General features: G+C 35.5%; 6 protein-coding genes, 2 long non-coding RNA genes and 1 other non-coding gene across 51 annotated transcripts in view; 6 read left to right on the plus strand and 3 right to left on the minus strand.

The window, feature by feature from the left end:
* Positions 1-1,751, plus strand: part of LOC125497064 (uncharacterized) — a 2,722-nt gene extending 971 nt beyond the window's left edge. Inside the window, exons 1-2 of the long non-coding RNA XR_007273681.2 lie at positions 1-1,140; positions 1,315-1,751. The exon at positions 1-1,140 is cut by the window's left edge and continues 971 nt beyond it. This is a non-coding gene — a long non-coding RNA (uncharacterized LOC125497064). The remainder of the gene's footprint in view (positions 1,141-1,314) is intronic.
* Positions 1,752-14,216: 12,465 nt separating this feature from the next.
* On the minus strand, positions 14,217-21,691 carry LOC104890304 (uncharacterized). 37 transcript variants are annotated; one of them, XR_007273694.2, is made up of 13 exons: positions 21,395-21,691; positions 20,881-20,954; positions 20,367-20,467; positions 19,960-20,066; positions 19,511-19,554; positions 19,343-19,415; positions 18,230-18,364; positions 16,993-17,112; positions 16,845-16,891; positions 16,624-16,761; positions 16,358-16,494; positions 16,138-16,275; positions 14,844-15,173 (listed from the first exon to the last, which is right to left on the minus strand). It is a non-coding gene; the product is annotated as an uncharacterized LOC104890304 (long non-coding RNA). The 37 variants fall into 37 exon arrangements; XR_008969163.1 differs by lacking the exons at positions 14,844-15,173; positions 16,358-16,494 and adding an exon at positions 14,217-14,543 and having other exon boundaries at positions 21,395-21,688; XR_008969166.1 differs by lacking the exon at positions 16,358-16,494 and having other exon boundaries at positions 19,960-20,081; positions 20,367-20,547; positions 21,285-21,690.
* A 2,990-nt stretch (positions 21,692-24,681) lies between these two features.
* Positions 24,682-29,473, minus strand: LOC125497066 (mitotic-spindle organizing protein 1A-like). The gene is made up of 2 exons (XM_048643562.2): positions 28,992-29,473; positions 24,682-25,103 (listed from the first exon to the last, which is right to left on the minus strand). Exon 1 carries the CDS (start codon positions 29,223-29,225, stop codon positions 28,992-28,994), a length of 234 nt encoding a protein of 77 aa, XP_048499519.1. The 5' UTR covers positions 29,226-29,473; the 3' UTR covers positions 24,682-25,103.
* Positions 24,687-28,086, plus strand: LOC104890302 (formin-like protein 11). Its single transcript, XM_010675735.4, has 4 exons — positions 24,687-26,257; positions 26,344-26,534; positions 26,878-27,113; positions 27,188-28,086. The coding sequence occupies exons 1-4, from the start codon at positions 24,687-24,689 to the stop codon at positions 27,914-27,916; spliced, it is 2,727 nt and encodes a 908-aa protein (XP_010674037.1). The 3' UTR covers positions 27,917-28,086.
* Positions 29,474-30,593: 1,120 nt separating the features above from the next.
* On the plus strand, positions 30,594-35,032 carry LOC104890301 (luminal-binding protein 5). The gene is made up of 6 exons (XM_010675734.4): positions 30,594-30,798; positions 32,008-32,278; positions 32,358-32,572; positions 33,086-33,808; positions 33,977-34,214; positions 34,330-35,032. The coding sequence occupies exons 1-6, from the start codon at positions 30,744-30,746 to the stop codon at positions 34,820-34,822; spliced, it is 1,995 nt and encodes a 664-aa protein (XP_010674036.1). The 5' UTR covers positions 30,594-30,743; the 3' UTR covers positions 34,823-35,032.
* A 112-nt stretch (positions 35,033-35,144) lies between these two features.
* On the minus strand, positions 35,145-41,470 carry LOC104890300 (ATP-dependent DNA helicase Q-like SIM). Of its 3 annotated transcripts, none has more exons than XM_010675733.3 (8): positions 41,255-41,470; positions 40,047-40,509; positions 39,729-39,948; positions 39,523-39,633; positions 37,910-38,099; positions 37,450-37,762; positions 37,132-37,352; positions 35,145-36,510 (listed from the first exon to the last, which is right to left on the minus strand). In XM_010675733.3, the coding sequence occupies exons 2-8, from the start codon at positions 40,486-40,488 to the stop codon at positions 35,512-35,514; spliced, it is 2,496 nt and encodes an 831-aa protein (XP_010674035.1). In that variant the 5' UTR covers positions 40,489-40,509; positions 41,255-41,470; the 3' UTR covers positions 35,145-35,511. The 3 variants fall into 3 exon arrangements, with proteins under 3 accessions (XP_010674035.1, XP_010674033.1, XP_010674034.1); XM_010675731.3 differs by having other exon boundaries at positions 41,250-41,470; XM_010675732.3 differs by having other exon boundaries at positions 40,047-40,754; positions 41,250-41,470.
* Positions 41,471-44,430: 2,960 nt separating this feature from the next.
* TRNAG-CCC (transfer RNA glycine (anticodon CCC)) lies at positions 44,431-44,501 on the plus strand. Its single transcript has one exon. It is a non-coding gene; the product is annotated as a tRNA-Gly (tRNA).
* A 4,894-nt stretch (positions 44,502-49,395) lies between these two features.
* On the plus strand, positions 49,396-50,357 carry LOC104890299 (probable histone H2A.1). The gene is made up of 2 exons (XM_010675730.3): positions 49,396-49,687; positions 49,924-50,357. Exons 1-2 carry the CDS (start codon positions 49,481-49,483, stop codon positions 50,167-50,169), a joined length of 453 nt encoding a protein of 150 aa, XP_010674032.1. The 5' UTR covers positions 49,396-49,480; the 3' UTR covers positions 50,170-50,357.
* A 118-nt stretch (positions 50,358-50,475) lies between these two features.
* LOC104890298 (putative protease Do-like 14) lies at positions 50,476-59,649 on the plus strand. Of its 5 annotated transcripts, XM_048643571.2 has the most exons (12): positions 50,476-50,806; positions 50,889-50,976; positions 52,065-52,157; positions 52,249-52,431; positions 52,506-52,639; positions 54,624-54,835; positions 55,097-55,178; positions 55,600-55,742; positions 55,930-56,050; positions 58,100-58,166; positions 59,072-59,164; positions 59,293-59,649. In XM_048643571.2, the coding sequence occupies exons 1-11, from the start codon at positions 50,792-50,794 to the stop codon at positions 59,128-59,130; spliced, it is 1,197 nt and encodes a 398-aa protein (XP_048499528.1). In that variant the 5' UTR covers positions 50,476-50,791; the 3' UTR covers positions 59,131-59,164; positions 59,293-59,649. The 5 variants fall into 5 exon arrangements, with proteins under 5 accessions (XP_048499528.1, XP_048499527.1, XP_010674030.1 ...); XM_048643570.2 differs by lacking the exon at positions 58,100-58,166 and having other exon boundaries at positions 50,487-50,806; positions 50,892-50,976; XM_010675728.4 differs by lacking the exon at positions 58,100-58,166 and having other exon boundaries at positions 50,489-50,806.
* The last annotated feature ends 1,299 nt before the right edge of the window (positions 59,650-60,948 follow it).

Raw genomic sequence — 60,948 nt, forward strand, 5'->3', positions numbered from 1 at the left:
ATTATTTATCAACATATATTTGAAGTTTTTCAATATAGAAATAGTATCTTGTTTTTAGATGATTTTTCTCTCACAAAGACCAACATGAGTATTGTAACATAGTTAGTGCATTAGCATATCACTTCCCTTGCAACAGCTCAGCAGAGCCCTTTTTCTCCTTCTGCGATTCGGTCTCTAACTTCACTTTCCCTTAGCCTATCAGCGAGCCACATTGCTGCTGATCCAAGCCATGTCTCGTTCCCTCCTCTTCCTTGTCTCTTATCCATCCCACCCAACCAATCACTCTATGCGCAATCGTTCCCAATCCGACATTTTCAAGCCCAATTCTAAGTAGGTTAGCCTTGCTCTTGTCACTTCCTCCACTCCTCACATTTCTCCTCTTCCTCGTTCTCTTTTACGTGCCTTTAATGAGCATAGCTGGTATAACGCCATGTGTAATGAATATAATGCCAAGATTGACACTCATACTTGGGATTTGGTTCTGAGTCCTACGGATGCTACTAATGTTCGTTGCTAATGGGTTTTTACTCATAAGGAGAAACCGGATGTACTTTTGAACGATATAAGGCTCATTTAGTGGTTAATGGTAAAAGTGAGGAGGTTGGGTGGATTGTGGTGAGACATTTAGTCCGGTGGTGTGCCCTACTATGATTTGTATTGTGTTGAGTTTGATAGTCTCTAGACACTGGTTTATTGATTAGTTGGATGTGAAGAATGCATTTCTTCACGGTGATCTTGAGGAGATGATTTACATGCATCAACCTCTTGGGTTTGTTCATCATGACAAGCCTAAGCATGTGTGTCTTCTTCTAAAGTCTTTTTATGGTCTGAAACAGGCCCATGTCTGGTACCATTGATTTACGACTTATATTCTCTCTTTGGGTTTTTAGAACAACAAGTATGATACATTTCTGTTTATTTTCATACGGGGTTCGCAACTGCTTATCATCTTCTCTATGTTGATGACATCATCCTTACTTGTTCGTCTGATGCTCTCTGGATATCATTGCTATACTTAGTTTGGAGTTTGCGATGAAGGATCTTGGTCCTTTATCTTATTTCCTTTGTATTTCTGTCTCTCGTATCAAGGACAACGGAAATATGCTATGGAAATTCTTGCTCGTACTGATATGTTCTCTTGTAAGTCTACTACTACTCTTGTTGATACTAAGTCTAAGCTTAGTGCTTCTAGTGGAAGCCTTTTGATGATCCTACTCTTTATCGTCGGATGATCGACACTCTTCAGTATCTACTTTCACTTGTCCGGATATTATATATGTTGTTCAGCATGTGTGTTTGTTTATGCATTCGCAGAGATATTCTCCACTTTCATGCTCTTAAGCGTACAATTCGATATCTTAAGGGTACTGTTGACTATGGCATGCACTTATCCTCGGCTCCTACTAAGGGTCTTGTCTCCTATACTGATGCTGACTGATCAGGCGGGTGTCCTGATACTCGTCGATCTACCTCGAGTTACTGTGTGATTTGGGTGATAATCTTATTTCCAGGTCTTCAAAAAGACAGGCTACTTTGTCTTGGTCTAATGTCGATGCAGAGTGTCGAGGTGTGGCTAATGTTGTTGTCGAGACGGCTTCGATCCGTAATCTCTTACTTGAACTTCATTGTCCACTGAAGCGAGCTACAATGGTGTATTTTGATAATATTAGTGTTGTTTATATGTCTCGTAACCCAGTGTAACATTAACACACTAAGCATATGGAGATGGACATTCATCTTGTTCATGAGAAGGTTACTCTTGGTCATATTCGTGTTATTCATATAGCTTCTTCTTCGCAGTTTGCAAATATCTCCACCAAGGGTCTTCCTCAACCCTTGTTTATGGATTTTTTCGCTCCAATTTGAGCATTCGTCCTCCTCCCGCTCCAATTATGGGGGTGTACGTGTATTAGTGTAAATATATGTTACTATATTTCGTCTTCCTATCTAGGATCATATACTTATGTAAAGTAGTTGATTATTATGGTATATATTGTGAATATCAACACTAAGCCTATATTTATTCAAGCAAAAAGACAACCGACGATAAGTTACAGCTTACATACTCCCTCCGTTTCATATTAATCTACACACTTTGACATTTTACACTATTCACAAATTACACTTTGACTCTCGTTTGTGATTTATACGTGAATAAAAACATAGTCATGTGGGATCTTGTTAGATTCGTCTTAGTATGTATTTTATTAATATGTATTTTTTATAATTTTTACAAATACAAAACTAAAGATATATGTCTTCAAAGTTTTACATTGGCATGCGTGAAAAATGTAAGTGTGTAGATTAAAATGAAACGGAGGAAGTATATAGTAAGAAAGAACGAGAGGAGCCTTGTACTTAAAATAGGGAAAAGTTTTAGTTTTGCCTGGGTTTTTTTTATGCACAAACTTATATACGTGCGTCACTCTTTACACAAATTCAACATGACATGACACCCTTTGTCCTCCTTCTCCCCTTTCATTATCTTTCTTATCTTTTAGTTACTTATTCTAGTTTCTTACTTGAAGTTTGGTTGTGATATTGATGTACACATTTACATTTATGTGCTGGTATTTGTTTTTACATCTTCGTATTAAAAAAGAGTTGTAGTTGACCAGTTTGATAGAATATATGGAATCTCCTATTGCATGCATCATCTTCAATCGATGTGGTAGAATTAGAGTGGAATATCCTTGGGAAATTCCATTTTATATGTGTTGGAATATTATTTTCTTCTATTTTAGTGTATTATTGTTGAACGTTCACCTTAATCAATCTTCTATTTCTAAGACTTGGACATACAGTTGTAATTCTATGGTGCCAAGTTCTGGAAGATGAGGGATTGTTTCCAGATTGCACCATGTCATATGAATTTTTTTAGTGGTTGATTACACTTAAATCACAATATCTCAAATACACACATGTGATAATTACTATTATAACAAATTAGTAAGAGTAGTTTTAGCCTGAACTTTAACGATGCATGTAGTATATGTAAGAATTTTATTTCATTTTAAGAATATATATATATATATATATAGGAATGAGATCTCGTGAAAACCATCTTTAGGCTGAAAACTGAAAACAATAAATCTCAGCCGTCGATCTTTCATCGTGCAGACCTAAATCAATTAACCTTCTTCTTGTCACCATCACTTGCAGAGCTTCAATGGAGGAAACTCCAATTAAAACCCAGAAAATCCCCGATCTTAAAAAACCACAGCTTCACCTTCTTCTCTTCTCTCTCCTCAAACCCCCAACACTAAAACCCCATCTCGAAGTTATAATCGTATTATCTCATCAGAAATTGAATCAACTCCACTTCGTCGATCTTCTCGTTGATTATCGCTTAACACTAACGATATCAATTAACCTTCTTCTCACCATCACTTGCAGAGCTTCAATGGAGGAAACTCCAATTAAAACCCAGAAAATCTCAGATCTTAAAAAACCACACTTCACCTTCTTCTCTTCTCTCTCCTCAAACCTTGAACACTAAAACCCCATCTCGAAGTTATAATCGTATTATCTCATCAGAAATTATCTGTTCTGTGTCGAGATTAGCACAATCCGTTTCCTTTGTTATTAGCATATATATGTGTCGACTCAGTTCTTTTTATTTCCTATTACTTGTGGGCATATGGCATGATTTAACTCAATCTTATTCTAATTATCACTTTTCCTATTGCGTTGATATATCCTCAATAAGAGCTTAGAAATCTTTGTTTCCTTTTTTTCCTATAGAATTATATCCTTGGCAGGTAATTTTCTGCTTTATACAAGTAATCATAGAGCTGCTTGAGCACATCTCTTGCCGTCTTGCATAAGCTCCTTAGAGAGAAGTTGTTGTTTGTAGTACCCAGATTGAGATATACTACTATATAGTTACCTTAGATATGAAAGAAGTTACTCTTATAGCATATAAAATTATCCTAAAAGTGCTTAAAGTTACCCTTGAAATATATATAAAATTATTCTAAAATTGCTAAAAGTTATCCTAAAAACAGTAAAAGTTACCCTAATAGTGGTAATAGTTACTCTTATAATAAATAAAGTTATCTTCAAATATATACAACTACCCTTAATATAATAAAGTTACCCTAAACGTGTTAAAAGTTACCCTAAAGAGATTAAAAGTTACCCTTGTTTTAAGTTTTCAGATTAAAAGCTGTTTTCAGCGGATCCCACCCCTATATATATATATATTATATAATATATATATATATATATATATATAATATATATATATATACATATATATATATATATATATATACATATATATATATATATAGGGTTGGGTTCCAGTGAGAACCCTCTTATGGTGAGAACCGTGAGAACCACTAAAAATAGGCAAAAACTTCCTAAAATGAGAAAAAAAAGTAACAAATGAGCAAAAATATAAAATGAGTAGAAAACATTAAATTATCAAAAACGTAAAATGTACAAAAATGTAAAAGAAGAAAAATGTAAAATGAGCATAAAAAAGTTCAATGAGAAAAAAAAGTAAAATGAACAAAACGTAAAATGAGCAAAAACGTTGATAAATGAGCACAAAATTGTTAAATGAGCAAACCCATAAAACAAGCAAAACAAAAAATGAGCATAAATGTTATGAAATGATCAAAATCTTCGTAAAATGATGAAAAATGAGTGGTTCTCACGGTTCTCACCATAAGGGTGGTTCTCATATGAACCCAATTCTATATATATATATACATATATACATATATATATATATATATCTTCATAATTGTTTCAAAATCATAACAAAATTAGTTTGTCAATACTACTTTACGAAGATTATCTAAAAAAATCGATAGATATAGATTTGAGAAAACTAGTTTATAGGTCTTGTAACAAGCTACTCCTTAGAACAAAACCTTACTAGCACTAGTGGAAAAATGAAGAAGGGCTGCGCTAAAAAAGGCATGTAGGGCTGCACTTTTTGACAGCAGCCCTTTCAGTAGCAGCCCTTGACTTTTTAAGTAGGGCTGCGCTAGAAAAGCGCAGCCCTTAAGCTAGAAGGGTTGCGCTAGTTAGGAAAAAGCGCAGCCCTTCTGGGCTAGAAGGGCTGCGCTTTTTCCTAACTAGCGCAGCCCTTCCTACCAAAAAAAAAATAAAAAAAAAAAAATTTTTTGTCATTTTTTTACTCATAATCTCACATTTTCTGAAATTAAACAGAAGAGAAGAGAAACGAAACGAAAATACTAAACCCAAACAAAAAAAAGAATGAAACGAAAATGAAAAAAGGAACAAAAACTAATATACAAAGAGAAGTATACAATAAGTATACAAGAAGTATACAAGAACATTAATCAAAAAAAACAAAGAGAAGTATACAAGAATAACATTAATCAAAATAAACAAAGAGAAGTATACAAGAATAACATTCAAAACAAAGAGAAGTATACAAGAACATTAATCAAAACAAAGAGAAGTATACAAGCAAGAACATTAATCAAAACAAAGAGAAGTATACAAGAACATTAATCAAAATATATAAACAAAGAGAAGTATACAAGAACATTATAGATCTGAAAAAATACAAGAACTACAACCTAATAATGTTTAAATACATAAAACAAAACCCAAATACATAATTTAAAGGAAAAAAAAAATTTCGGAAAAACTTAAAATGGGTATTTGGAGGCTTAAACGAACTCGGATGGCTTAAAAAGCCTAAACGTCACGGCTAGCGGTGAGTTTGACTCGTTGGCTCGTTCCGCTTCCGAAAAGGTATCACAATAGGCAATCGGACTCCGTCGCCATGTTTAGTGCAAATCATTTCAAGGTTTTTGTCGCAAATGTTTATGGGAGTTTTTGAGAGAGAAAGGAGGATGAGAGAGAAGGAGGAAAGGAATAATGAAGGACGTGAGAGAGGAAGAGAATGAGGGATAATATATTTGAAGCCCCGCTCAATATTTCAAAGCCCGCGATTCCGAAATTTCAAATTTTTTCAGGAAGGGCTGCGCTTTTTTAAAAAAGCGCAGCCCTACTAATCAGAAGGACTGCGCTTTTTAAAAAAGCGCAGCCCTTCACTAAGTAGGGCTGCGCTTTTTAAAAGCGCAGCCCTTCTTACCTACAGAAGGGCTGCGCTTATTTAAAAAAGCGCAGCCCTACTAAGCAGAAGGGCTGTGCTTTTTAAAAAAAGCGCAGCCCTTCTGCTTAGTAGGGCTGCGCTTTTTTAAATAAGCGCAGCCCTTCACTAGTAGGGCTGCGCTTTTACGAAAAGCGCAGCCCTTCCTGCGCAGTCCTTTATGTTTTTTCCCCTAGTGTAGACTTACGGCCAATCTACGATCTATCTCAATTGCATTTAAGGATAACTATATATATATATATAGAGAGAGAAATTAATACTATGATATAAAATTGATGGGGACAGACACGGTACAATTAATGTGCCAACAATTATGCCCTTTTCTTTTCACAAAATCAACTATGCCTTGTTTGTTTATTTGTTGAATTTGCAACTTTTACAAAGTTGTTATCAACAATTGAACGCCATTGAATGAAAAATGATATCTTCGCAATAAGATTAAAGTCACGTCGAAGGGGCAATCAGTAACGTGGCGGGGCTCTCAGCTTTGAGCAGCGACGCCATATGATAAACGAGTTTGTTTCGACCAATAATGGGATACATGTTGAGACTTTAATGGAATAAGGAGTTAGAGATAAGACAAGAGAAATAGAGAATGGAGATAAATAAATTTTTGTATTTGTTTAAGGGGGGATACTTAGATAGAAACTATGGAAGGGATAGAGACAGGTAATCAATCTTTTTAATGAGTTAAACTAGGTTATAAGTTGCGGGTTGTTAATGAGCTGGTCAATAAAATACTAATAAGGAAGAAAGACATGAACATAAGAACATATACAATAGTTGAACTCTTGGGAATTCATGAGGAGAGAGAAGGAAAAAATAATAATAAAAAATACTTCCTCCGCTTCTTAATATAAGTGCAACATAGAGAAATTGAGGGAATACCAAGGAATGTAGAGAGAGAAAGTTGGGTCCACAATAAAGTAGAGTAATTCAAATGATGAAACACAAAAGTTATGGTTCCCTCTTGCTTTTTAGTAGCATATTTGTAATAATGTTGAGTTTTTTTTACCATTTTGAGCTTGGTTGCACTTATTGTGACTATTCCAAATAAGGAAAGTGTTACACTAGCACTTATTAAGAAACGGAAATAGTAGGAGAGAGAGTATAAAGAGGAGAGAGAAGAAGATAAACTGGGTATTGGGATGGACCGTCCATCCCAAAAACTTGTTAGCCAAAGTTATGTAAAGGTGGATATGTAGCAAGAGTACATTTGGTTAGATAATTTAGTTTTGATTTTTTGGGGTATGATAAATAGTAAGAGAGAGAGTTTAATAATCTTTTAAATCAGTCTAACCATTAAGAGTAAAACAATAAGGATTTTTGAATAAGTTGGACATAAATGAAGTAGAGGAAAGAGAAAATAATAAAATAATTTGTGACCCGTAAAATTGGTCTAACCATTGGATTTGCTCTAACCGAAAACTAAACCATACATGCATGATATGATTTTTATCCCGACTTTTTTCTTGTCCTTTTTTGCACATTAGCCTCAATTTTGGCCCTAGATCGATCATATCTAATAAAGAACAAGGACGTTAAAGAAATATTTCAATAACTCTATCCTTTTTATTTTTAGAACTACCCTTCCCATCCACTAGACTAACTTTAAACAAATTAGCTTGTTTTCATAAAATTTTGTCACTAGTGCTTTTCGTATTCTTTTTTTTTTTTTTTACAATCGTGCTTATTGTATTCTACTATTATACATTTTAAAGTTTTGACAAGTTATAATATATCCACATAAACTTCTAAAAAAAATCCAACCATATAATAAGAATAGTAGTAGTTGCGCTAGTAGTGACGTAATAGTCAGAAGAAAATTTTGCCAAAAACTACATTACAAAATATACTTTATATGAAAAACTACCGTATAGCTTAAGCTTTCAGTTGAGTTGGTCCTTTAACATGGTACAAGAGCCAGCGGGATATAAAGATCACGTGTTAGCCTCTGGGTGATTGACCCTGTACGGGGACAACCCAGAGAAAGTTCATCTTACCATGGGGTTCCCGAAAGGATGTACATTAAAAAAAAAGAACTACCGTATAAAAATAGTATTGTGAAAACTTTTTGTTGCAAAAAAATACCATTTGACGACCTTTTAAAAATATCAAAACAAATAAAACTTTGAAGCCTTGTTAAACTGCATTGTTCACTATGTGGCCCTTTCTAGTTTTCACAAATTATTGGCCCATAAGATGAGCCCAAAACATAAATTTTGCGGTCCGGAAATCCTAAATAAAGTTCTTTAAGCGAATGGGTTGAACATTGGGAAGAGTGAAGAGGGACCATCTAGTGGAGAAAGTATTTGCCCATATCCGATATGTGCACGCTTTTGTACATATCGGATCTTGATATGATTAAATGTAGTTCAGATATGATTTAATAGCTAGCTGATATGATATAAGATTTCAACTATGAAGTTGTTGAGAGAATTGGGAGAATTGGGAGATTTCAACTATGATATGATTAGATGTAATTCAGATATGATTTAATAGCTAGCTGATATGATATGATTTGCATAAATGCCATGATATTGGCCCCATATCGGATATGGGCATATCATTAGTCCCATCTAGTGTGGGGTATCGCAAAGTTATACTAATATACTCCCTCCGTCCCATAATATTATGATTACTTCATTTTTTATGGGTCAAACTTTAAAATCTTTAATCAAATATTCTCATTTGTATACTTCCTCTGTTCCATAATAAGTGAAACACTTCTCTAAAAAAACTCCACATAAAAGAGAAAAGTGTTTACACTTATGGAACGGAGGAATAAAAAACATATTCATGTGGGATCTTGTTAGATTTCTCTCAATGTGTAGTTTCATAATATCAACTTTTTATATTTTTTATTAATACGAAATTGAAGATATTAAAGATCAAAGTTACGTCTTGAAAACCGTGTAAAAAAGAAACAAGCACTATACTATGAGACGGAGGGAGTACTACCCATCTACTGACTATCAAATTAAGCCGTTTTTTTTAATATAGATGTAACTAGGTAAAACATATTCAGGTGTTATTAATAACTTGAAACTAAATTTTATCTACCTCACTAACCTTTATATCATCACTATTTCGGGTTTTCAACACTATATAATCTCAAATTAACCGATATTAACGGTGACGGAAAAACGAGGGAATTTAAAATATAGCACCTTTTCATGATTTTTATTTCAATTATGGAGTTCAAATGTTTTAAACAAACATTTGTCCTCTTAAACTATATAATTCATATCTTTTCACTAATCATTAAGAATTTAAGAATATTTATAGATCCAAAATAAAAAGACATTCCAATAAGCACAACATACGAGTGATAATGGCTCGGGTGAAGCTTTGATTAGAGTCGATTGGTCCTTCTAAACCCCGAAAAAACTTATCCCACTAGAAAACGGTGTCCAACATACTTAAAGGCAAACTCAGACCAAAATAGCAACGAGTAAAAATCAAATTGGAGCCTTGGAGTCCATGCCAAGTGACGGCTAAGTGAAGCCAATATGCTTATCAATGTATGTATGGTATGTTAGTTTAGGCTCTCCAATCTCGATCTCTCAGGAACTATCGTGTGTTTGGTTAGGTGAAGCAAGTAGAGTAAGCACATGAGAGAAAGTAGTTAACAATCAGAATTCAGAAACAAATGCTTACACTTAGTTGACCGTCTGTCCGTCCGCCTTAGAAATAAATACTATAGCACCAACCATCTCATCTATATTCTATACTCTGTATTTGAAGGTACAACTTGAAGGTAAATCCAAAGTTGGTTGGGATGAGTGGTAAGTGTTTTCATTCTTTAAATAAGTGATCAAGGGTTCGATCCTTGATTCTTGCGAATAGAGCAATCAAAGTTGGGAAGGATCTACCCATTAAGTTGATTTCAGTACCCCGAAGGAGATTGCCCCTACTATCGATGGAGGATACTCCCTGACTAACACACACCCAAAAAAAATTTGAAGATAAATTATCTCAAGTCTCAAATGATCTCAATAACCAAGTTCTAAACATAACCCATAATGGTAGTAGTAACTAGTAAATGGTGGTAGTAAAGGGTAATATGGGTAATGGGTTAAAGTCCATTCTTTTAATGGTAATAATAAGCTTATCAAGTCTGAGTTTAAGATAGTTCAAGCTGGTCAATTTATCAAGGACTTGACTGAAGTTTTACTTAGAGTTTTAGTGGATTTATACTTAATAATCAATTTTCGTACAAGTTCCTATTCCCTAGTTGGCTCGAGTGATTCTCAGTAGCTTATCAATTATAAATTTGATAATTATAAGAGGAAGGGAGTACAAAGCAACATATCCTCTCCCTTCCTCGAAAATCTTCCTATTTTCACTTTTTATGTTTGTCAATGCACTTTTTGTATAATTGATATCTTTAATTCCATAATAGTAAAAATTATAAAATTTGATAATCTTAATGTGCTCATTTACACAATTTTAACAAGATCTCACATGACTATATTTTCCTTATATATTAGAAAGAATTTAAAATATTATCTTTACTTGTAAAAAGTGTCAAATTTGCAAATGGAAAGATCTTAGAAGAATAAGGAAGTATAGGCAAGTCCTCCAAGCGCAAGGCTACAAGCCTACAACCTTGGAAATGCCTCGATTTTCGTTGCTGAGTTTATCAGACTTCAAGGGGTTTGTTAAACATCGCCCCAAAATTAATTAAAATCACCACAAATTCATTTTAATAGACTATTTTACCCTTCTTCTTTTCCACACCACCACCACCACCTGCCACCCCCTGCAACCACCCGCCATCACTTACCTCCTCCACCACCCACCTGGAAGCGGTCGAGATTTTTTAAGGCCATGGGGCGAACGTCCAGGCCAGACGTTCGCCCATCGTCCTAAAAAAATTTAGACTCCTTCCAGGTAGTTGTTGAGTGGTTGTGGCAATGGGGTGGTGGTGGCGGCAGGAGGTGAATGGTGGTGGAGTGAGGTGGATGGTGGTGGTGGTTTAGGGAAAAAGAAGGAAAAGGTTAGAGATGGAGTTTCAACTTTTTTTTTGGGACGATTTTAAATACTTTTGAGGCGATGAATAGAAGTTCAGTTCAAAAATGCCCACAACTTGCTATCAACGAAGGTCTAAAGAACATTAAAATAGAAGGTGAGGATTAGCTTGTGATTAATGTTGTTATCGAGATTTCGTCTCCTCCCTAGCAAATTGCCAACATCATTCAGGATATTAAAGTTTTACTAGCTCGTTTTAATAATTGAAAACTCAAGCATATCTACAGAGAAACCAATAGAGCAGCTGACCGAATTGCTAAGGTGTGTCATTTAGTTACTTTGGATTTCACAATAGTAAGTTTTTCTAGTTCTGCTTTCAATTTCATCCTTGTAATTGTAAATGATGTTTTAGGTGTTTCCCTCATGCGGAGGGCCACCTAAAAACCTTTTTCTTACTTTCTATGTCCCACAACATCATTTTTCTTAAAACTTTATAAAAAAAACGATTAAACTAATAAAAACCGGAAAAAGTATTTAGTAACAAGGCTCGGAAGCAAAAGACCTGACCGTGACCAGCTATGACAAGCATATTGAAACTCAACAGTAAAACACAAGTATCATATTCATAGTCCATGTGCTATCACGTTATTTTGCCCAGATAACCGATAACAAAAAAAAATTATGTACGTACCTACTTATTTTCAAGTAAAACACCAACCAAAACTTTTTTCTGGTACTAGTTGTTGTACCGCGCGCTTCGCGCACGCTACCCCAAAATATCGTAATTATAAGGGTTAAATTGTTTTTCCAAAATCAAACTCAAAAAAACATAGTTTTCCCAAATGGTTTAATTGTTAAATACGAAAACATAAATTTTGAGTTATACAAGCCAAAGCTCGCTCTAGATAATATCGCGTTTTTTATAACGTAGTTCTACCTTTTTCGTAATTGTATGTATCTTCCTTATCTCCAGATATTTGAAGTTGGAAATTTGAGCTTGGAGTCTTGAGCAATCTAAGATTTAGGTTAATATTAATAATTCTATGATAAAAGGAAAAATGTATTCTTTTCTCTTTCCCTTTCTCTCTTACTCATCTTTATGATTTTTCAATTTTTTGAAAGTCAACTCCTACTCGTCCGCCTTCTTACTCCCTCCCCTTTCGTCCTTTCTCCATCTTTCACTTGTTTTTCTTCATGTAAACTAAAAAAAGATTGTAAATGTAAATAGAATCCAGTGTATAATCCTATCCATAATAGTACCAACTTGCTTAATCAGATCTAAGTGAAATAGCCACTTGAACTCCGCTCTTTCATAACACATCAAAGATCTTAGGCTTCATAGTCATTTTATACACATGTTACTTTAGTTCTTTGTCAAATTCTTGGATAAGAACAAATGATGCGCGCCGTCTCCAAGGTAGCAAAATCTAATTAGTGAATCGATTGCCTAATTATCTTAATCTTAGATGTTTTTTTGGATTAACTCGATACAATTTGATGTAGTATAAGCTATTGCACGGACCCCAAGGTAGCAAAAATGGTTATAAATAACTAAATGTAAGCATTAGCCTATTTGATTTAAGCAAAACAAATCATGTGAACTTGGTAGTTAAGAAGATAAAGTAATTACATAGCAATACATGCATATAGCCCTTGGTAGGGCAATCTATTTTTGGGTCACAAAATGTGTTAGTTAAGGGTCTTTGGCATCCTCTAAAATATCGTTTATGTGTTACAAGAACTCAATCATGTCTATTAAAAAAAGGGAATTAGTTCATATTAAGTGATAATTAATTGTAATGGTCACACGGTTAACCTGTAGCATTACACTTTACCGCAAAACAATAAGCAAAAGGGTCCCTTGGCTAGGTGATGGAGTGGCTTAATTGCTAGGCTTTGCAGCAGCTTCAGTGTTTAAGTGCATAAGCAACTTGATGTGCAACAGGCTTAGTGATAGGTCGAAAGACAACCTCATGTGCATCAAAATATGTGGGCTTAGCGACAGGCTCGAGTTTTGGATTAGCTCCATTAGTTTTGTCATGTGGGCTTAGCACCTTCATCAATTTCATCTTCAAACATTACTTTCTTAAGCATCCATTGCAGCATTGTTCATAAAGTTGTCTTTGGGCATACCTCAATGAAGAGATGAGACGTGTGAAGCAGCTCTTGGATAGCTGAGAAGGCTTCTAATAATCCTATTGGTTACACATTGGCTGGGTTTTACTGTCTACAATATGATGCAAGAGGCTTCTTTTAATTGAATGTGCAAAATCAGTAAGATTAGTTCACATCTTACACAATTTTATGTTGAAGTAAAAGAAAAAATTGGTTAGTTCTTTCCATTTTATCTAACTATGATTTTTGTTGCACTAATCCTAATAATTTTAGAACTGTCAAAGCAATGCATTTGTTTCAACCAACTTCAACACCAGGAAGGTGGGTAACCTTAGTGATCGTAAAAAAAATAATCACAAGTGTCCTTGTATGTCTATTTAAACATTATAATTTTTGCGGTGCAATATATTAATTTTTTGGACGTTATATTCTTATGTATGTCATTGCTACATTACATTTAGTTATAGAAAGTACTTTGTCTATATGCAATTTAGGTTTAAAAATACCGTTTTGAATTTGTTTCCCAAAATAAAGGTTGGTTTGACAAAAAAAAAAGAAAGAGTTTCAAACATACAAATAATGGTTATTATTAAAATTTAGTTATGAAATTGATAGTGTTATTACTTTAGACGAAGTATTTTAATTATTATTAGTTAATGTAAGATTACTTTGTATTTATGGGTAAAAACATATTGCTATGTTATCTCAAGTGTTTATTGTGTAACATGGCTATGTGATGATTGTTGTGAAATAAATGGGTTTTTCTATGGGATAGCACTATGTTTTTTAAGATTTTATGTTATACTCCTTTTTTTAACTCTACATAATACATTTCGACTTTTTAAGTTGTTTTTGTGGCACACCACTGCTAACATTAAGTAGGTTGTGTAATGGAATTGGAATTCCTTTGTATGCACAAATATTAAGAATAAATGTAATACAAGTTCATAAATAATGCTTCTCAAAAATTGCACAATTGCATTCCATATATTGTAAGCTACCTTTAGCTTAGTTCTAGAACTACATATCAAGTATCAACTCAATTAGTCATGATTATTAATATTTGCACCAGGACGGCTTTTGCTTACATCCTACTTTACATGAGAAATAATAATGTACAAGCAAAGTATGGATGTCCTAAATGCTATGCAGAAAGTTTGAGACTAACTCCCTCCTCAGAAGAATGTACTCTTAAATCTTAGTTAGCTTGGTAAGAATAATGTTGTTTATTAATCTTCCTCAAGTAGACTATTAGTCAACTGCTTCCTCAAGTCGACTATTTAGAGTAGTGTCTGCTACCCCCTAAGCCAGCAAATGGCAAATCCCTCTCCACCACATCTCTATCTTCACTGACCTTCAGGCAGCCAAATACATCAAACAATAATTAGGTCCAGATAGCACTTAGAGTATTTTGCCATCCAAGACACATATAGTAACCAACAGAACACGTATCATAAAAACACCGAAAATTCTCATACCTAACAAATATTTGAACAAGCAATAAAGGTCAAAGCTGAACCTTTAAAGCCACACCATTACTTCTTAAGTTAAAAAGATGATGAATATAAGATACTTGGAAGCTCAAATGTCAGATAGTAACTTTCTAAAATGCTAGAAAAAGTGACAGTGGACTATCACTAAATAAATCCAATAATAAAAGACAACAAATATAACATTTCTTTGAAGTGATCAATCTCTCAATAGAGTTACAATCAATATTAACCTCTCAAAAGACCAAGGTTGTCAACAAGCCTAGCCTAATAATATTTAGAAAGACAATATTTTGACCTTTCAGAGTTCATACGCTAAATTTTGTACCACCTCACTTCAAACCAAATTAAAAAATTTCTACATTTAGGTACTTGGTGATGCCCATAAAGACTTCTTATGAACATCATACCTTACTAAACAGATCATTTTCTCTCACACACAGAAAGTTAGGCACCATCATGAAAAAGCCATCCAACCAAGGCGAGTCCAACATCTGACACACATAACACACCTAGAATGAAACATTGTGCATAGCCCTATATCCTTTAGAATGAAACATAAACAAAGTTAGGGTCCCCTAAAATTCAAGTTTCCCTCCAACAATCTAACTCGAATAGGCCTATATCCCCTAGAATGAACAAAGATAAAAGAAAATAAATTAGGGGAATAACATGTGATGTAACTGTGCAGAATAATAATAAAGTGTCGAGGAAAAACTTATTTTAGAATAGAGAGTAATCTTCTAACTCTATTAGTAGGATGGAAAACAATTTGAGCAGTTATCTAAAAGATGTTGCGGTCGTCCTAAAATTTAAAAGAGAGGAAATAATGCTTCATGTAACTGGACAAAATATTGCAGCATCATTTCAGAACACAATAGACCCATGTATCTCTTTTTCTAATTATGATTCTAACCATGAAATTCCAAATATTAAAAGGTAGGCGGAAGGATACTAATATCACCATAATTAAAATGTGTAATCCAGATTAAATTGTTGTCGGCATGATTCCTATTCATTGAGATACCTAATTCTAGCATGCGAATTTGAAGCAATGACAACAAGAAAGAAGGGAACACCTACATGATATAGTATCTTTTAAAGAGCATATATACACTCGAGGATGGCACACCACCTAAGCATGTTCTTCACCTAAGCATATTCTTACTAATCCTAATAAGAATATATTACATTAGTAAACCTCACGTACAGAAAAATAGACCACATTTTGTTTTTGGGTGTTTGCGGTTGCTAATAACTTATACTATTAATTTGTCAGAAAATCTATTCAGTTAGATTATGTTTAGTTCTTCTTACTTCAGCCCCTATTACTTCCTGATTAAAGCGTACAAGTTCATATCACATCAGGAGTAATAGGTTCAAATAAGAATAGGCAAGTTCAGTTCAAATAAGTGGAAACAAGATGACATAAACAAAGTCTAATTTAGTACACCTCACCTCTCAAATCCGGATTAGTGGGATTACTGATTAGTCAAAAGAACAGCTTCTTTGAAGGCAAGCGGAAGGCCTGACGCGCGATCATGTGGCAAAGGCATGATCCTTTGCCTGTCATCCGAAATAGCCATATATTGAAATCTGTACAACATTTACCAAAGTAATTAATAAATTTCATCAAATGGTTCATTTAAAACAACTTCAGAAAAAGAAAAATTAAAACCTCAAGATTCAGTGCAGGTGAAACATATTCATACTGCTTTTCATCAAGCTTGTAAACAGTTCTTATTTGGAAGATATTTGTTGGAGGCATTTCTTCCGTAAGTTCTAATATCATGTATGCATAGAATCCAGAAGATTCTAGAAGCATTATATACATGATATACAATGTCAATACCATGCATATCATCTACCTATTCCAAATTTCCTATCCACTGAAATTTTAAGAAACTGAAGTACTATTTTTGGGTTGTTGGAGCAGATTTATACCTCCTGTCTAGATTAGCTGGAATTCTCTAGTAATGATCTTCTAACGTGTTCCAAGTGGTTGAATCACATTTATATGCAAATGAAACTTCTACTTGGTCTTCATTTTCTACAGTCAAATTAAACTTTGATCCTAATAACCTGCAGTTAGATTGTCAAGATATAAAATTTCCATGTAAATTAGCTGAAAATAATGAGAAATGTAGGGAAAGTAAGCAGTATACCAGTAAGTGCCATCGTAATCTTTTTATCCCAAACGACATCCCAATACCTAGATAAGAAAGCATTAACATAAGCATAAAACATTTTGTTTCAAGAAATCTTTATTTTGACATTTTAGATGAAAAGTATCATATAATAAATCTTGTATACCCTCTATTTGATTCCTTATTAGGAGCGTCAAGAGTTATTGACTTCATCATAGTGCACCCCTAATAGATGGTCCTCTGGATTTGCAATTGTGATTTGCACAATGTCATTATCGATCACCACCTAAACATATTTAGAACATCAAAGAACAATTCACACTGAGCAGCATAGCAACATAACATCAAGTCTCTTGATGATGCAACTTGACATCAATAAAGCTTCAAATATGGGGACTGAAAATAAAAATTTAAACATAGATACAGGAATATGCATACTCAACTGCAGAAAGAAGTATGCATCATGAGATATAACGATTGCTCAGCATACTCAACCACGTTCCTCTGATACTAAAGCTATGCAGCATCATAAATGATTACTACCACCACTCTGCCTAAGGACCACCCCCTATCAAGGTGTAGGTAGACACTTTATCTCGTCCTTTGCTATTGTCATGCTAAACCAGTATATTTCTTTAGATGCATGACTACAGGAGAGGGTGTCCCCGCAACAAATGCAACCAATTATTGGCAAGTTAAAAAAAAAGACTAATAAGATCTAAATATGCTTCATCATAGTTGATAATAGAGTGTTTTTAATTTTTTCTCAAGTAGGCAATACCTAGAGAAAAGGCAAATAAAATTGGAAGAATTCAAATGAATAATTGCTTCCAAACCACTCCAATCTTGCAAGTAGCGAAATGGTCATACATAGCATCTTCTACCATAGGAGTAGTATATCCATATAGGTTTTTTTTTTGAAGGAAAGTATATCCATATAGTTAATGCTACTAAAATAGGATGACATGAAACTTTCTGACTATGAGGATACCAAGTGCTAAAAAGCCAATTCCAACAACCACATCTCATAGCAGTATTAGCTAGGCGACTTCCCAACTGATCATAGGTGAACTTCCAGAATACATATAGAAAGATAAGATATAGTGCAGGGAGTTGGACTGCTAGCATCACCTATCTGAATTTCCGGATTTTGAAATCTATAGTAATATATTAAATCCGTTAAATCCATGAGAATAGAGTGAGAGCGTTTAACAATCTCGTATCATATAAAGTTAAAACAGAAATTCTAAAGCCTTTAATTGAATTGAAGACCATTAGTGAAAGTACAAAGTTTAGAATAGTTGAACCTAAAAAAATTATAGAACCTTAATTGCTCTGTCCTAACAACATGCAGCTGAGCATGTAACTATAATATGCAGAAGTCAAACCCACAACATACTCACTTTTGATAAGTAGAGCCAACAACTTGAAGCCCTGCTGTATCAGCCAGTTGCTCCAATATTCTCCTCTATTCCAAAAGAGTTCACTCTAACACACTTTTGCTCCACACCCAAAAGATAAGCTCTTTCCGCAAGAACCTGAAAATACAATTTTGAGAGCATGAGAAGAGTCCCCAAATGTGGTTTGTAGTATATTGAATTATACATAGCAGAGATAGAGTCCAAGCCGAATCAGAAGCTAGTTTAACATAATATATGTACCAAACATGAATAGGCGTATATCTTTACATAATATATATTACCAAAGTAAATATTCGACATTTACTTTTGTAATATCAACAATGTTAAGCCAGTCGGCTTTTTCTCTAAGATCCTCAAGCAATAGCCCATGGTGCGACAAGGCATTTTGCCAAAGAGTCGCAAATTTCTATTTCTGCATGGTTAAGATCCACATCAAGTCATCAATTATGCGTGCTTAGCCATAGGCAAAACCGCACCCTAACTTTTTCGAGCTTAGAAGATAGAAGATTAGATGAGAGAGAGAGACAGAGAGGAGAGAGTGGCAGTGAAGAGGAGGGAGGAGAAAAGAGTTGGAGAGAGTGGCAGTGAAGAGGAGGGAGGAGAAAAGAGTTGGAGAGAGTGGCAGTGGAAGGGAGGAGAAAAGAGTTGGGCGGTTGAGATGAGTTAAACACAAATTAATCACAAAACCCACATCAAATTGTGACCCAATCAAATTAAAGGTGTAAAAATGAAACTTTATAGAGAGAAAAATAGGCAAACCTAAAACAAACCAAAACATGAAGAAGGTAGATAGCCTAGATTCAGCACATTTGGTGAAGAAAAAGAACACAAGACTTAAATTAGACTTTCATTACAACAAAGAAGAACCTCAGAAAAAGTTGACATTTTGGACCTCCAGCAACATATATTGTTACAGACAACCACACGACATTCCATTCAACCCTCTTCAAAATTCTTAATTTATGCATCAGATTGAAACCATAGAGAGAAGAAAAAGAAAATACGGCAAAGAAATAATGCTGAAAGTAAACTAAAACTAAGAAGTCTATAAACAAAGGAACAAAAGTGCTGAATAATCAAGAAATTTGAAGTCACCTTGCTGCGAGTCCAAGACATATAGTGGAGACATCAAGTCGGATGTGCCACATTGTGTTAAATATTGCCATACCTAACAAGAAGATGATTAAGCCATATAACTTGATAAGGGAAAAAGGATGCCATCATTTATCAGCACATAAACTCAATATAATAAGAAAAGATTACCAGTGACCTGACCCTCCCGGAGAATTCACATTCATGACAATATCCTGCAAATGTCACCAAAAATGCATCGAACACATACAAAAAATTAGTAAACTACCAAAACTAAGAGAAAGAAGCATCATAAGTTGACACATGCCCACACCATTCAAGAAGAGGCTTGCATAACATCTCCAACTTTTAAAAGGTCTATGATTATGATATTTGTGCATGTTTAGCTAAGATTGCATGAAACTCAATCAATAATATAACCTAAGAACATTAATTAAACAAGAAAATGCATATTATAAATAGGAAAAAATAGGAAAAACCCGAATGTCGAACCCATGGAACAGAACTATTGGGGTTACTAAAATCAACAATTCTTGCCATTGCATCTAACGTATCAGGAATAATGAACTCAACTCCCGGGGGAAAAGAACTTTTGACCATATAACAGTCTGCAGAATTACCTTCACTTTCGGTTCTTCAAGGTGCAATCAAACTCATCAAAAGGGGATTCAAAACCTTTCACTTTCTTAGCCAAACACTCTCCTTTGCATAAACATCCTATCGCGGGCTGTGACAACAAAACCTGAACTGAATTAGTTAAAAAAACCTACTGCCTGTGTTTTCTGGTTTTACAAGGTGACATCCATCCTATTCTAGTTTCACAAAGAAAGAGAAAAGTGGGGCAAAGCAAATTAAAAAAAGAGAGAAGCAGCGATGGGAAGCCGAATTAGTTAAATTTCTCCAATTGTCAATTAGTTAAATTTCTTCAATTTTTCTCGCAATCTTCCGTTTTTAGATGTAATTTGGGTTCTTCCCTAATTCCAAAACAGTACTGTTGAAATCAAAGGAGGAAAAAAAAGAGGAATACCAGAAGAATTGGAGATGGGAAGCCGAGAAGAAGTAAGGTTGAGGTGTCTAGCTTGGCAATTGAGGTTGCTGCTGAAGCTTGCAATGGTGACTCGAGGCTCGCTGCCATTGAGAATATGTCACAGAGGAGAGAGAAACTACACCAAATGAACCTCCCATCCATCTAATAATCAAAACAGACCCTTCCGCAAACAAATGAAGCATAGAATCAACCAGCAAGCAAGGATAACCACAACAACAGCAGTAGAAACGCAGGGCAACAACACCACCAAAATTCGAATTACTAAATGAATTTACGTTTTCGTTTTTTATACGCAGATAATGATGAAACTCCAAATTAACCAGATCTTGGGAAAAACACGAAACCCAAAAAAATCCATGAGAAATTAGATCTTAGTTCTAGCAAATTCGAAAAAGTATCACAAGATCCAAAACAAATAGCAAATAAACCCATAATCTAACTAAAAGAATTGAAATTTCATGGAAATTAAAGATTAGAGATAAAATTGACTAACCCTTGGAATATAACGCCAATAACCGAAAGCCGCTACTGGAAAAGAAGGGAGATGTTGTCGATTAGACACAATAACTGATTGAAGAATAGAGAAAGAATCAGAGCAAATTAGGGCAATTAGGGTTTATAAGAAGTGAATAATGAAATAAAGAAAGATAGAGTTAGAAATTCGGTAATGAATCGATTGAAACAAATTAGGTTGAATAAAACGGTGAATTGAAGAATAACCTCGAAAGTTGAGCAAGCATATTACTTAGTTACAATGGAGAAACAGAAAACTCCATAGCAATGGCAAAAAAAAAACAGAGAAAGAGGAGAGAGAAAATCAGGAAGAAGCTGACATGAAATTGAAAGAAACTCAGAAAAAAAAACTTTAAAATGAACATGAAACAATTGAAATCTTACTGCTGAAGAGTTTCGGTCAATTCGTCATCTTCCGTGAAATCATAAACGCTAATTCCAAACTCGCCAATTTGAGAGCGGAAAAAAATAAACAGTGAAAATTAAATCGTCACCTCAACATTGCAGATGAAGAAATCAAGAGTAGCAGATGGTCGATCTTTGTTCATCTCCAAAATTACACAGTTATCTGCAAAGAATCAACAACGAAACCCTAAGTTCACAGGGCAACCATAAAATTACTCAATTTCAAATCAACTAAACCCAAAAAAATCATCAAAGAAATCAATATAACATTAACGAAAGAATTAGCAATGAAAATTTGGGAGAAAAATTGATGCAGATCAAGAGAATCGTGAAGAAGATGAGAGAGGAGAGATAAGAAACGTGAAGAAGATGAGAGAGGAGAGAGACGAAGTGAAGAAGAGGGAGATGAGATAAGGCGGTGCATCACGTGCCTGATGCGTGCCATGCAACTTAGACAGGTCATGTGAGCAGCACATGACACCAAAAGGAATAGTGAATTTCACCATTTTGTGACTCAGAACACTATTCATTTGAATAGTGTTTGAACTCCAACTTTTAAAAGGTCTAAGATAGTGTATACTGTATAGTAGTTCTGTAGTTGGCTTGAGTGCACGATAAGAACATGAGAATTGCATAGTTGTGTCAATATCAAAATACATTTCTACACATCCATGCACAACTGTCCTGCTGCTATGAAGATATTGAGAGTTTCTTTCTTTTTTTTTTAGGGCATATTGAGATTCTTTGGTATTTGGTATTAAATTGAGACTTCTAACTAACTAAATTGAATTTTCCGGCAAAACAATAAAAAATTAAGACTAATGTACCACTTAAATCGACTTTAACAGCCTGTTTAATTAATGTGATTTAGACTCCGTTGATGTAAAACATTTTCAATGTAGAATGATTTTTCATGTAAAACATTTTACAATGGAAAATTCAAATGCAAAGCTAATTTTTTCCTTTGTTTGGTTCAATGTAAAAAAAGTTACGGAAAAGAGAAAATTGGAAGGGGAAGGGAGAGGATGGATAAGAGGATAGTAAAAGGTTGCTAAGAAAAAGGGAGAAAAATATGTTTTCCCTTTTTTTTGAAAGGAAAATGATTTTAACCTAAAGCTCCCTTGATGAAAATCTTGTTTTACACCCCTTATCAAACCAAACAATGGAAAATAAAAGGAAAACTCATTTTCATGGAAAATATTTTTACACCCTACCAAACGGAGCCTTTGTGTAAATTTATTAAAAAAAAGATCTCATGTTAATGACCATGGTAATGAAACTTATCACAAGATATATGTTTTCCTTTTTAGATTTTCATTGTAACTCAATACCACCTTCCCAAGTGATAATAGATGATAATGAAATTTTAAGAAGAAAATATCAAGAAATGAATGTTTTGCGATCAAGTAGCATTATCATGGGTTATGATATGAGATTTTCAATAATGTGTTATCATTATCACCATTTATAAATCTAATCAAACGAACCATAATAGTTACTTCAATATATGATTACATTCCTTTTGGCTGTTTCTTATCAAATTGATATTTGCCTCTAATTTATTGAACTCTTTGTTTCCTTTGACGTTAACTCATTTCATTAACACTTGGAATTTCTTGATTTCAAGCATGTTGCTAAAAGAGAGAAAAATTCAAAAATAATGGGCCAGCCAGCAAAAATAATAAAATAGATTCTTGTCACCTAAATTGGATCTAGATAATCCAATTAGACCGACCTAAAAACAATTCATGATTTTCATGATAAAAAAAACTGGAACAAATTTACACAGCCTAATTCCAAGTTACCACATACATTATCTTACAATTTCCAACATTTTTTTACTTGCACACATAATGGTATCACATATACACGGATTAGATTTTTCTTCTAAGTTTGGCTATTGAAAAAACTTATTTTATGAAAACTCATTTTTGTTCTCTCTTCTTTTTCCAAAGTTAGTTTTTACCTTCTACTGGAAAACAAATTGTGTATTAACACGAATCATAAATTACAAATAAGACTAGAATTAAATTACTTCTTCTTGAATCGATGCCCGAGCAGTTAATCAGGACGGACTCCAAATTCATTGGCACTATGTCTACCATGGTTTAAATCCAGCTCGGTCCAATAATTCACTCATCCTTTATGAGATGTTGTCTCCCTAAAACGACTAATACGCGTAATAAAAGAATCTGCTATATACCTTTTTTTATTTTCCTCTATTTCAGGGAATGGAAATTTTGATCCTAATAATGATATAGATTCATATTAGGATCTTTAAGAATAAATCTTTAAACCTGTCAAAAAAAATCTTTAAAGAAAGAAAATATTTTTAGCATCTTACTTAAGTAAAGATGGTAATGCCAATGAACTTTTGTTCTTCACATAATAGCTATAGATTAAAAGCCCTACTCTTTCGTAAAACAAGTTATTCAACCACAATTTTTCATTTCTCCCAAGTCCCAACTACTATTAATTTAAAAAAAAATCTTGTGATTTTTTTATCATTTCATTTTAATTAATTAAGTAGTTACATCTCCTTTTTACTTTTACTTTTATCGTATTTTTAACTTTTCGTGTTCCACCCCTGTTGCCATATACTACCGTTTTTCGTTTCTCGTTTCTCGTTTCTCGTTTCTCGTTTCTCCTAAGTCCCAACTACTATTGGTTAAAATTTACCACAACCTCTATATCTCCATAGACTGAAGATGAAGGTAACCCAGGTAGGTCAGCTCCCCTACAAAGTAGGCAAATATACAACCAACAAGGTGGTCCTACAGTAACTTTGTATAGTTCTCATTACATTATGATTTAACAACACTTTGATATTTCTTAAAAACCGACAAAAAGACGTAATAGTACCCCAACTGTGAAAGATGACGACCCATAACATGAAATCATAGAGAGACCGACACTTTATAGTAAATACACAGAATATGCAGCTAAAACTGCTTAAAACACAGCTTAGTGCCAAATTTATGCACTTTTCTCTTTCTCTCTTAATACCAAATCAGTATGAAAATGAATCACAAACAACGTTGAATGAAAACATTAGCTTACAAACTTAAACAGTGTAGTAATTGTCAGATAGGAATTAATGCAAAAGGAGATAGACAGAATAGAAACATGAAGAGAAAGACAATAAAGATGAGGCCCAGTACAACTACAACTGCCATGTTCAGGGGTTCCTTGGAGTAGCAATAAAGACTTTCTCTCTCCTCTTTCTGCTAGATCTTCTTCTACCTCACAACTCAACAGCAGTATCAGAGAAATGTAAACCCGGAGTAAAAATGAGCAAACTTTTCCAAGCAGAAAAGTAGGGATCCATTTCTTTCCTGCTTTTTTTGTTTTCCTATCTTTTCTAAGACCAAAAAGATAAAAATGAAAAGCACCCATAAAATGTTCTCCATTAAAATGATGATGATGATGACGATGATAATGATTATGTTCATTATTATCAGTACAGATCAGAACATGGGCATTTTAATGGTGAATGCTTCCTGGCAGGAAACAGAGAGTTTACATGAATATGATGATAGAAATGAATCTAGGATCAAAGCCGTTTCGGGGGAGGATGATAGTGATAAAATAGAAGCTTTAGTGTTGGAAAAGTTCAGGGTTTTGCTTGGACTAAAAACCCTTCACAACAGAATAAAACCAAGAGAGAATGGATCACCTGCACCGTCTCCTTCACCGAATTTCGTCGAAGGTGAAGCTCCGAGCCCTGCTCCAGTTCCTCACCGTGTACGGGCTACCCATGCTCACTTGCATCATAGACCACCCCGCCCTCGGCCGATGCTGCCAATTCACAAGGTTAATAATCAGCACCAAGAGACTGGAACAAGGAAAATAGTTAAAGTAGCAGTACTTGTTTCTAGTGGAGTGGCATTGTTGCTTTTTGCTCTTGGGGTGGTATTGTGTATTAGCAGGAGAATTTATTATAAAAAGAAGGTAGCTAAAAGAACAGCTTCTGTATGTAGTGAACAAGGAGGGAACAGAGACAGATCAAAGAGTGTAAAATCTCAGTGTTTGGCGAGTAAGGTAACGCAAGAGCTCAACTCTGATTTGTTCTACATTGAAACTCTAACTACTGCTTTAGAACCGCAAACATGTCTGGAAAACATGGGTAGTACATCATATGAGAAGAAGAATTCAGATTATGAAGGTAAGCAATGTGAGCCCAGAGATTGCAGTTCATTGGGAGAAGAGATTATTTCTGATCACGAGTATACAGGATCAAGTAAATATGAATCTGATGATCAGAACTCCTTAAATGGGGATAAGATGGATGGCATTGATAAACATTCATCCGAGAATGAATCTTTTCATTCTTTGTATGATTCACGTTCATCTAGTACTCGTAATCTTCGGCTTTCTAATGTCTCGTTTGGAAGTTTTAGTGACCCGGTAGAAGTTTTCTCCCCAAACCACAGTTTACCTTCAAACCCTCCTCAAGTTCCATCAATCAATCAAGAACAACCAACTCATACGATTGCAAATGATCCACATTGTCTACACAGCGCACAACCACTACCATCTCCACCACCACCACCTCCTCCACCGCCACCACCTCCTCCACCGCCACCACCTCTACCCCTGTTTGCACATATCTCTCCTAAACTCAAAGCATCTTCCTCATCCAGAGTGGTACATGCTAAATCTTCAGAATCCAAACAGAAAACAGAAAAATGCTTAGGTTCACCACCACTAACCCCAAAAGTTCTAGATGGTCCAAAGAATATTCCACCGCCACCGTGTCCACCACCCCTCCTAAATGGAAAAGCTAGCTCATCTAAAGGTCCACCTCCTCCACCTGGGCAACCTCCTCCATTTACGCCGCTGGGAAAAGACGGTGCTCCACTACCAAAACTGAAACCACTTCACTGGGACAAAGTACGAGCTGCACCAGATCGATCTATGGTGTGGGACAAACTTCGTTGTAGCTCATTTGAGTAAGTATTATATTTCCTAGTTTTGCAACGGCATCGACCTTTTAGAGTGCTCAACTTCAGAACCTAATAAACAGGATTTTGTGCAGGTTGGACGAGGAGATGATAGAATCACTGTTTGGCTACAACCTGAAGACTGTATTTAAGAATGAGGAAGGAAAAAGTAATAGCCCCTCTCCTAGTAAACATGTCCTTGAGCCCAAAAGACTTCAGAACATAACCATACTTTCTAAAGCTCTAAATGCAACAGCTGAGAAGGTCTGCGAAGCACTAGTACAAGGTACATCTATACTACTAAAAATCAAAGTTTTGAGGTCTCTCATCATGTCAAAGAAGCAGCCCCTCCCCCCCCCCCCCCCTGCACCGAGGACCATGGCAGAAAAGGCATGCATAAAATTACAATTTTCTTCACGATGAAATAATCAATTAATATTAGGAACTGTCATATGATTCTGATATACAACAGAAAGTCAAATACTAAAGAAGTGGGAATGGGAATATTGTAATATTAACACCTTCAGATAATTGAGCAGAACAGTCAAGTACTATTTACATCAATGTCTCTCATAGAACTGCATAATGGCTGTCATTAACAGAGTCAATTATTTTCCCAAAAAAAACAGGGGAAGGTTTAAGCTCACAGCAACTCGAGGCTCTGGTAAAGATGGCACCAACTGAAGAAGAAGAAGCAAAGCTATCTAATTATAAAGGGGACATCAACGAACTCGGATCAGCAGAAAAGCTTGTTATAAAAATGCTAACAGTGCCCTGTGCCTTTCAAAGGATAGAAGCAATGCTTTATAGAGCCACTTTTGATGATGAGGTTATTCACCTAAGGAACTCATTTCAAATGCTTGAGGTGAGGTTAAACTGCGGACCTTATAATTGTTTTAATGAAAAACTTCTTTACTTATTCTCCATCTTCCTCCACAGGAAGCCTGCAACGAATTGAGATCAAGCAGACTTTTCTTAAAACTACTAGAGGCTGTGCTCAAAACAGGAAATAGAATGAATGTTGGAACAATCAGAGGTGGTGCAAGAGCATTTAAGCTTGATACACTCCTCAAGCTTGCAGATGTCAAAGGCACAGATGGAAAAACGACCTTGCTACATTTCGTGGTACAAGAGATGATACGCACAGAGGGAATTCGCATGTCTGACAGCATTATGGGGCAAATAGACCGAAACACTAAAAGCAGAACAGTAGAGGAAACGGAGGATAATTACAGAAGAATGGGTCTCGACCTTGTAGCTGGTCTAAGCACTGAAATTTGCAACGTGAAAAGAACAGCGTCAATAGACTTGGATGTTATAGCAACATCTGTCTCAAATCTATCAGATGGAATGTCTAAGTTGCAGCAGTTGATAAACAAGATTTTGCAACATGATGCAACAAATGACAGTTTTGTTCATGCCATGAAGACCTTTTTAAATCATGCAGAGAATAACTTGAAGGAGTTACAAGCTGAGGAAAATAAGGTCTTGCTTAGTGTACGACAAATCACAGAGTACTATCATGGTGATGTGAGCAAGGAAGAGGCTAACCCGCTCCGAATCTTTGTGATCGTGCGGGACTTCCTTGGAATGTTAGATCAAGTGTGTAGAGAGCTTAAAAGCTTGAAAATCCCAAGAACCCCAAATCCTTTGTCTCCATTTCGGTAAATGAAACCGTTTTCTTGCCTCGAGAGTTGATAGCTTGTCAACAACGTTTTTTATTAGGTAGGGATTTGGACTGCTTAGACATGATTTGATTCCACCAGATTGTGTAATAGCATCAAGTGTATTCGACTATAACTACGGAAAAAGGTAGTTTAACAAATTTTAACACCAAATGGCCTGTACAGCAATAATATTCAAACTCTATCTCCAGAAACCATTACCAAGTACAGAAGGCTACAACCTGAAAGAATTTACAAAGCTCGGTCTTTCGGTGCCCAAAACTAATTGTTTATCTCGTCTCACATTTAGTGATCAGCTTTTACCAGCACTTTACTCATCCAACTCTCATACCCTCCTATTCTAAATTCATTAAGAACAGCATATCTACTAAAATATGACACCAGAAAAGCCAAACCCAGGAGCCGAATCCAAAAATAATAAGCTGTTTCTCACCCCCATAGCGTACACTCCAGCTATCATTCAGCAAGTATCTCAGAAACGCAATGCAATCAAACTGGCTACTGCATAAATGTGATTATAAAGGAAGAAAAGAGCTGTAAATCCTCCAATACAACATATTACACCAATCAATTACCATAATTTGCAAATACCACATCAGATATCACAATCTCCACTACTATAAGCTTAAAAGCTCCCCAAAAAAACTCTGCTTCCGAGGTCACTCAAACAAGGGCAATGAGAACAACAGAATCACTATATAAAAGCTTCGATCAAACCCAATTTCCATTTCCAGAATCCCAACAGCTTCACCATACTTTCTATATAAATGGTGAACCATCAAAAAAAAGTTCCACGAAACACCCACTAAAATCATTCTTCAGTACCCCCAAATTCAAAATCCTGATTACGCCACTAAAACTGCACATATCAATTCAGGTCACAATATAATGTTGCATAACAGAAAACCCACTAAAACAACTACAAATTGACAAATTCCAATGCAATTACACAACAGAATACCATAAACTAACTCATGATTCTTTCAATTCATCAAAAACCCATGTTAGAATTACAATTCAAAAACGAAGCACAAAAAAAGAGAAGCAAATAACCCTACTTAAGAAGAGGAATTTGCTGAAGTAGATGAAGAAATGTTGGATGTTGTTGTTGTTGTTGTTCCACCTGGAAGTTCTTTGACAAGAGCTGCAAGAGCTTCAGGGTTGAAACCCAGATCAGAAAGAGCAATTAGGAGAGAGATTGTGTGACGATCAAGTCCTGTGTCTAAGATGTTTGACATCTGAAATACTAGCTCTAATGAATCCTTTGCGTTGCGTGTTGCTTCTGTTTCCATTGTTGTGTGTGTGAATTGTGCGGTTGTGGAGTTGAATTGTGTGAGTTTTTCTTTTTAGATGGTTGTTTTCCGATTTCAATTTTGGGGTTTTAGGGCTCTTCGACAGTGAAGTGCAAAGGTAGAAGAAAGAATCACGGTATTAAGGTTTTTAGTTTTTGAAATTTGGTGGCGAACTTGTAGAGTTGTAGACTGTAGTAGTACAAAGTACAAACTAGAGGAGAGGAATAGAGGATGTAATGTAGCTATACCAAAATACGAAAACTTGTCCCTATATATTCCCATGTTTCCGTTATTCATGGTTGCTAAAAAGGCTGAAAGCCTGAAACCCTCAATTTTTTGGGCACAATTTTAATTCAATTACGTTAGTTTTTTCTTAAAGTTTCAGCTCGGACTAAGAAACAAAGGATTGTCAAATATATTAAGAGCTACATCATTAGAGACATGATTCTTGCAACATTGCTCTACTTCAATACCAAACGGCACATTCTAGCAAGATTATTACTTTAGCTCTTTCTTTTTTCCCGAAGGGAAGCTCTTTTAATTTTTTTTCGTTATTTACTTATGTCCCCTCCATGGTAGAGATGACCACTTGTGCAGGCTGGGCGGATTTGTCCGTGGGCCCTTGTGGGCCGGGCAGAGATTTCACGGCCCACGACCAGAATGTGAAATTCCTGTTTGGGTTGGCTGGTCCACAGGTTGAAAAATTTTAGCCCACACCGGTCTATTACCGATTTTTACGGTTCGAAAAGCGGATCGTGGTAGGCTATTGGGCCGGCATGAGATTTTTTTTTCAAAGTTATATAATCATTTATTATTGTTACATAAAACCTTTAATATTAATTAAAATATATACAATTATCAATATTAATTACTAATTTCATTATTTTTGAATTTGATAGAATTATAATATATGCAATTTGATTAAAAAATATATATAATTTGATTAAAATATACGCAAATTGGTTGAATAATTACTTGGGTTGAGCTGGTCCGGTTTTAGTAGTGGGCTTTGTGAGACGGGTTTTAAAAAATTGGGTACACGATCCATCCACCAATTTCACGGTTTAAATTAGGCTAGACCGGACTTTTTACGGTTTCAACTCACACGACCCAAGAGACAGACTGGGCTGGATTGGCCCACCCGTTGGCCATCTCTTCTTCTCGGTAAAAATCTGGAAGTATCGAGAGCAATTTAGTAACGTAACAGCATCATGAGAAATTGTCATGAATGCTTGCGTGTCAAATTTTGATTGGCTCAAATATGTAATTTATGATGTGTGTAAAAATAACTGGGAAGAACACTCTAGCCTCCCAAACCCATCTCTAATTACTTTACTAATTTCATCTTAATCATAAGCTATAAATACAAACAACTCTTTCTCACAAATCTCACCATCACATCAACATTCATATTTCAACGTTTTCATAAATCAACAAAATTCTCTCTCTCCATCTTCTTCTCTCTCAACTATTAATTCTTCTACATACTATAACGTGACACAAATTTGATCTGCAACAATGCATCTTTCTTCCAAGAATTTGGCATTATATTTCCTTCTTCTCTTTGTTTCAGGTTAGTATTTCTTTTCAACTTCTTTTTGTCATTTGATCCCTTTTTTTGTTTATATGGTTTTTTTTTGTCACTATTATTTTGTTACATCTTTAGGTTAGATAACGTAACGTGTGTTAATTAAATCTTACCATATATATTCAACATTGTAGAAACTAGAGTTGGAGTGAGTAATTTAAGGGTCCTTCGCTTTTTAATTAAGGTATCTCAAGAGGAATATTGCCCAAGTACCCATGCAAACTCCGGAAAAAATAATCATTTTGCAAAGGTGGTGGGAAACTCCTTGTAATATGACAAAGAAAACATTGTAGAAACTAGCATGTTTGATGGTATTGTGAGAGTTTTGAGTTTTCTTTTCTCAAAATTAAATATTGTAACGCTTATTATCGTATACTTTTAAATGATCGCGTTTCTTTTGGGTACAAGTACGAAGGAATAGTAGTATGATGCGCTTTGGTAGCATAAAATCGGAATAAAAAAAATTGGAGATCATATATTATTTGTGAATTGGAGTATGCTCTATGACATTTAATCAATTAACTTCGTTTGTGTTTATGAAAAGTTGTGCTAGTAATGCTCAAAATCAACATGATCGGTACAAACGTATTATTATGTTATACTCCTTTTTTTTCTCTTGTTATTTACAACTGTTTTCTCACAGTTAATGGATTTTTTTTTTCCTGATAACTTGAGTTGGGTTGGTCTTTCATACATCTTTGGATAGTAATCCTCCAATAGCTATTTTAATAAAAAATATAAAAAGTTGATGATTGGATCGATGATGAGAAAACCCACATTGAAATTAATACGACAAAATCTCACCCGAGTATGTTTTTCTTATATGGGTGCACTGTATAGTTCAAATTTTGGCTCTATGATAGAGACATTATATATGTGGAGTATATGATATAAATAGTTGCAGTGAATAGTGATATCAAACAGGACCAATTATACATTTGATTTCTATCACTCCTGACATCTTCATTTACCTCAAAAATCGGGTGTCGTGTCCGACATGATATTTCACTTGGATACTTCATTTTACACTAAAAACTTGTCTTTTTTTCTACAAAATAGCCGAGTTGTACACTTGGACACCCGTATCGAGTAGACACTAAATTCGTGTTTGAGCAACATATCATTTGATTCTAGCATTAAGAGGGTTGTTTTCGTTTGATTCTAGCATTAACAGGGTTGTTTTTGTGGGTGTAGAGTTTTTGTTAGGAGTGACAGTATTAGCAGCAGATGATCAAACAATAAAAGGAACAGTAATTGGCATTGATTTGGGTACAACATATTCATGTGTTGGGGTATATAAAGATGGTCATGTAGAGATTATAGCCAATGATCAAGGTAACAGGATCACCCCTTCATGGGTAGCCTTCACTGACAGTGAACGTCTGACCGGCGAAGCAGCGAAAAATCAAGCAGCAATCAACCCTGAACGAACCATTTTCGACGTTAAGCGGCTCATTGGTAGAAAGTAAGTCATCAATCATACATGGGTTGATTTTATTGTTAGTTGTTTTTATGGTTTATTTATGTTTGTGTTGTTTGTGTAGGTTTAGTGATCCTGAGGTGCAAAGAGATATGAAAATGTTACCCTATAAAGTTGTGAACAGAGATGGGAAGCCTTACATTCAGGTGAAGACTAAGGAAGGTGAAGTTAAAGTGTTTAGCCCTGAGGAAGTCAGTGCTATGATCTTACAGAAGATGAAGGAAACAGCTGAGTCTTATCTAGGATCAACGGTTAAACACGCTGTCGTCACTGTTCCAGGTATTGATTTAATTGCCTAAGGTATTCACGGTTGTTTAAGGTTATGCACTAGTTTTTGCAAAGTAGTATTAGATATCAGCAGTTACATTTGCGTCGCGTTTGGTAGGTGGTAGTAAATGGTGGTCATGGTATGGGAATCCCTATCTGCTATATGTAGTAAATGTTCAAGATTATGCATTACTGCATTAGATTTTGCAAAGTATATGTTTGTAGAGATACTTGTTGACTTGTAGCATCAGATTTTTCATTCACTGCATTATCATCTAGTATCACTTTGGAAGATGGTACTGAACGATGAAGCTCATGTTTATTACAACTTTGGATATTGGAATGATAATTATTGAACAAATTATATTGAAATTTCTGAGCATTGATGTTATGTATTAGTACATATCAAACAGGCTGTGGGTGTTTTTAAGCGAATGGAATCACTATGATCAGACCGTTAATTGCATTGTGTTTTCTAGTAGTTGGATTCTCAAAATTTTGTATTTGTATCCTTTTTTCTTGTAGCTTATTTCAATGATGCACAAAGGCAAGCTACTAAGGATGCTGGAACAATTGCGGGACTAAATGTGGTCCGGATAATCAACGAGCCAACAGCAGCAGCCATCGCTTATGGTTTAGACAAGAAAGGAGGAGAAATGAACATCTTGGTGTATGACCTTGGTGGTGGAACATTTGATGTTAGCATTCTAACCATTGACAATGGCGTATTTGAGGTTCTTTCCACTAGCGGAGATACCCACTTGGGAGGTGAGGATTTTGACCATAGAATCATGGATTATTTCATGAAGTTGATCAAAAAGAAGTTCAACAAGGACATTAGCAAAGACAAGAAGGCACTTGGAAAGTTGAGGAGGGAATGTGAGAGGGCAAAGAGGGCACTCAGTAGCCAACACCAAGTCAGAATTGAGATTGAAGCTCTTGTTGATGGAAAAGATTTCTCTGAGCCCTTAACAAGGGCGAGATTCGAGGAGTTGAACATGGACTTGTTTAAGAAGACAATGACTCCAGTGAAGAAAGCTATGGAAGATGCAGGGTTGAAGAAGAGTGATATTAAAGAGATTGTGCTTGTTGGTGGGAGTACTAGGATTCCTAAGATTCAGCAGCTTTTGAAGGATTATTTTGATGGTAGGGAGCCTAACAAGGGTGTTAACCCGGATGAGGCTGTTGCCTATGGTGCCGCTGTTCAAGGTGGTGTTCTTAGTGGTGAAGGAGGTGAAGAAACTCAAGGTAAAATTTTATGGGATGCTTGTTAGCATTTTTTTGTATAGCTTCCCCCTGTTTCAACAGAAATCTGAAAACTGATATGGTAGTTTTCAGATTTCTGTTTGTTGTACATCTTGTAGCATATGATTGCTAAAATGTGTTTGATGGATTGTGTTGCTTTCTGTTATGTAGGCCTCCTTCTCCTTGATGTCGCTCCTTTGAGTTTGGGTATTGAGACTGTTGGCGGAGTGATGACTAAATTGATCCCAAGAAATACAGTCATCCCAACGAAGAAATCTCAAGTTTTCAGCACTTATCAAGATCAACAAAGCACAGTTGATATCAAAGTCTTTGAAGGTGAAAGAACCTTGACTAAAGATTGTCGTGAACTCGGTCGATTCCAGCTCTCTGGCATTCCACCAGCTCCAAGGTATTTATCTGACTCAACCTAGTCTTAAAATATCAATCTTGTAGTTATTTTGTGTTGCGAAAATCTGAGATGTTTTCTGATGAATGTGTGCTTTTTATGTATTTCTTCACTGTAGGGGAGTACCTCAGATAGAGGTGACCTTTGAGGTTGATGCCAATGGTATTCTCCATGTTACAGCAGAGGACAAGGCAGCCAAAAACAAACAAACCATAACAATCACCAACGATAAGGGCCGCCTAAGCCAAGATGAGATTGACAGAATGGTGAGAGAGGCGGAGGAATTTGCCGAAGAGGATAAGAAAATGAGGGAAAAAGTGGATGCAAGGAACAAGCTTGAGACATATGTTTACAGCATGAGGAGCACAATCGATGACAAAGACAAGCTCGCTGATAAGATTGACTCCGATGACAAGGAGAAGATCGAGGCAGCCTTAAAGGACGCTCTTGAGTGGCTGGATGACAACCAAAACGCCGAGAAGGAAGACTATGAAGAGAAGATGAAAGAAGTAGAAGCTGTTTGTAACCCTGTAATCAAACAAGCTTATGAGAAGAGTGGTGGCAAGGCTGCTGATGACTCTGAAGAGGAGGAATCTCATGATGAGTTGTAGAATATTATAAGAATATCAAAGGGATTTCAGATTTTTAACTTCTCCGTAGCTTATGTAGGAACTAATTCACCTAAACTCTTCTTTTTTTAAGGGAATTCACCTAAACTCTTGATTAATGTTAGATCTTTAATACTCAACATTGACACTATTTGTGTAATACAATGCTTTTTTTATTAACTAAGAAAAATTTACCCAAGTTCCTTTGTTTCATTTTGCTCTTTTCAGATAGTAATCTACTGGGATGGGATGAGTTTTCACATGAACTGCTTTCATTAGCTTATGAGACTGTATGATTATTAGTCTATGACAAAGAGTTAAGTACTGCAGTTTAAAAGAATCAAGTAAAAATGAAATTATACAGAATTATAAATAAGTTCGACAAATTTGTATGAAGAGAACAAACACAACGAAATTATCCTCAATTCTTTCCCATATACAAATATCAGACTCACATCAAAACTTGTATTACTAGCTGTCTAGCTTACTATAATACTTGAAAGCCATTATACAGGGAATAGTTCAGGATCAATCATTGTGTTACTAAGTAGCGCTGCAGAGGCTTGTATTACCAGCGCGCTACAATACATGGGAACAATTACACATTAACACATGGTTTACATCAGACTTAAATAAGTCGAGCTGTGTATCAAAAAATCAAACATCTAAAGGAAGTACAGTTTGCGAAGTATTCATCTTTTTCGCTTTGATAGTCTAGCACTTATTCTCTCTTTAACTGTCATTGAAGTCGGCTGCTTTCTAGACTTTCTGTTACGAGATTTTCGCGGTTTCCAATTTGCTCTCCTCCTTGCTAGACGCTGTTGACGGATCTCAGGATCCGCCCATCCCTTGCCCCACTCCGCGAAAGAAGAATAAGGTTTCTCTACCAGGGTGGCTGATAACAGCATATCAGCCTCGGGATAAGCATAAAAGTCTTGCTCTATACCAGATTCAAGAAATCCAAGTCCCTGATTAGTTAGTTCAAAGCATTTGATCTGAACACCAGTCATGTTACCTCCTTCCCTGATCAAACCTTTATCTTGCATTAGACGAGCTAGGCCCTGCCACCATAGTTTATCACTAGCAATAAATTGCTGAGATTGCTCCCTTATCTTTGTCACAACAATCCTCAAATTTAGCTTATCAGATGATTTGCTTCGTACCATATCGCTGTTCAAGAAATCATCGTATGAATAGTCTGCGAAGTTTTGCTGTTTGTAGTGAGCAGCAATCACTTGCAAGAATATATTAGCCTCTGCTTTCAAATTCTGTGGTTCAGGAGGTCCATTTCTGCAGACGTCACATGATATGCACTTCTCTTGCTGGAAAACCTCCCCAAAGTATTCAACCAGTACTTTAGCTCGGCAAATAGAAGTATTCATACCATATCTGAAGCAATCAGTTAACATCTTGTATGCAATCTTTTTTTGTTCTTCGCTTCTTTTATTCGGTAGAAGGGTTGGCGTTCTTAATAGGTTTGCATACAAAATGCACTCTGCTAATTTTCCATCTCGGCCTGCACGCCCTGCTTCTTGATAATAGGCTTCCAGGCTCTGAGGCCAGCCATAATGGATAATTCTCCGTACATTTAGTTTGTCAATTCCCATTCCAAAAGCAATAGTTGCAACAACAACATCTAAAACATTCTCATGAAATTCCTTGTGGACCTGTCTAAGATGCGACTTTGGCAACTGAGAAAAAGAATCAAAAACAGTATCTCTTAGGAAGCTTTATGTCGGATGAAAGAACAAAATTAATTGTGGAAACCAAAGGAAAAGGAAAATCTACAAAGATGAATGCCCAACATCTAACACCAACAAAGCATCGCATCAAGATCAGATCAGAGATTCAAAATATGTACATCCCTCTGTCCCCCAAAACAAATGCCCATTTGCTTGTCTATGACCATTAACATCTCGAATTATGTATTAATAAAAGGATATAATAGTTGTTTTAAGAAGATAAACATTGATATGAATCTATCAAGTAACAACATCGCAAAGAAAAAATGATATTATCTAATATAATGGCGAAAATTGTTGGTCTTATTTGATGGATTTGAGTCTGTCAAAAGCCAAAAGGTAATCCTTTAGGATATGAAAGGAGAATCAGATCCTTTATTAATGACCTTCAGAAAACTAAACCTGTTTGCAGGCTGATCAATGGTAAAGGCTGTTTTTGGCAGATACACCAAAAAAGCAAAGATCAATATATATCACCAACTACCATGCTCAATAGATATACCAAAGTTGAGTCATACAGTATATGCATATCCTTCAGCTTACAAAGACAAAATAAGAGAATGAGATTACCTGAGCATTATAAGGTGCAGCCTTCACACCCTTTGTGCAAAGATATTTTGCTATTGCTACTGTTTGTTTTCTGGTAGGAACATAGATGATGGTGGGTCCTTGTTCCAAAGAACGATCATTAGGTTGTAGTCTTTCTGCTGGGTGTGGAGAAGGATGTGGCGACTTGGTAGACTCGCTAACATCATCAACCAATGACTTCCCACAAAACTCCCCACAAGAAACTGCAATGGTCTTGACTATTTATAAAGTAGCTCGCATAGAAATGGTTGTGTGCATTTATTTAGATGAAAACATGGATTATTAGAAGAACAGACATACCATCAAAGTCATCTGCAGTTTGGATCTCATCAAAATCATCTTCTAGAAATTCAACTGATAGTTGTCTCTCTTTCGAAGCACTGAAACCATGTTGTTTGAGCGAGCTTAACTCCTTATCCTGGTCATCTAGTTCATCATCACTGCTATCAGTACTCGTGTTACTGGAATGTTCTAGTCCATTCTCAAAATCTTCCGTAACATTACTAGTACAGTGACTGCTTCCTTTCAGTGTTCTCTTGCTAGTGTATACTTTCACCAATTCTTGGAAATCCTTAACATAAGAAGATGGGGATGAAGTTCTACTATGCATTACCTGTAAACGAAGAATCAATCGAACTTATCACACCAAAACTGAGAATTATAAACCCAGACAAGGAATACATTCCCAGTCATCAAAATAGAAGATTAGCACATGTGAAACTGACGTTAGTAATAGGGTCTTCTGAAAGACAAGACGTACTGAAAATTGAAGATTTGGACGGAAGAATGACGTGAGCACAACTTTTGCTTCCTTCGACAACCTAAGTGACTTAAGAATGTCTTCTCTGACATGAATAGTGGCAGTGGCAGTCAATGCCATAATTGGGATGTCAACTCTCAAAAATTCCAAACTCTTGGAACTAAAACTTTCGCGCAACACAGACAATCGCCTACAAGAACAGAGGTGATCAGATAAACGACTACTTAACAGCCAAATGAGCCAACTCGGATACAGCTACTGTTATCCCTTTGTCTATATTCATACAACATTGAACAAATGAAGATACGGAGAAAAAAAAAAGAGATAGGTGATATTAAGCGATAGCAGGATGACTCTAAAGTGTAAACCTTGTCTAACCAGAAACCTTGTAATTGAATGATCAAGTAGTGATGCAGAACAGTCAGCTTGGCAACCAAACTACTGCTTCTTCATGGTGATCTCATTATTTTGCATGAGGACGTTAAAAGGTAATATAAAAGACTATAACGTCCCAAGACCAAGGTCAAGGTCTAGCTACTATAGTTAGAGAGTGGACCAATGTGTTTGTCTTGTTTATTCCGTTGCAAAAAAAAAATCATTGAAGAGAAATCCGTTAGTCCTAAAGCACCAAACCTACCCTCAGCGCGAACAGTATAGGTTGCTACTGTGCTGTCTCTTTATTTGCAGTAGTGTCGTTAAGTCCCATACAATAGCAATTATTCTTATACAGAAAATAAGGATTACACATCACTTAAATATGCAAACTTTGGTAAATATATCAAGCATGCAGATTCAATACCAAAACATTACAAATGCAAAGTTGACCTGAAAATAACCAAAAATATATACTGTTATTTTTGACGGTCGGATGATTCTTTAAGAGAATATGTAAATGGTGGAATGTAATGAATCAACCTAAGGAGAGGGGGTATTTTTGGTATTGTAATAATTAGTTAGTTTTATAGTAGCTTGAATAATAAGCTAGGGAGTTAGGGAGAAAATATCTTTATTATATAAGGCAACACATGGGGGACACCAAAAAATAGAAAAAATGAATAAAAGGGAAAAAAAAATAGAGGATAACTAACTATTTTATTTGAATGAAAAAAGGGGGGAAAGTATGACATTCAAACTGAACATTAGTTTTTTGAGAAAACAAAATATAAAAACAGTTTTTTCTACCCAATTAATTTATTTTCTACTTCATTTGTTGTCACACATTATCGCACGCATTGCGTGCATGTAAGACTAGTCTCTATAAATAGAGGAGATTAGGCCTTAGGGAGAGAAGATCATGAAGAAAAATATTGGAAAGTTCATTTTAGTTGTTAGCTTTGGGAGTGTGTCAAGTCACTTGAAAACTTGATAAACTATCTTTATTTTCTGTTATTTCCATTATTATCAATCAAAATCATCTTCATCTTCTTTGATATTTCTGCTCAAATTATCAGTTCATCACATGGAATTATTAATGTAAATCAAGTTCCACAAAGCTTAAGCTAGAATGATTTAAGGAAAATTGTTATGTCTGTTAATGTGCTAAAATCCTGTACCATGAAAAAGAAAGCTGGTGAACATTTGAGGCATAAGACATGCGTAAGCAAGAGTCAAACCTGTAGTCTGGTCTAAAATCATGTCCCCATTTAGAAACACAGTGTACTTCGTCGATGGCAAATAAAGCTATTCCACAATTCTCAGCAAGCCTCTGCAGTGGCTTTATAAGTCTGCATCATATACCTTATCAGACCTTGAAATCTGACCTGATAGACTTGCAAGTGACACTAGCAAGCAATACCAAATGATATAAAAATGAATTTACCTTAACAGTGTCTCAGGGCAAACATATACGATGGAGTACATGCCATTCATTGCCTTCTTCTCAACACTGTTATCTGGTTGTCCAGATCCGAGGAAGCATGCAGAGATGCCATGTTTGGCTAGCTTTAAGCACTGGTCATGCATCAAGCTAATCAATGGAGAAATTACAACCACAACCTTCCCTGTCAAAAGCGCAGGTATTTGGAAGCACAGAGATTTCCCTGCAGAAACATATAGTCCTCATAAACATTGACACGAATGACAATAATGTACATGAAATATACACACAAAAGGCAAATAGTAACCAAAATTTCGATACCAGATCCTGTTGCTGCAAGAACAAGACAATCTTGATGAGCAACCCAAGCACCAAGAGCTTCCTTTTGAAAGCTCTTCAACCCAGAGTACCCAAAATGTTTTTGCAGCAGTCTGTCGGCTTTCTGGTCCCAGTCTGGTCCAATATCTATGTGCTCTTCTGTTCTCTGGACTGAGTTCACATTGTATGATGGCTCAGATGATTCAAGCGTAGAAATTTTTTCAGAAGTCTCTTCAATATGAGGCTTATTTTCTTCTGCATGTCCCTCAGAATGTATCTGTAACTGCGCTCTAGATGTTGTTGCCACAGGACAATCCCCAGTTTGCCTCTTTTGTGATTTACCCATGGGTTGAAGATGGTCTAGTATACTAGACTGTTTCATGTTGCCAAATGGTTGAAGGGAAGGAAGAGATCTTTTGCGCGAAGGCTTGGCAATCTTTGCCATTCGTTTATTCACCTTTGCTTCCTGTAGAACAAGTTTTTAGCATGTGATCAACTACATCATTTAAAGAAAGACCCACTACGGCTTCCGTGCCTCCCATAATTCAAGACCTTTCAAAACCCACGTCAGAAAGCGTGACATTTATCGAGTTAATCAACCCGACATTCGCATCCATAGCATTAGATTGGTCACAAAAAGATCAACAGAAGCTGCAACTGGTCTTGGTCCTCAAAGCCACAAACATGTACTAAGCATTGCCAGAAGAATCACTTCTCCAATTTCAGTTGCATTAAGCACAAGAGTAAAATAAACAATGTGTCAATGTTCAATTACATGTGATAACTAATAACATTCTTCTCAATTCTACCAACTTCTCTATGAAAATCACAAAATTATCTAACTCCTGCATTTCTGAGTTTAATTTTCTCGAATTAAAACATTATAAATCTCGTTAAACCCTAAAACAGACACAACCCACATTTGATGACAGTAGTCGATGTACTTCACATAGGTTAAAAAAAATATGCAATGTACTTCATAAATTGATAATTTCCCCTAAATGATGAAATTAAAACACGAAAAATTTACATATCAAAAATAAACGAAACCCTATTTAGTATCTAATCAATTTGTACGCAGATAGAAACTAATGAAAGTGACCCCAAATTCCACTTAATTGAGTAATAAGAAGGTGAAAATTCAGGGGGAAATGACGGCAATTTCTAATAAATTAGAGAAAAATAGCATATAGGTTAGACTCTTACAATACCCAGAATTGCAGAAACTGGAGATTTCGAATTTTCGGTGGTGAATACTCCTATCTCTGTGTTTGATTTTGGTGTGCGGCGAAACGAAAATTGGAAGTGCTTGGTGTGCCGCGCAATTGAAAAATTGGAATTTCGTCAAGTTCTTGGGTTTCCCATTTCCCGCCTGAACGAAGGCCTAGGCTCGATTAAACTCATCACTAATCTCCTATGCGGTACGAAAGCGGGTAATAAACAAAATTACTCTCTCTGTCCCATAATACTCTCGAATAGTTGAATCTTATTCGGATACATAGTTTTGAAAGGCAGTACATAAGTACAATGAAAGAGATAGGGGATTCAAACTTGTGACTTATCGTGCATAGTGCCCCAATCTTAACAACTAGGCCAATAAATCCTTGATCAATAAGAGATATATAATTTTAGTTGGAGGATGAGAGTGTGTGCGTCAATAGTTAGAAGGTATAATAATTAGAATAATAGTGGGACATATCCCAAAATAGGAGTATAAAAAGTGTTTGATAATTCTTTATTAATATTTATTCAATATTTATTAACTTACTTTGCGCCTCCTCTTTTCTTCTTTTTCTCTCTTCTCTCTCTTCTCCCACAAAACCCTAATTCTCAACTTAGGGGCTACCACCACCCTTTTGGGCGGTGGTAAGCCCCTTTTCTCGTTTTATTACTAGTTTTTTAGGTTTATGTTTTCAATAAATCTCAGTCTCTCCCTAATGGAGAGTTTTTCTACCCATATATTGGGTTATGTCTACCCATATATTGGGTTTTATATCTCTCCATGTGAGAGTTTAGAGAATTTGTTTTTGGGTTTTTGTGTATTTCAAGATGTTGATTTGTTGGTCGAAATTTGTGCGGAATTGCAACAAAGGTCAAAATTTCGTTTACAATCTCTTGAATTGGATCCGGTTCTACTTCAAAACTACAAAAGATCGACAGACCCCCTTGCAGAAGGCTGCATCAGACAGCGATGTGAAAGACAAGGGTTTGCAGAAGTGTTAGATCTACTCAACGATCGTGGTTTTATCATATTAGAATTGTATTTATTTCATTTGATATGTATTTGTTTAGTTTTGACTTTTATTGTAGATGTCGTATGACTTTGAATCAATGAATTAATGTTATTTTCAAAAAAAAAAAAATATTTATTCAATATTAACTACCTCTCAACCCCATAAATTACAACGGCGAGTCAGGGATTGTTAAACATCGCCCTCAAATTACTTAAAATCTCCCCAACTCCCCTCTACAAGTACTATTATACCCTTATGATATATTTTGGATTTTTTACTCCAACTTAACTCCTTCTATAATTCATATTATCTCTCATTATCACCATCACTACCGACGAACACAAAATTCCAATGAGGTAAATTTTTTAAATGAATTTCATGGGGCACACCGTGTGGCCTGGACGTTGTGTCCATGGGGAACAACGTATGTTATGGAAGTTGTGTCCATGGACACAACGTTTGGCTTGGCGTTGTGTCCGTGCAATGTCCAGGGCAAACGTTGTGTCCAAGCCACATGTTATCCCCATGGAATTTGTTAGAAAAAAATTTACTTTGCTAGGAAAAAAATTACGTCGTTGGTGGTGATCGTCGATGAATTGGTGATTAGTGATTTTATGTGGTGGTGGAGAGAGATTTGTAAAAGCAGTCAAGAATATAATGATATGTTTACATGATAATTGTGGTGATTTTAAGTAATTTCAGGACGATGAATAGATGCATTGTTCGCAAAGCACACTAAAATTCAATCTCAAAAGCTCATCAGATTCCAAGCAATGCATCAATTACTAACGTTTCTTCTTTCTCTAGCATTTAACTTCTCTTATGTTTCCTCTTATGTAAAAAAAAAATTACAAGGGTAAATTTCAAATAATATAATGCACATGAAATCATTGTTAATTTTAATTATTTCCAAGTCATTCTTAATATTGCATGTTTTAAAATATGTAGAAACAGTCGTACTTAAACTTTTTTTTAAAATTGAACGACATCAACAATAGAAGTCAAAACGAAACAAATACATATCAAAATGAAATAAATACAATTATAATGTCACAAAACCATGATCTTCGAGTAGATATAACATTTTTTAAAACCCTTGTCTTTCACATCGTTGTCTAATTCAACTTTCAGCATAGGGGTATGTCGATCTTTTGTAGTTTTGAAGTAGAACTTGAATCAATTCAAGTGATTGTAAATAAACTAGTCTTGAAATCTGTTGCAACTCGGCACAAATTTCGACCAACAAATCAACCTCTTGAATTACACATAAATCCAAAACAAAGTCTCAAAACTCTCACATGGAGAAAGATAAGATCCAATATATGGGTAGATATAACCCAATATATGGGTATAAGAACTATCCATTAAAGAGATACTAAAGTTTATTAGAAACATACACATAAAGAAACTAGTAATAACGAAGACATTGGGCTTACCACAGTCCAAAAGAGTGGCGGTATCCCCTAATTTGAAAGTTAGAGTTTTGTGGGAGAGGAGAGATAAGAGAAAAAACAAAAAAAAAGGAGAGAGCAAAGACCATAAAACACTTTTTACACTTAGACCTAAATATTACTCTCTTAGGTTATATATTTTTCCAAATAACTAAACTCTAATTTCTCTTATTATGAATATTATTTAATTTAATTTAATTACTACTTATCAATTCAAAATTTATTATATTATATGATATATGATACATTTATGTGGCACATTTTATACTCTTTAACTAGTATTTGGGCTTGGGCATTTCCCCGATTTGATATTGTTTTTCGAATTTGATATGCATTTTTTTCCAATTTTATTAAAATATATTAAAGAAAATCAACATTTAAAAGGTACAAATATAATAACGTAGACACTTAAAACATGATTAGAAGTTGATTGAGATGGTAACTGTGTGTCATGTATAGTAGCAAAAGGTCATGGGTTCAAATCTTGTTATAAGGTAATTTTACTTTTATTAATTAACATGACTTATGTACACATTGGACAATTTTAATAGAGTAATAAACGTTTATACATTATCATGCACACCTTTTAATTTATTTGTATAGATAGTTCACTTGTACATAAATATCTAAATTATATTGTGACTTATGGAAGCTCAGAAACACAACAATAAATTATTAATACTGCGGAATTTATCAACAAAAGCGCATCTAGTGTAGTGGTATCATAGTACCCTCCCACGGTACTGACCGGGGTTCGATTCCCCGGATGCGCATATTTTTTTCTCCCACTTTTTTTTTTTAGGAAATTCATTTTAAATACCACAGCATCATGCATATACTACGTACTTATCAAAAAAAAAAGTTGCTATATTTTCCAAATTAGTTCAAATTTTAGACAAGCCAATTTAAGGTCCATTAAAAAAAACATAATGGGATATTTTGATTCACCTTTCCTTTATATTACTTCCATGGTTCTAATTTATGGAGCACATATGGAGAAGAACGTGAAAGAGTGTGAAATCATACTTAGGGGTAGTTTGGTTCAAGGTTTGTAATGAAAAGAGATTGGAAATAATGGTTATCATTATTAGGTGTTTCATTCAAGCCATGGAATGAAAATAAATTGGTAATCATTACCATCACAATAATGCATTTTGTTACTTGAGGCCCGAGGGCGGGGAAAGATAACAATTTGCGGGAGTCCATTACCACAAATTCATGGTAATAGATTGACGAGGGGACGAACCACACAAAAAAAAAAAGGAAATTGATAATTGATTCTATTTCTTATAATCCAAAAATCGATCATTGCATGAACCAAACACGCTCCTACATATAAGAGGCAAATTATTTTAACGAAAATTATAAAAAGTGCGACATGATTATCTCTAGCCATGATTATTATATTAACTTATTGTAAGCCCTCATCCCCTCACGTATTATTTTCAGAATTACATTTTACTTTATGACGTGTAATGATTTTTCAAATTCACAATATATTAGTCTTAAAAGACCTATTGTTTAAGAATTATGTGTAGTCAAAGAAAGGAATCATATTCCTTGCCCTTCTCAAAATCATAGCATCTATGATCATATACTACTACTACTATTTCATACTTTCCTTGCACAATTACTATTCCTTGTTTGGATCACTAGCTCCCTTAATAGTAGTACAACTTTCAATTCCATTACTATATGGATCTATATGGTCGCATAATCTTTGCAATAATAGGTTTTTCCTCTTCCTTCATATTTTGCCTACCAAACTTGAAGAAGCACCAAACAAAGAAGATCGCACAAGAAAAAATGAAGATGATAAGTGAGTTGTTAGCAGTAGCAGAAGAAAGGGGAATGAAGGTCCAAGAAAGGCATGATAAATTGCTTTCTCAAATGTGTTCATATTACTTGTGTCATAAAGAGGTTTTGGAAGCCATTGTTGGTGCTAGAAAAACCATGGATGAAGATTTGGAGTTTGCTGCTACTCTTAGGAAAATGCAATTATGGATATTGAGCACTTTTCCTGATCATGTTGATCTTGGGGCTGCATTATCTTGATATGTTTGGGTTCATAGTTCATGCAATTAGTGCATTATCTATACAAATATATTAAAAGGTGTGCGAAAACAAGAAACTGTGTCATGTGGCGCTCTTTCTAGGGAGTTTTAGTACACGGATTACATATACTAAAGTTCTAACCACTAGCCTACGTTGTATTTAGTGGTATTATTATAAAGTATTATATTAATAAATGATTTATTTTTCTTATTCGGGGCATAGCCCGGACCTAATAACTAGTTCAATATATAGATAAAGCTTGTATTTGTTTGAAATTGTAACTCACTATCTAAATAAATATTCAGAGATTATAATAGGGTATAATAGTAGTGTGTCATTATTTAATGTTACATACGTCATGAAAATAAATTTTGGAGTTTTCTTAAGTTTTCCTATCCAAAAATATGTGGTCAATTGGTGTTAAACCATCCAATTAATAACACTAATTATACCACAAATAAAAATTATATCATTAAATTTGTATTGAAAATAATACTTCCTCCGTTCCGTTTTAAATGAAACGTTTGCTTTTTCACGCAACCCAACGCGCTTCTTTAGTCATTAATATCTTTAGTTGTGTAAACGTAAAAAATAATAAAAAAGTTATAATTTGATAGTATACATCGAGACGAATCTAACAAGATCCCACTTGACTATGTTTTTCTTTATATAATAGCGATAAATTGGAGTTAAAATTGATTAGTGAATAGTGTCATTTCATCCAATGTTTCATTTAAAACAGAACGGAGGAAGTATAATATTATTTCTTATAATTTAATCAGCATAAAATGAGTTTAATTAATGGTGAACGTTCAATCTATTCTGTCTGCCTTATGGTTTGATCATTTTTTTGTCAAGAGCTCTAATTGCCAATAGGGATTGAGGATTACTGGATTTATGATTAAATGGAAAATACGCGGATGGAACAAGATAAATGAAAAAGTTAAATTAACGAAGTAGGTAGACGTACTCATTGGACGACTAAAAACAATTACATTAGAACAACGACGAGTATATTGATAAAAAGTTTTTTCTAAAGTGAGAAAAATAAAATTGAATTAATACAAAATACATGATCATTTTATAGACATCATAAACTAATAGTTGGAGATTGTTGAAAAGATGACTCGCTCCTCTTAAGATATTTCCTTCTATCTTGAAGGGTTGCTTGTTGACTGACCATCTACTCATATGTCATGTGATCAAATGGCGTGTCGGGCTAAAGATTGGGCTACTTTTTTTTGCCCAACATTGCTATTTTGGAAAAATTTAAGGGTGATATGGTCAAGATTACGACGTGCCAAATTTAAAATCCAATTTGTAGTCACCAAAAACCACTAGCAATAATAATAAAAATAAGGTTGGATAGGGCATATTACTTATGTTGGGCATTTTCCAGCCTCATGCTACTTTTGATCACCTCTACATGTCAGATTGTTAACAAGATAAATAATAACTTCCTAGTTTTGTGGACAAGCAATTGATGAGATATTCGGCTTTGTCAAATTGTCGAGTGCTGAATCAATATGGCTTCACAACTATCATGTCATGTGATCGAACTTGTTTGATATTGCTATGTCATTGATCCATTACTCTCTCCATGATGCTCTAGCACCACGTGACTATTTTAACAATGTGTAAACTTAACAACAATAATGACTAACAAACCCTAAAACATTTATCTCACCTACTTTTCTGTCACCCCACAACACCGAAACCCTCAAACCTCTCTTGCTGAGGTTTTGTGAAGTTTTAGGTTTAGGTTTCCCATTCCCGATCTCTGGTTCGTTTTGGAAGTACTTAGTGTCGAGCTTTCCCTGTCTCGCTTCCCTGTTTAGTGTTTTAGTGCCTCACCTCCTCCCCGTCCCCTTTTAGTGTTCGTGGTCCCTTAAGTTTGGAAGTGTGCACGCCCTCCTTTCCCCCTTTCCGCCTTAATTTTAGTTATATACATTATGTTGGTTACTTCCTAGTTGTGTTAGTGTGGGTTTGTTGACTTAATATGTTTGATACTTTTGTTGATTGCTAGAAGTAGTCTTCCTCTTCAAGATATTGGATCTGCTTTATGTGGTTGGTTAGGGTTTGTGTTGCAAAAAAATTCATGGGTGGGGTTTGTTTTATTCGATTTTGAAAATCGGATGCATGGTTCCTCGAGATCTAATAATGGTTAGATTTCAATCTCGCTTGGCAATAATGTTATCAATCATTGCCTTGATAAAACAATAATATTTGAAGGTGGCTCCCCAATTTGTCAATTGGGTTTATAGTGCGTCAACTCATTTGAACTTCTCATCAAAGTGGAAGCTTGAAATACCCTTCCAAAAGGGTATCGAAGCACAAATGAATGTGACTCTTCTAGGAAATCCGGTCATTGAATCCCATGTGACAAAAGGTCACTGAGATTGGTCCTGGTGCGAGTTCCTACTCTCACTGTTACTTTGTTGCCCTGCTTGTGAAATCATCCCTCTCGCTTCGACAGGGTCTTGGCGATCGTTGTCCACCAAAAAAAGAGTTTTATTTCAGTTATCTGTCAACTCCGACCTGCAGATCAAGCAGTTTTATCCCAGTTCAAGTTATTTATGTTTTTAGTAATTGTTATGTAAGAGCGAGTGGCGCTCACTTTAGTTTATTTGTGTTTGTTAGGTTGTATTAGCATTAGGATGCAATTCTGTTTTCAATTAATGCACAATTTATCCGTTATAAAAAAATTGTGGAAACTTCATCCCGAACACCATATATTTCGAAACGAAAAAAGTATAGATGTACAACAATATATCATAATAATGAATATGATATCCACCTATTAGAATGGATTACATTGACAATATATGGAGTAGTAATCATAGGCGCATCTATATAACCCTTACGTGGCAACTACATCTCCATTTTATAAATTAAGACAAAGTTTTTAGGTTTATAGATATACAATATTGATAAGCAAGGATGCAAAATATTTGGTAATCATAAATCCGGTGACACTTGTGTACTAAAGGAGTGAGAAAAAACATTGGTAATCTTCATATAGCCATAGTTTTAGAAATACAAAGCAAAAAAATAAATTGAAATTACCAACACAATTGTTTTTAGATCTTGAAAAATAGACCCATTTTAACATACTTCCAAAATACATCATTTTCAACAAATATAGAGATCAACATTTTCTTTTAGTAATTATAATAATAAGTTAAGCTTTTATTTTGCATTCCAATTTCAAATATTCAAGATCATCCGCTGGTACTAATTGAAAATTCAATAACGAATTAGAATTAATATTTCACATTTTCACTCCTATTATTATTAATGAGTTTATTCATAACTCTAGAACAAACAATATTTAATTTATTAAACCAACAATGTTTATTTCAACGTTGTCGACAAAAAGTCAATTTGAATTTCATTAATAAAATCTGTAGCGTGGAGAGTACAATTCTTATTCCTCCAAAATCTCCCCCACTTAAAACACTCAAATCCCATTGGCCAAAACACCCAACACACGGATTGCCAACATGTCATCTTTTACAACCGTTAGATCCAATCTCCCAAATTTCCCCCCAAAACTCAAAATCTAAAATTTCCAATTTCCCCCCACCTATAAATACCCTCATACTCCCTCATTTCATTTCCACCATTCACAAAAAAACATTCCCACTCTTTCTCCTTCAAAAATCCCCCCAAACAAAAAACTCTCAAATCTTCATCAATGGAGTCCGGTAAAACCACCTCCAAAGGCGCCGCCGGCCGCCGTGGCGGCGACCGTAAAAAATCCGTCACTCGTTCCGTCAAAGCCGGCCTCCAATTTCCCGTTGGCCGTATCGGCCGCTTCCTCAAAAAAGGCCGTTACGCTCAACGTGTTGGCTCCGGTGCTCCAGTCTACCTCGCTGCTGTCCTCGAATACCTCGCTGCCGAGGTATTTACTAGTTTTATATGCACACAATCTGTGTAAAAACACATAGAAAATTATTTTTTTTAAGAGATTTAGAAAATTAAATTAATTATTAATTATATATTATAAATTAGTAATTATTGAATTGTTGACAATTTTTCTTTTTTAGTAATGTTTTTTTTGTTATATAAGGATATTTTAGTCATTTCAAAATACGACGACAAAAATTAACATGGTCTCAATTCTATTATAATGTGCAGGTGTTGGAGTTGGCTGGTAACGCGGCACGTGACAACAAGAAGAGTAGGATTATACCAAGGCACGTGCTGTTAGCAATTAGAAATGATGATGAACTTGGAAAGCTTCTTCATGGTGTTACAATTGCACATGGTGGAGTATTGCCGAATATTAACCCTATTCTTTTACCTAAGAGGACTGAATCTTCTAAGAAGGAAAATACTCCTGTTTCTCCATCAAAGGCTACTAAATCTCCTAAGAAGGCTTAGTTTTTAATCTATAATCTTACTTTATGGATGTAAATTTTGGGTTTTAAGTAATATTAGGGTTAGGTTTTTTTTTGGGTTTGTAGATCGGAAACTATGATGGGTAGTAATGTTAGTTTTTGGATTATTATGGTTTAATCTTGTGTTATTTCAATGATATATGAAATGGAAATGAAGTTCCTTCTTTTGCACATTTCTCTCTTTTTATTTTTTTATTTTTATTTTATTTTGCCTTTTACGATATCGTCATAAAAAGCGCCAAAATATAAAGATAAAATGGTGTATTTTTTATAAATTTTTTTATTGTGCGATCTGGGTGAGAATCATGTGGAAGCTCAACAATTGAGCTCTCACCCTCCAACCTTGTGGTCGGAAGTTCGACTATTGCGTATAAATCCCTAATTTTCAGAGTAAATTTCCGTATTAAAAGATTGTGATCTGGGTGGGCCTATTAGCCCAGTCCAAATTCGAACAACTTTGTCAAATGGGCTTTTGTAGTGTTTTTGTTTTTCCCAAGTCAACCGTATTTAATTTTTTGTTTTTGGAATTTGATTTTACTTGAAAAATTCTAGTAGTTTTTTTTTCGGGTGTTTAATTTGCAGAGGAAGGTGGAATTTTGTAAAGAATGAGGCAGTTGCTGGTAATTTTTTTTTTTTTTTTTGGAAGATGAAGCTTATTTTTTTTTTTTTTCTGGAAAGATAATAATGGAAGTGTTTATGCAGAAGAAATCATCGTTGATACGTGCATTGGCGGTTGCTGCTTTGGGTTCTGAGGTTTTATATACAAATGTTGTTTCTGACTCTAATTTCAGTTGAGTTTTCTTCCCATTTTTTGATGTATTTGTGTTCTTTTTAGAGAAAACTAGGGGTTTACAATTATTTCATATGTTATTGTATTCTGAAATTCTGTGATTGTGGTTTTCTCCGTTATGGTGCTTATTTGGTTGACATGAAAAAACATGGGAAGTAGTTTTGGGGTAGTGGAGAAATGTTGAGTTGTTTGGCTGACGGATTTCGAGAAAGTTCTACTTCCCACAATATGGAGAGTTATGAACTTAGGTTGCCTAGGTCAGTGGAACTTTACATTTGAAGACGACGACATAGTAGGTTCTAGGCTTATAGTTTCAGGAGGGAGTTTGTTTAAGTGAGTTTTTTTTAACACTCATGAGTTAGTTGAATTTGTGTTTGGTCATTTGTGGAGTTGTAAGTTGTAATTTGTTACTTCCTTGTAGTTGAGTTATCGAAGTCTGGATGCATTGCAGTGAAATGAGGTTGTTTTCTGTCTAAAATATCTGAAAGATATTTGTTTAAAATTCAGTGTTACCTTATTCTCTAAATGCCCTGCGAATTGCGAATTGAGAAAAGAGAATTATGGTCGGTTTTGGTTCATTTTTCGGTCCATTTTGGGCGAATTGGCGAATTAGGTAGCATTGGTTTGAAGCCAATTCCAGACTTATGATTGCTAGTGCAAGCCCAAGGCGATGCATTGTAGGTAGCTGAACCCACTTAGTAAATTGCTTGATTTGACAAAGACTCTTAGAATTCAGAAGGGTTCGGGATCTCAAAAGTGTCGGTTTCCAGTAAAGAAATATTGTATGCTCTGGAAGAATGAAGTATTCCATCTAAGCTGCTGAGTGTTTGAATGCCCTGAAGTTCTATATGATGATTAGAGGGATGTTTGGTTGGCAGTAGTTGAGTTGGTGTGTATACTCTTTCCTGGATGTGATAACCATGTCAGGATCGGCGTGCTTCGATAGTAGTGTCTTTGGGATGTATTATGTACTGTCCTGCCTTGCTTCCTTGTAATTGTCTAACGATAGATCTACTAGAAAGCAGCAGTGGCGTATTCTTTTTTGCCTTTTGCTTATGCTTTGGTGGTAATTGGCTTTTGAAACACAGGATTTGATGTTACTCTATCCCTTCCAACGAGATGTGACTTATTATCGGCGCCATGGCGAGTTGCACTATTTTCTCTGGGTTCCGTGATGCCTGGTAACTCACATATTTTGATTAGTTTGCCATACTCCAGATCATTTATCAATTCAATACCTTTTCTCATCTTCACACCATTTCAATTGTGTAGTTGTGGGAAATGATTCTTATCCGCTCCATTTCTCTAGAGTCGCACCTGATCCTACAGTTGATACAAACAGTTCAGCCTCTACAGATGGGTCCACTCATTGTTCACGCTGTTTTACTAGAGATACCATCACCAATGCAGCTGCCAAGGTTAGCCCAGCTGTTGTCAATCTGTCTGTACCTCAGGGTAATTTTATGGTTGCTGTGTGTTCCTTTTAATTTCCTTTTAGATGTATTGAGCATTTAAAGATATTTTCATAGCTGCAGGAATCTATGGTTTGACTATGGGAAAGAGTATCGGTTCAGGAACCATTATTGATTCTGATGGTACTATTTTGACTTGTGCCCATGTGGTTGTCGACTTTCAGGGTATGAGAGCTTCATCAAAAGGGAAGGTGAGCTATCTCTTACTTCCCTCCTTCTAAACTCTGTGTAATCGGTCTGTTATGGTTTTTTTTTGTAAATACGCAATAGAAATTTTACACTAGTTGGTTTTTAGTATTCTTGGCAATTATATTTTATCAACTATAGCTGAATATTGTACTTTTAGATGCTTGTTTATAATTATCATATGGCTTGGATTTTTATCGCTTTTCACCCTTGGTTCCATATTTCCATCTTGAGTCTTATGTGTGTTCAGTTGTAAGGTTAGACTGGATGAAGTATCCCCCCTTCTCCCCAAAAAATACAGGGAATAGCTATTACCTATGATTTGTAACTTCTATTTTGTCTTTTGACATAATCATTAGGGTCTCTCACGCTAATTTTGGGTTTATAACTGTAGTTTCTGTTGCGCTAATGATGGCTATATGCTGCTTTTGTCAATTTTAATCTCTCTGAAGTCATCTTGGATATGGAGGTAATTGAGAAGTTTAGGCTTTTAGCTATTAGTCGTTATATTAGAACTAAAATTTGGCAAGAGATCTTGTCCTTCATCGAAAAACCTTGAAAAGTTGATTTTGCTCATTTTTGCAACTCATTCAATTAATGCAAGTAAATTATAAAGGGAACCTTCTTAGAAAAATCTGGAAGTGTTCTTAACTTCTTATATAAAATTACTGTTAAGATAAGAGAGGAACCAACATGGAAATTTGTTGAAAAGGATATATAGAGGCAAGTCACTATCATGCTGTTTGTTTGCATCCTATATTCCTATTGTAGAAAGGGCAATGTAACTTGCTGAAAATTGCTTGTTTTGGGCAAGATCAATGGTTCGGAGCTCTTCTATCACCATCTTCACCAGACAGACCTCAGTGTAAATCTCAGCTGTCTTAACTCGAATCATTTTATAACTTAATGGAAAAATTTGTGAGAACAATCCTAATGATGGGAGGTCTCCCCATAAAGTTCTTCCTAGCTATGATCTGTTGGTTTTTTCGGACTAATCCACCAACTTAAGGGGGGTTGCCTTCTGATTATGATCCCAACCTCCAAGCAACCAATGACTTGTTATTTTTGTTTTTCTACCTCTTTCTTTTATTGCTCATCACCTCCCCTGCTTGTGAACTGGAGCTTGATACATCATCAATTGACCTTCTAAATTATGTTTATAAGGTTATTAGATCATTATAAGAAGGCACCTTCGACTTTCAATAACTGAGATTTTATGGAATAATTTACAGTTAGGATTATTATGAGAATTCCAGCCGTAGTTGGAATCATTCCTGTGGATGTTTCATAATTTAATCGATTTATATCCTAAAATATTCTGTCTGAAAAGACCTTACTCATATGGAAGTAAACCAGCAGACACAACCTGACTGAAAGTCTGAAATGCAACAAGGAAAATTGAAAGAAATTGCAATACATCACCTGAAGTTTGACTTATCACAATGCTGTGAGCTACTGAGCTTTGCGCTATCCTCCTTTATTCACTGGCTCACATTAACTTACTCTTGAGACATGCATTGATTTGGGTAGCTTTCAAGTAAAATTGGTGCATCGTTTTTACTTTGACTGGAGCATTCTTACCAAGACATAAGTTAGATTCTGAATGTTCAGAACTGGTATACTTTGGAAACTTTTGGTCTAATTTGAGTGTCAAAGTGTTATGTTGTATCAAGTATTCAAGGTTTAGATTGGAACATTTGAGTTCATAATTTGAGAATGATAGTTTGGCCAAGGCAGGAGCGCAGGGCCATGTGGGAGACTGCAGAATAGACCGAAGACACTGACACAATTATATCACTGTAATTTTGCTACAAAATTGCAGAATATATGTATGCATTTTTTTTACATCATCTGTAGATTTAGGCCTTTGGCTTTATTGTCTCTCAAACATGTCTGTTTGGCGTTACTTTGTAACTTGGAGGCTTGTTATTGGATTATTGTGAGACTCATCTGTTTGAACAATTAACAAAAAGTTAGTGACATTTACAGGTTGAGGTTACTTTACAAGACGGTAGAACATTTGAGGGAAAAGTATTAAATGCTGATGTACATTCCGATATAGCAATTGTAAAGATCAAACCTAGATCACCACTACCAGCTGCAAAACTTGGCTCCTCAAACAAGCTTCGTCCTGGAGACTGGGTGATAGCAATGGGCTGCCCTCTTTCCCTCCAAAATACCGTGACAGCTGGCATTGTAAGGTATAGAAATCTTTTTCAAGATGTATTGCTACTTTGTGGTTGTAATTTTGTTACTGCATACTGTATAAAATAGACCGAACATAATTATATTGTCAACCAATTCACTGTTGAACCTTGCAATTTCAAGGATGGCGTCTTGTTTAGAGATGCTAATGCTATGTGACCGTATTAGTTTGACATTATATTGCTTGTGCTTGCATTTTGCCAATTATCTTTCATAGTGTGGGTCTTGATTGTTTGCTTTCTGCATGGGAAATGCAGCTGTGTTGACAGAAAAAGCAGTGATCTGGGACTTGGTGGAATGAGAAGGGAATACTTACAGACAGATTGTGCCATTAATGTGGTAAGATTGCCTCTCTTTCTTGCTAGTGTTACTCAAAAACAAATCCCAACACCCGCATTTCAATAGAAGGAAAAAGAAGAGAAAATCATCTGTTTGTCGTTTTAGTGCATGTTTGTTTGCTAGTGTTCTATATCCACCTAGAAACTTTGAAGTCTGAACCTCTTTGTCTTTGTGCATATGTTTTGTAATGTCTGAATTAATGCCAGTGATTAATTGGTCCAAGAACCACTTGAAAATTAAATTGAATATTCTGTACATTGCTACATTTCTTTTTAATGTACTTGTCTTTTAACACACTGAGTGAACTTTATCAACAGCCTCGCTTTGTTATTGGCAAATGCTGCTTGCATCTCACCAGACCCAGTTTGGCAGGGGATTAATTAGTTACTCATTCTCTCCTAAGTTTTTATATCTTTTATAGGGAAATTCAGGAGGTCCTCTCGTTAATATGGATGGTGAGGTTGTTGGTGTCAATAACATGAAAGTGCTAGTTGCTGATGGATTGAGCTTTTCTGTGCCAATTGACTCTGTCAGTAAAATCATTGACCAGTTCAAGAAAAGAGGGTATTGCATCAGATACTTGGAACTTATCCTTCAGGCACCATAATATTGAATTATATACAAGTATATTTATTTTGTTTTCCCCCTAATTTTCATAGGTAGTTTTTCTTTGTTCTTTGTCATGCTTATCTTGCATTTCAGCATATTAACATCTGAGTATGATGTGCCGCTGAATTTGCTGATGGTGCAGGAGAGTTGTTCGTCCTTGGCTTGGACTCAAAATGATTGACCTCAATGGGATGATCATATCTCAGCTTAAAGAGAGAGATCCAGCATTTCCTATTGTTGATAGAGGTGTTTTAGTTCCAATGGTAGGTTCATAGTTTCTCTTTCCAAAGCTTTAATATTTGCTTTATTGGTCTACTTTTTTTTTTTTTTTTTTTTTTTTGACATCAGATAAACTTACATCGGAAATTAAATATAACTATTACTATTAGTTCTACTACTTAAAGCTAACAAATGAGCCTGCTGGACTTGATCCTGATGGACCTTCAATATGCGACACCCTAGAAGATAACCTGCTTCCGTCCTTATATCCTTTAGAGTATGCTGGGTATTTATGGCAGCCTGCTGTTGGTGGCGTAGATGTTGGACCAGTTCCATAGAATCTGTGATAATGAGAATTCTTGAGAAATTTGCTAGGCGAGCCCCTCTGATAGCTAAAAGGCAGGCCGCTGCTTCTGTTTGTAGGGCTGAGGACGCATACAAAAACGTTCCTTGGCTACCAAGGTACTGACCATGCTTATGGGCTACCCAGGCAGAACCCCCCGACCCCGAGTTTTTATCCCAAGAACCATCTGTCTGGATAATAATGTCCGGTTTACCAATAGCCGATTGACCTATATTGACAAATGTAAACCCAGGAGGGAATTCATAGTTAGGCGCCGGAGGAGCTGAAATCAGAGGGGTATCGTTCGCAATGAAACGGGAATGGTTTTGCTCTCCTTCTCGAATAAAGGTCCTTAATACCTCACTTGTGGCTCTTACCTGGCGGAATATTTGCTCATTCCGTGTCTTCCAGATAGCCCACACTGTACCTATAAACTGCTGTAATCGAATCCCTCCATAACCATCTTCCTTAATATACTTACCGAACCAAAAACCAAGCCATTGCGCCATCGATAAACCCGGTTGAGGGTGTTGATGAATTTGGAGATCACTTCCTTCCCATGCCTCTAAAGCTAGAGGGCAGAACCGGAAAATATGCTGATCATCCTCATTGTCATGTAAACAAGTTTGGCACTGGTTATCTATCGAAATCCCTCTATGGAATAGGTTGGCTGATGTGGCCAAACTATTGTTCCATATTTTCCAAATAAATAATTTCCATTTCGGCATGATGTTCAATCCCCAGAGTTGTCGGAAAAAATCGGAATACTCTGGTATTGTCATGCTGCTGATTTCTGTTTGCTGTTGTTGTAATAATATTCCATATCCGGATTTAGTAGAATAGTTGCCGGATCGAGACATAGGCCAATAAATCTTATCTCTCTCGGTAGGACTAGAAGGTAACTCAATGCATTTGATACTTCTGGCATCCCTGGGGGTAAAAAGGTTATGGATTCGAAGGAAGTTCCACCCGTGATTGTTTGGTAGTATAAGGTCTGCCACCGTGGTGTTTGCTGCTTCTCGTAGGGTAATCCCGTCTCTACAAGTAGGGATATTCCCGTTTACCCAAGCTTGAGAAGTTGCCCTGATGGATAACCCATTTCCCACTTTCCAAACACATAAATCCTGCAAAGATTGGCTAGCCTTGAGTATGCATCCATGCATGCATTTCCCAAGGTTTATAGAGGTGTTTTAGTCCCAATGGTTGGTTCATCAGTTTCTTGTTAGTTTTATATCCGCTTCATTGGTTTATTTTTGGAACGTAACACATCCTTGCAGATAGGGGTGTAGTTCATCTCATGCTGATGGATGCATGTCTTTTTGGATGTTGATAGAGGTGCTTTAGTCGCAATTGTAGCTTCATGAATCATGGTTTCTTTTCTAGAAGCTTTATATTCACTTCTTTGATTTACTTTTGAAACATAACACATATTTGTAGATTCAGGCCATTATTCACCTCATGTTGGTGCATACCTTTAATTTTTTTTCCCGAAATGGTAGCAAAGTTACACGCATGCAGCAAATATGGAAGATGTTTTAATGAGTAGATTTACAGTTAGCTTGGCCAAGCTGATCACGGATAAGGGGTATAGTTTGGTCACCTAATATTGAATTATTGACTATAAACACTTTCAATGTAGAAGATGCTCAGGCTTAGATGCATTAGGAACTTTTGAAATAATTCATTTTGCCATATCATACTTTTATAGATATGCTTGTGTTTAATAGTTAATACCTCATATGCTTGGTAGATGGAACTGCTCAGAAGTGCGGTCACTATCGCTATCGCTAGTAGATGTGCATTACAAATTACGCTAGGTGAGCTAAGTATATAGCTGTGCTTGTGAGAATAATTTGACACATTAGAATTCTGAAACTGCCATTTAAAAGTTCTCAACACTAACTCTAATGGTTTCAGAGGTGTTTCTAGCATTTCCCGTTCACTCCTGTTTTGGGATTATGAATTGGGGGCAAAAGTCTACAGGGTTGTGTTGGTAATATTCAGCTTCTATTAATGCAAGGACAGATTATTCAGTGAAGTATTGTAGAGAAATTCAGATGCTTTTTACTCGTACCAAACTCTTAAGTGGCGAGCTATGTCTGTTATTGACAAGAATTTTCAAATTAGATTGAAAGAAATAATAAAATTTGACTATCTTGCCCGTGCATCTCGGTTCTATTGCGATAAAGGCTTCGTCATTTTTGTATCTTGTCTATGCATTATTCCAGTATTTTACTTTATACCCAAGTGGCCAAGTCCTCATCCTCACCTATTTTTGACCATATAATCCTTGAGACTAGAGGCTTTTTTTTAAATCTTTGGGATCAACCTTCAACTTCTCTAGATTTGGTGATGGGATCAGATCTTTCATGATATTGTTATATAAAATCAGAAAGGGAGAAAATTGTGAGGTGAAAGTTGTGTTAGCATATGTCTGATGGATCATGGATTAGAGTGTAGGATAGCTTGTGACTTTCTATGCGTTGTGTGTACATGCTATGACTTTCTATGCTAATCTTTTGGTCGTCTTGGTGCTTGTTATAGTTTTATGGCTTATGACTTTCTATGCGTTGTGTGTACATGTCTATGTTCTTTGCTTGCATCAGCATTATTGGTTTCATATATTAGACAATGTTTTCATTTGCTTATGATTTCAGACGTCTGATTAGCTTGTTCGTTGTTTAAGAGTGCTGTGTAATACTAACCCCCTTCTCTGAGACAGGTTACTCCAGGCTCTCCTGCAGATCGTGCTGGTTTCCAGCCAGGAGACGTTGTCACTGAATTTGATGGAAAGTCTGTTGGAAGCATAAAGGAGGTACCATTTTCAGGCTCCGGTTCTTTTGCTTGAATGCGTAGTCTGTTAATTGTTTAGTTTAACATACTTTGCAAGCTAAAGAACTACTCTACAGTAATTTGAGGTTGATAATACTGCACTTCTTGCAGATAATAGACTTAATGGATGAGAAAGTGGGGAAGCCCCTGAAGGTGGTTGTGAAGAGAGCAAACAATGCTGTGGTAACCTTAACTGTCATCCCGGAGGAAGCAAATCCAGACATGTAACTCAGACGCCAGATGATGCACTGAACCAAAAACAAAAAGTTGTTTAGGAGTATAGTGCATATTGTTTTCTTTTCCTTCAACAGTGATCTTGTTTCTCTGATTGGCTAGGTATTTGGCTGTAGTTTTAACTTCCAAGTTAACTTTACTTTTCTGTAAAGGTTTGCTGGAGATCTCCATTGGCTACGTTATACAGTACTCCGTCCATCTCTTATTAGTTTATCCACTTTCCTTTTTAGTTTATCCTCTTCCTTTTTTCCCTGTTTTTGGAATGGACTCACTAATTTTATATTATTATCTTTTACTTCCTCCGTTTCGTTTTAAATGCAACAAAAGAATATTTTATATCTCACAGAAAATACCCCTTTGTTTCATTTAAAACGAAACGAAGGAAGTACATGAAACATCATTTTTTGCTATGTCACATTTCTCTCTTGGCCCATAAAAAATTGATACTTTCTATTTCTCTTCAGGAGTCACATACTAATTCTCCTAAATCTTTTTAAAGTGATTTAAATTTAATAATTTTTTATATAAAAATGATAATCGAGCCTGTTCACGAGCTTGGCCTAGTTTGGATCGGCTCGTTAAGTTCTCAAGCCAAGCTCAAATCGGAGCTGAGCTATGACCAAGCTTTGACTAACCCGAGCTCAAACTGTTCACGAACCGACCGAGCGCATTACCACCCACTACTTGGGACATAGTAGTATCAATACACTCAAATTCCAATGACATTGACGGTAGGCACCAAAACACTAATTTATCATTTTAACAAGCTTTTCGCCAAAAAAAAAAAACATTTTAACATGCTGCCAAAGACAATTAAAATATTACAGTAGAAAAAAATAAAACATTGATTTAGGGTTTTCTCTTTCCAATTCCAATTCCAATTCCAATTCCAACGAAGAAAGTGCTCGATTGCCTAGTTTTCTGCAAATTCATTCATTCACCAATCACCACCATACCATCTGGATACACTTGAATAACAAATTTGTAGAAAAAGAAAAAACAAAACTGGGTAGCTTAATTAACAGTAAGAAAGGGTTTTGTGAAATTGCAGGTAATAATCTTTTCAATCTTTGTTGTTTGTTTAGTAATTAGTACTCCGTGATTGATTACTATGGTAGTTGGTGGGATGAATATACTGGAGGAATTGCAAGATGATTTGTTGATTAATATTCTGAATCGATTGCGAGTAAAATCATTGATTCGATTAAATTGCGGTTGTAAGTATTGCTCCGTCTAATGACTCTAATCCGATTCATTGAATTTGCCACCAAACATTATTCTACTCGTTGTTTTAATGCGAGGAATGGAAGTTATTGATACATGAGCTCCTTTAAGTGTTCCAGTCAGCGGAGCGACTCTCGGACGAATTTTTAACGTGTTTGGGAAGCCTGTTGATAATTTAGGTCCTGTAGATACTCGAACAACATTTCCTATTCATAGATATGCATCTTCCTTTACACAATTAGATACAAAATTATCTATTTTTGTAACAGGAACAACATTTCCAATTCATAGATCGGCCCGTGTAATGAC

This window comes from Beta vulgaris, chromosome 4, assembly GCF_026745355.1.
Source record: "Beta vulgaris subsp. vulgaris cultivar EL10 chromosome 4, EL10.2, whole genome shotgun sequence".
In the NCBI taxonomy this organism is placed as follows: domain Eukaryota; kingdom Viridiplantae; phylum Streptophyta; class Magnoliopsida; order Caryophyllales; family Amaranthaceae; genus Beta; species Beta vulgaris.

What these genes read in the sequence shown, in the direction of transcription:
- LOC104890302 (XM_010675735.4), top strand. Translation starts at nt 24,687, where the DNA reads ATGAAAAGCACCCATAAAATGTTCTCCATTAAAATGATGATGATGATG. An exon ending in CTTCGTTGTAGCTCATTTGA is followed by an intron (nt 26,258 to 26,343) that starts GTAAGTATTATA and finishes GATTTTGTGCAG; the next exon opens with GTTGGACGAGGAGATGATAG. An exon ending in CTGCGAAGCACTAGTACAAG is followed by an intron (nt 26,535 to 26,877) that starts GTACATCTATAC and finishes CAAAAAAAACAG; the next exon opens with GGGAAGGTTTAAGCTCACAG.
- LOC125497066 (XM_048643562.2), bottom strand. Translation starts at nt 29,225, where the DNA reads ATGGAAACAGAAGCAACACGCAACGCAAAGGATTCATTAGAGCTAGTA.
- LOC104890301 (XM_010675734.4), top strand. Translation starts at nt 30,744, where the DNA reads ATGCATCTTTCTTCCAAGAATTTGGCATTATATTTCCTTCTTCTCTTT. An exon ending in CCTTCTTCTCTTTGTTTCAG is followed by an intron (nt 30,799 to 32,007) that starts GTTAGTATTTCT and finishes TTGTGGGTGTAG; the next exon opens with AGTTTTTGTTAGGAGTGACA. An exon ending in CGCTGTCGTCACTGTTCCAG is followed by an intron (nt 32,573 to 33,085) that starts GTATTGATTTAA and finishes TTTTTCTTGTAG; the next exon opens with CTTATTTCAATGATGCACAA.
- LOC104890300 (XM_010675733.3), bottom strand. Translation starts at nt 40,488, where the DNA reads ATGGCAAAGATTGCCAAGCCTTCGCGCAAAAGATCTCTTCCTTCCCTT. An exon ending in TCTTGCAGCAACAGGATCTG is followed by an intron (nt 39,949 to 40,046) that starts GTATCGAAATTT and finishes ATGTTTCTGCAG; the next exon opens with GGAAATCTCTGTGCTTCCAA. An exon ending in GTCCAAATCTTCAATTTTCA is followed by an intron (nt 37,763 to 37,909) that starts GTACGTCTTGTC and finishes CTTCGTTTACAG; the next exon opens with GTAATGCATAGTAGAACTTC.
- LOC104890299 (XM_010675730.3), top strand. Translation starts at nt 49,481, where the DNA reads ATGGAGTCCGGTAAAACCACCTCCAAAGGCGCCGCCGGCCGCCGTGGC. An exon ending in TCGAATACCTCGCTGCCGAG is followed by an intron (nt 49,688 to 49,923) that starts GTATTTACTAGT and finishes TATAATGTGCAG; the next exon opens with GTGTTGGAGTTGGCTGGTAA.
- LOC104890298 (XM_010675728.4), top strand. An exon ending in TCTGGGTTCCGTGATGCCTG is followed by an intron (nt 52,158 to 52,248) that starts GTAACTCACATA and finishes TCAATTGTGTAG; the next exon opens with TTGTGGGAAATGATTCTTAT. An exon ending in GTGACAGCTGGCATTGTAAG is followed by an intron (nt 54,836 to 55,096) that starts GTATAGAAATCT and finishes TGGGAAATGCAG; the next exon opens with CTGTGTTGACAGAAAAAGCA.